The 71,246-nt window shown below is 45.9% G+C and overlaps 1 protein-coding gene across 1 annotated transcript; it reads left to right on the top strand.

Annotated features, from left to right (window-relative positions):
* The first annotated feature begins 23,772 nt into the window (after positions 1 to 23,772).
* LOC140377644 (neuropeptide FF receptor 2-like) lies at positions 23,773 to 51,833 on the top strand. The gene is made up of 3 exons (XM_072463121.1): positions 23,773 to 24,369; positions 24,883 to 25,139; positions 50,873 to 51,833. The coding sequence occupies exons 1-3, from the start codon at positions 23,860 to 23,862 to the stop codon at positions 51,819 to 51,821; spliced, it is 1,716 nt and encodes a 571-aa protein (XP_072319222.1). The 5' UTR covers positions 23,773 to 23,859; the 3' UTR covers positions 51,822 to 51,833.
* Positions 51,834 to 71,246: the final 19,413 nt, after the last annotated feature.

The raw sequence follows: 71,246 nt of genomic DNA on the forward strand, positions 1-71,246 counted from the left end.
CCTGGTTTGGCCCTGGTTTGGTGCAGTCCTCAGCCCTGGTTTGGTGCAGTCCTCAGCCCTGGTTTGGCCCTGGTTTGGTGCAGTCCTCAGCCCTGGTTTGGTGCAGTCCTCAGCCCTGTTTGGTGCAGTCCTCAGCCCTGGTTTGGTGCAGTCCTCAGCCCTGGTTTGGTGCAGTCCTCAGCCCTGGTTTGGTGCAGTCCTCAGCCCTGGTTTGGTGCAGTCCTCAGCCCTGGTTTGGTGCAGTCCTCAGCCCTGGTTTGGCCATGGTTTGGTGCAGTCCTCAGCCCTGGTTTGGTGCAGTCCTCAGCCCTGGTTTGGTGCAGTCCTCAGCCCTGGTTTGGTGCAGTCCTCAGCCCTGGTTTGGTGCAGTCCTCAGCCCTGGTTTGGTGCAGTCCTCAGCCCTGGTTTGGCCCTGGTTTGGTGCAGTCCTCAGCCCTGGTTTGGTGCAGTCCTCAGCCCTGGTTTGGCCCTGGTTTGGTGCAGTCCTCAGCCCTGGTTTGGTGCAGTCCTCAGCCCTGGTTTGGTGCAGTCCTCAGCCCTGGTTTGGTGCAGTCCTCAGCCCTGGTTTGGTGCAGTCCTCAGCCCTGGTTTGGCCCTGGTTTGGTGCAGTCTTCAGCCCTGTTTGGTGCAGTCCTCAGCCCTGGTTTGGTGCAGTCCTCAGCCCTGGTTTGGTGCAGTCCTCAGCCCTGGTTTGGTGCAGTCCTCAGCCCTGGTTTGGTGCAGTCCTCTGCCCTGGTTTGTTGCAGTCCTCAGCCCTGTTTGGTGCAGTCCTCAGCCCTGGTTTGGTGCAGTCCTCAGCCCTGGTTTGGTGCAGTCCTCAGCCCTGGTTTGGTGCAGTCCTCAGCCCTGGTTTGGCCCTGGTTTGGTGCAGTCCTCGGCCCTGGTTTGGTGCAGTCTTCAGCCCTGTTTGGTGCAGTCCTCAGCCCTGGTTTGGTGCAGTCCTCAGCCATGGTTTGGCCCTGGTTTGGTGCTGTCCTCAGCCCTGGTTTGGCCCTGGTTTGGTGCAGTCCTCAGCCCTGGTTTGGCCCTGGTTTGGTGCAGTCCTCAGCCCTGGTTTGGTGCAGTCCTCAGCCCTGGTTTGGCCCTGGTTTGGTGCAGTCCTCAGCCCTGGTTTGGTGCAGTCCTCAGCCCTGGTTTGGTGCAGTCCTCAGCCCTGGTTTGGTGCAGTCCTCAGCCCTGGTTTGGTGCAGTCCTCAGCCCTGGTTTGGCCCTGGTTTGGTGCAGTCCTCAGCCCTGGTTTGGCCCTGGTTTTGTGCAGTCCTCAGCCCTGGTTTGGCCCTGGTTTTGTGCAGTCCTCAGCCCTGGTTTGGTGCAGTCCTCAGCCCTGGTTTGGCCCTGGTTTGGTGCAGTCCTCAGCCCTGGTTTGGTGCAGTCCTCAGCCCTGGTTTGGTGCAGTCCTCAGCCCTGGTTTGGTGCAGTCCTCAGCCCTGGTTTGGCCCTGGTTTGGTGCAGTCTTCAGCCCTGTTTGGTGCAGTCCTCAGCCCTGGTTTGGTGCAGTCCTCAGCCCTGGTTTGGTGCAGTCCTCAGCCCTGGTTTGGTGCAGTCCTCAGCCCTGGTTTGGTGCAGTCCTCTGCCCTGGTTTGTTGCAGTCCTCAGCCCTGTTTGGTGCAGTCCTCAGCCCTGGTTTGGTGCAGTCCTCAGCCCTGGTTTGGTGCAGTCCTCAACCCTGGTTTGGTGCAGTCCTCAGCCCTGGTTTGGCCCTGGTTTGGTGCAGTCCTCGGCCCTGGTTTGGTGCAGTCTTCAGCCCTGTTTGGTGCAGTCTTCAGCCCTGTTTGGTGCAGTCTTCAGCCCTGTTTGGTGCAGTCCTCAGCCCTGGTTTGGTGCAGTCCTCAGCCCTGGTTTGGTGCAGTCCTCAGCCCTGGTTTGGTGCAGTCCTCAGCCCTGGTTTGGTGCAGTCCTCAGCCCTGGTTTGGTGCAGTCCTCAGCCCTGGTTTGGTGCAGTCCTCAGCCCTGGTTTGGTGCAGTCCTCAGCCCTGGTTTGGTGCAGTCCTCAGCCCTGTTTGGTGCAGTCCTCAGCCCTGTTTGGTGCAGTCCTCAGCCCTGGTTTGGCCCTGGTTTGGTGCAGTCCTCAGCCCTGGTTTGGCCCTGGTTTGGTGCAGTCCTCAGCCCTGGTTTGGCCCTGGTTTGGTGCAGTCCTCAGCCCTGGTTTGGTGCAGTCCTCAGCCCTGGTTTGGTGCAGTCATCAGCCCTGGTTTGGCCCTGTTTGGTGCAGTCCTCAGCCCTGGTTTGGTGCAGTTCTCAGCCCTGGTTTGGTGCAGTCCTCAGCCCTGGTTTGGTGCAGTCCTCAGCCCTGGTTTGGTGCAGTCCTCAGCCCTGGTTTGGTGCAGTCCTCAGCCCTGGTTTGGTGCAGTCCTCAGCCCTGTTTGGTGCAGTCCTCAGCCCTGTTTTGTGCAGTCCTCAGCCCTGGTTTGGCCCTGGTTTGGTGCAGTCCTCAGCCCTGGTTTGGCCCTGGTTTGGCCCTGGTTTGGTGCAGTCCTCAGCCCTGGTTTGGTGTAGTCCTCAGCCCTGGTTTGGCCCTGGTTTGGTGCAGTCCTCAGCCCTGGTTTGGTGCAGTCCTCAGCCCTGGTTTGGTGCAGTCCTCAGCCCTGTTTGGTGCAGTCCTCAGCCCTGGTTTGGTGCAGTCCTCAGCCCTGGTTTGGTGCAGTCCTCAGCCCTGGTTTGGTGCAGTCCTCAGCCCTGGTTTGGTGCAGTCCTCAGCCCTGGTTTGGTGCAGTCCTCAGCCCTGGTTTGGTGCAGTCCTCAGCCCTGGTTTGGTGCAGTCCTCAGCCCTGGTTTGGCCCTGGTTTGGTGCAGTCCTCAGCCCTGGTTTGGCCCTGGTTTGGTGCAGTCTTCAGCCCTGTTTGGTGCAGTCCTCAGCCCTGGTTTGGTGCAGTCCTCAGCCCTGGTTTGGTGCAGTCCTCAGCCCTGGTTTGGTGCAGTCCTCAGCCCTGGTTTGGTGCAGTCCTCAGCCCTGGTTTGGTGCAGTCCTCAGCCCTGTTTGGTGCAGTCCTCAGCCCTGTTTGGTGCAGTCCTCAGCCCTGGTTTGGTGCAGTCTTCAGCCCTGGTTTGATGCAGTACTCAGCCCTGTTTGGTGCAGTCCTCAGCCCTGTTTGGTGCAATCCTCAGCCCTGGTTTGCCCCTGGTTTGGTGCAGTCCTCAGCCCCTGGTTTGGCCCTGGTTTGGTGCAGTCCTCAGCCCTGGTTTGGTGCAGTCCTCAGCCCTGGTTTGGTGCAGTCCTCAGCCCTGGTTTGGTGCAGTCCTCAGCCCTGGTTTGGTGCAGTCCTCAGCCCTGGTTTGGTGCAGACCTCAGCCCTGGTTTGGTGCAGTCCTCAGCCCGGTTTGGTGCAGTCCTCAGCCCTGGTTTTGTGCAGTCCTCAGCCCTGTTTGGTGCAGTCCTCAGCCCTGGTTTGGCCCTGGTTTGGTGCAGTCCTCAGCCCTGGTTTGGCCCTGGTTTTGTGCAGTCCTCAGCCCTGGTTTGGCCCTGGTTTTGTGCAGTCCTCAGCCCTGGTTTGGTGCAGTCCTCAGCCCTGGTTTGGCCCTGGTTTGGTGCAGTCCTCAGCCCTGGTTTGGTGCAGTCCTCAGCCCTGGTTTGGTGCAGTCCTCAGCCCTGGTTTGGTGCAGTCCTCAGCCCTGGTTTGGCCCTGGTTTGGTGCAGTCTTCAGCCCTGTTTGGTGCAGTCCTCAGCCCTGGTTTGGTGCAGTCCTCAGCCCTGGTTTGGTGCAGTCCTCAGCCCTGGTTTGGTGCAGTCCTCAGCCCTGGTTTGGTGCAGTCCTCTGCCCTGGTTTGTTGCAGTCCTCAGCCCTGTTTGGTGCAGTCCTCAGCCCTGGTTTGGTGCAGTCCTCAGCCCTGGTTTGGTGCAGTCCTCAACCCTGGTTTGGTGCAGTCCTCAGCCCTGGTTTGGCCCTGGTTTGGTGCAGTCCTCGGCCCTGGTTTGGTGCAGTCTTCAGCCCTGTTTGGTGCAGTCTTCAGCCCTGTTTGGTGCAGTCTTCAGCCCTGTTTGGTGCAGTCCTCAGCCCTGGTTTGGTGCAGTCCTCAGCCCTGGTTTGGTGCAGTCCTCAGCCCTGGTTTGGTGCAGTCCTCAGCCCTGGTTTGGTGCAGTCCTCAGCCCTGGTTTGGTGCAGTCCTCAGCCCTGGTTTGGTGCAGTCCTCAGCCCTGGTTTGGTGCAGTCCTCAGCCCTGGTTTGGTGCAGTCCTCAGCCCTGGTTTGGTGCAGTCCTCAGCCCTGTTTGGTGCAGTCCTCAGCCCTGTTTGGTGCAGTCCTCAGCCCTGGTTTGGCCCTGGTTTGGTGCAGTCCTCAGCCCTGGTTTGGCCCTGGTTTGGTGCAGTCCTCAGCCCTGGTTTGGTGCAGTCCTCAGCCCTGGTTTGGTGCAGTCATCAGCCCTGGTTTGGCCCTGTTTGGTGCAGTCCTCAGCCCTGGTTTGGTGCAGTTCTCAGCCCTGGTTTGGTGCAGTCCTCAGCCCTGGTTTGGTGCAGTCCTCAGCCCTGGTTTGGTGCAGTCCTCAGCCCTGGTTTGGTGCAGTCCTCAGCCCTGGTTTGGTGCAGTCCTCAGCCCTGTTTGGTGCAGTCCTCAGCCCTGTTTTGTGCAGTCCTCAGCCCTGGTTTGGCCCTGGTTTGGTGCAGTCCTCAGCCCTGGTTTGGCCCTGGTTTGGCCCTGGTTTGGTGCAGTCCTCAGCCCTGGTTTGGTGTAGTCCTCAGCCCTGGTTTGGCCCTGGTTTGGTGCAGTCCTCAGCCCTGGTTTGGTGCAGTCCTCAGCCCTGGTTTGGTGCAGTCCTCAGCCCTGTTTGGTGCAGTCCTCAGCCCTGGTTTGGTGCAGTCCTCAGCCCTGGTTTGGTGCAGTCCTCAGCCCTGGTTTGGTGCAGTCCTCAGCCCTGGTTTGGTGCAGTCCTCAGCCCTGGTTTGGTGCAGTCCTCAGCCCTGGTTTGGTGCAGTCCTCAGCCCTGGTTTGGTGCAGTCCTCAGCCCTGGTTTGGTGCAGTCCTCAGCCCTGGTTTGGCCCTGGTTTGGTGCAGTCCTCAGCCCTGGTTTGGCCCTGGTTTGGTGCAGTCTTCAGCCCTGTTTGGTGCAGTCCTCAGCCCTGGTTTGGTGCAGTCCTCAGCCCTGGTTTGGTGCAGTCCTCAGCCCTGGTTTGGTGCAGTCCTCAGCCCTGGTTTGGTGCAGTCCTCAGCCCTGGTTTGGTGCAGTCCTCAGCCCTGTTTGGTGCAGTCCTCAGCCCTGTTTGGTGCAGTCCTCAGCCCTGGTTTGGTGCAGTCTTCAGCCCTGGTTTGATGCAGTACTCAGCCCTGTTTGGTGCAGTCCTCAGCCCTGTTTGGTGCAATCCTCAGCCCTGGTTTGCCCCTGGTTTGGTGCAGTCCTCAGCCCCTGGTTTGGCCCTGGTTTGGTGCAGTCCTCAGCCCTGGTTTGGTGCAGTCCTCAGCCCTGGTTTGGTGCAGTCCTCAGCCCTGGTTTGGTGCAGTCCTCAGCCCTGGTTTGGTGCAGACCTCAGCCCTGGTTTGGTGCAGTCCTCAGCCCGGTTTGGTGCAGTCCTCAGCCCTGGTTTTGTGCAGTCCTCAGCCCTGTTTGGTGCAGTCCTCAGCCCTGGTTTGGCCCTGGTTTGGGGCAGTCCTCAGCCCTGGTTTGGCCCTGGTTTGGTGCAGTCTTCAGCCCTGTTTGGTGCAGTCCTCAGCCCTGGTTTGGTGCAGTCCTCAGCCCTGTTTGGTGCAGTCCTCAGCCCTGGTTTGGTGCAGTCCTCAGCCCTGGTTTGGTGCAGTCCTCAGCCCTGGTTGGTGCAGTCGTCAGCCCTGGTTTGGTGCAGTCCTCAGCCCCTGGTTTGGCCCTGGTTTGGTGCAGTCCTCAGCCCTGGTTTGGCCCTGGTTTGGTGCAGTCTTCAGCCCTGTTTGGTGCAGTCCTCAGCCCTGTTTGGTGCAGTCCTCAGCCCTGGTTTGGTGCAGTCCTCAGCCCTGTTTGGTGCAGTCCTCAGCCGTGGTTTGGTGCAGTCCTCAGCCCTGGTTTCGTTTAGTCCTCAGCCCTGGTTTGGTGCAGTCCTCAGCCCTGGTTTGGTGCAGTCCTCAGCCCTGTTTGGTGCAGTCTTCAGCCCTGTTTGGTGCAGTCCTCAGCCCTGGTTTGGTGCAGTCCTCAGCCCTGGTTTGGTGCAGTCCTCAGCCCTGGTTTGGTGCAGTCCTCAGCCCTGGTTTGGTGCAGTCCTCAGCCCTGTTTGGTGCAGTCTTCAGCCCTGTTTGGTGCAGTCCTCAGCCCTGGTTTGGTGCAGTCCTCAGCCCTGGTTTGGTGCAGTCCTCAGCCCTGGTTTGGTGCAGTCCTCAGCCCTGGTTTGGTGCAGTCCTCAGCCCTGGTTTGGTGCAGTCCTCAGCCCTGGTTTGGTGCAGTCCTCAGCCCTGGTTTGTTGCAGTCCTAAGCCCTGCTTTGGTGCAGTCCTCAGCCCTGGTTTGGCCCTGGTTTGGTGCAGTCCTCAGCCCTGGTTTGGTGCAGTCCTCAGCCCTGGTTTGGTGCAGTCCTCAGCCCTGTTTGGTGCAGTCCTCAGCCCTGTTTGGTGCAGTCCTCAGCCCTGGTTTGGCCCTGGTTTGGTGCAGTCCTCAGCCCTGGTTTGGCCCTGGTTTGGTGCAGTCCTCAGCCCTGGTTTGGCCCTGGTTTGGTGCAGTCCTCAGCCCTGGTTTGGTGCAGTCCTCAGCCCTGGTTTGGTGCAGTCCTCAGCCCTGGTTTGGCCCTGGTTTGGTGCAGTCCTCAGCCCTGGTTTGGTGCAGTCATCAGCCCTGGTTTGGTGCAGTCCTCAGCCCTGGTTTGGTGCAGTCCTCAGCCCTGGTTTGGTGCAGTCCTCAGCCCTGGTTTGGCCCTGGTTTGGTGCAGTCCTCAGCCCTGGTTTGGCCCTGGTTTGGTGCAGTCTTCAGCCCTGTTTGGTGCAGTCCTCAGCCCTGGTTTGGCCCTGGTTTGGTGCAGTCCTCAGCCCTGGTTTGGTGCAGTCCTCAGCCCTGGTTTGGTGCAGTCCTCAGCCCTGGTTTGGTGCAGTCCTCAGCCCTGGTTTGGTGCAGTCTTCAGCCCTGTTTGGTGCAGTCCTCAGCCCTGGTTTGGCCCTGGTTTGGTGCAGTCCTCAGCCCTGGTTTGGTGCAGTCCTCAGCCCTGGTTTGGTGCAGTCCTCAGCCCTGTTTGGTGCAGTCCTCAGCCCTGGTTTGGCCCTGGTTTGGTGCAGTCCTCAGCCCTGGTTTGGCCCTGGTTTGGTGCAGTCCTCAGCCCTGGTTTGGCCCTGGTTTTTGTCCAGTCCTCAGCCCTGGTTTGGTGCAGTCCTCAGCCCTGGTTTGGTGCAGTCCTCAGCCCTGGTTTGGCCCTGTTTGGTGCAGTCCTCAGCCCTGGTTTGGTGCAGTCCTCAGCCCTGGTTTGGTGCAGTCCTCAGCCCTGGTTTGGTGCAGTCCTCAGCCCTGGTTTGGTGCAGTCCTCAGCCCTGTTTGGTGCAGTCCTCAGCCCTGGTTTGGTGCAGTCCTCAGCCCTGGTTTGGTGCAGTCCTCAGCCCTGGTTTGGTGCAGTCCTCAGCCCTGGTTTGGTGCAGTCCTCAGCCCTGGTTTGGTGCAGTCCTCAGCCCTGGTTTGGTGCAGTCCTCAGCCCTGGTTTGGTGCAGTCCTCAGCCCTGGTTTGGTGCAGTCCTCAGCCCTGGTTTGGTGCAGTCCTCAGCCCTGGTTTGGTGCAGTCCTCAGCCCTGGTTTGGTGCAGTCCTCAGCCCTGGTTTGGTGCAGTCCTCAGCCCTGGTTTGGTGCAGTCCTCAGCCCTGGTTTGGTGCAGTCCTCAGCCCTGGTTTGGTGCAGTCCTCAGCCCTGGTTTGGTGCAGTCCTCAGCCATGGTTTGGCCCTGGTTTGGTGCAGTCCTCAGCCCTGGTTTGGCCCTGGTTTGGTGCAGTCCTCAGCCCTGGTTTGGCCCTGGTTTGGTGCAGTCCTCAGCCCTGGTTTGGTGCAGTCCTCAGCCCTGGTTTGGCCCTGGTTTGGTGCAGTCCTCAGCCCTGGTTTGGTGCAGTCCTCAGCCCTGGTTTGGTGCAGTCCTCAGCCCTGGTTTGGTGCAGTCCTCAGCCCTGGTTTGGTGCAGTCCTCAGCCCTGGTTTGGCCCTGGTTTGGTGCAGTCCTCAGCCCTGGTTTGGCCCTGGTTTGGTGCAGTCCTCAGCCCTGGTTTGGCCCTGGTTTGGTGCAGTCCTCAGCCCTGGTTTGGCCCTGGTTTGGTGCAGTCCTCAGCCCTGGTTTGGTGCAGTCCTCAGCCCTGGTTTGGTGCAGTCCTCAGCCCTGGTTTGGCCCTGGTTTGGTGCAGTCCTCAGCCCTGGTTTGGTGCAGTCCTCAGCCCTGGTTTGGTGCAGTCCTCAGCCCTGGTTTGGTGCAGTCCTCAGCCCTGGTTTGGTGCAGTCCTCAGCCCTGGTTTGGCCCTGGTTTGGTGCAGTCTTCAGCCCTGGTTTGGTGCAGTCCTCAGCCCTGGTTTGGTGCAGTCCTCAGCCCTGGTTTGGTGCAGTCCTCAGCCCTGGTTTGGTGCAGTCCTCTGCCCTGGTTTGTTGCAGTCCTCAGCCCTGTTTGGTGCAGTCCTCAGCCCTGGTTTGGTGCAGTCCTCAGCCCTGGTTTGGTGCAGTCCTCAGCCCTGGTTTGGTGCAGTCCTCAGCCCTGGTTTGGCCCTGGTTTGGTGCAGTCCTCGGCCCTGGTTTGGTGCAGTCTTCAGCCCTGTTTGGTGCAGTCTTCAGCCCTGTTTGGTGCAGTCTTCAGCCCTGTTTGGTGCAGTCCTCAGCCCTGGTTTGGTGCAGTCCTCAGCCCTGTTTGGTGCAGTCCTCAGCCCTGGTTTGGTGCAGTCCTCAGCCCTGGTTTGGTGCAGTCCTCAGCCCTGGTTTGGTGCAGTCCTCAGCCCTGGTTTGGTGCAGTCCTCAGCCCTGGTTTGGTGCAGTCCTCAGCCCTGTTTGGTGCAGTCCTCAGCCCTGTTTGGTGCAGTCCTCAGCCCTGGTTTGGCCCTGGTTTGGTGCAGTCCTCAGCCCTGGTTTGGCACTGGTTTGGTGCAGTCCTCAGCCCTGGTTTGGCCCTGGTTTGGTGCAGTCCTCAGCCCTGGTTTGGTGCAGTCCTCAGCCCTGGTTTGGTGCAGTCATCAGCCCTGGTTTGGCCCTGTTTGGTGCAGTCCTCAGCCCTGGTTTGGTGCAGTTCTCAGCCCTGGTTTGGTGCAGTCCTCAGCCCTGGTTTGGTGCAATCCTCAGCCCTGGTTTGGTGCAGTCCTCAGCCCTGGTTTGGTGCAGTCCTCAGCCCTGGTTTGGTGCAGTCCTCAGCCCTGGTTTGGTGCAGTCCTCAGCCCTGGTTTGGTGCAGTCCTCAGCCCTGGTTTGGTGCAGTCCTCAGCCCTGGTTTGGTGCAGTCCTCAGCCCTGGTTTGGTGCAGTCCTCAGCCCTGTTTGGTGCAGTCCTCAGCCCTGTTTGGTGCAGTCCTCAGCCCTGGTTTGGCCCTGGTTTGGTGCAGTCCTCAGCCCTGGTTTGGCCCTGGTTTGGTGCAGTCCTCAGCCCTGGTTTGGTGCAGTCCTCAGCCCTGGTTTGGCCCTGGTTTGGTGCAGTCCTCAGCCCTGGTTTGGTGCAGTCCTCAGCCCTGGTTTGGTGCAGTCCTCAGCCCTGGTTTGGTGCAGTCCTCAGCCCTGGTTTGGTGCAGTCTTCAGCCCTGTTTGGTGCAGTCCTCAGCCCTGGTTTGGCCCTGGTTTGGTGCAGTCCTCAGCCCTGGTTTGGTGCAGTCCTCAGCCCTGGTTTGGTGCAGTCCTCAGCCCTGTTTGGTGCAGTCCTCAGCCCTGGTTTGGCCCTGGTTTGGTGCAGTCCTCAGCCCTGGTTTGGCCCTGGTTTGGTGCAGTCCTCAGCCCTGGTTTGGCCCTGGTTTTTGTCCAGTCCTCAGCCCTGGTTTGGTGCAGTCCTCAGCCCTGGTTTGGTGCAGTCCTCAGCCCTGGTTTGGCCCTGTTTGGTGCAGTCCTCAGCCCTGGTTTGGTGCAGTCCTCAGCCCTGGTTTGGTGCAGTCCTCAGCCCTGGTTTGGTGCAGTCCTCAGCCCTGGTTTGGTGCAGTCCTCAGCCCTGTTTGGTGCAGTCCTCAGCCCTGGTTTGGTGCAGTCCTCAGCCCTGGTTTGGTGCAGTCCTCAGCCCTGGTTTGGTGCAGTCCTCAGCCCTGGTTTGGTGCAGTCCTCAGCCCTGGTTTGGTGCAGTCCTCAGCCCTGGTTTGGTGCAGTCCTCAGCCCTGGTTTGGTGCAGTCCTCAGCCCTGGTTTGGTGCAGTCCTCAGCCCTGGTTTGGTGCAGTCCTCAGCCCTGGTTTGGTGCAGTCCTCAGCCCTGGTTTGGTGCAGTCCTCAGCCCTGGTTTGGTGCAGTCCTCAGCCCTGGTTTGGTGCAGTCCTCAGCCCTGGTTTGGTGCAGTCCTCAGCCCTGGTTTGGTGCAGTCCTCAGCCCTGGTTTGGCCCTGGTTTGGTGCAGTCCTCAGCCCTGGTTTGGCCCTGGTTTGGTGCAGTCCTCAGCCCTGGTTTGGCCCTGGTTTGGTGCAGTCCTCAGCCCTGGTTTGGTGCAGTCCTCAGCCCTGGTTTGGCCCTGGTTTGGTGCAGTCCTCAGCCCTGGTTTGGTGCAGTCCTCAGCCCTGGTTTGGTGCAGTCCTCAGCCCTGGTTTGGTGCAGTCCTCAGCCCTGGTTTGGTGCAGTCCTCAGCCCTGGTTTGGCCCTGGTTTGGTGCAGTCCTCAGCCCTGGTTTGGCCCTGGTTTGGTGCAGTCCTCAGCCCTGGTTTGGCCCTGGTTTGGTGCAGTCCTCAGCCCTGGTTTGGCCCTGGTTTGGTGCAGTCCTCAGCCCTGGTTTGGTGCAGTCCTCAGCCCTGGTTTGGTGCAGTCCTCAGCCCTGGTTTGGCCCTGGTTTTGTGCAGTCCTCAGCCCTGGTTTGGTGCAGTCCTCAGCCCTGGTTTGGTGCAGTCCTCAGCCCTGGTTTGGTGCAGTCCTCAGCCCTGGTTTGGTGCAGTCCTCAGCCCTGGTTTGGCCCTGGTTTGGTGCAGTCTTCAGCCCTGGTTTGGTGCAGTCCTCAGCCCTGGTTTGGTGCAGTCCTCAGCCCTGGTTTGGTGCAGTCCTCAGCCCTGGTTTGGTGCAGTCCTCTGCCCTGGTTTGTTGCAGTCCTCAGCCCTGTTTGGTGCAGTCCTCAGCCCTGGTTTGGTGCAGTCCTCAGCCCTGGTTTGGTGCAGTCCTCAGCCCTGGTTTGGTGCAGTCCTCAGCCCTGGTTTGGCCCTGGTTTGGTGCAGTCCTCGGCCCTGGTTTGGTGCAGTCTTCAGCCCTGTTTGGTGCAGTCTTCAGCCCTGTTTGGTGCAGTCTTCAGCCCTGTTTGGTGCAGTCCTCAGCCCTGGTTTGGTGCAGTCCTCAGCCCTGTTTGGTGCAGTCCTCAGCCCTGGTTTGGTGCAGTCCTCAGCCCTGGTTTGGTGCAGTCCTCAGCCCTGGTTTGGTGCAGTCCTCAGCCCTGGTTTGGTGCAGTCCTCAGCCCTGGTTTGGTGCAGTCCTCAGCCCTGTTTGGTGCAGTCCTCAGCCCTGTTTGGTGCAGTCCTCAGCCCTGGTTTGGCCCTGGTTTGGTGCAGTCCTCAGCCCTGGTTTGGCACTGGTTTGGTGCAGTCCTCAGCCCTGGTTTGGCCCTGGTTTGGTGCAGTCCTCAGCCCTGGTTTGGTGCAGTCCTCAGCCCTGGTTTGGTGCAGTCATCAGCCCTGGTTTGGCCCTGTTTGGTGCAGTCCTCAGCCCTGGTTTGGTGCAGTTCTCAGCCCTGGTTTGGTGCAGTCCTCAGCCCTGGTTTGGTGCAATCCTCAGCCCTGGTTTGGTGCAGTCCTCAGCCCTGGTTTGGTGCAGTCCTCAGCCCTGGTTTGGTGCAGTCCTCAGCCCTGGTTTGGTGCAGTCCTCAGCCCTGGTTTGGTGCAGTCCTCAGCCCTGGTTTGGTGCAGTCCTCAGCCCTGGTTTGGTGCAGTCCTCAGCCCTGGTTTGGTGCAGTCCTCAGCCCTGTTTGGTGCAGTCCTCAGCCCTGTTTGGTGCAGTCCTCAGCCCTGGTTTGGCCCTGGTTTGGTGCAGTCCTCAGCCCTGGTTTGGCCCTGGTTTGGTGCAGTCCTCAGCCCTGGTTTGGTGCAGTCCTCAGCCCTGGTTTGGCCCTGGTTTGGTGCAGTCCTCAGCCCTGGTTTGGTGCAGTCCTCAGCCCTATTTGGTGCAGTCCTCAGCCCTGGTTTGGTGCAGTCCTCAGCCCTGGTTTGGTGCAGTCCTCAGCCCTGGTTTGGTGCAGTCCTCAGCCCTGGTTTGGTGCAGTCCTCAGCCCTGGTTTGGTGCAGTCCTCAGCCCTGGTTTGGTGCAGTCCTCAGCCCTGGTTTGGTGCAGTCCTCAGCCCTGGTTTGGCCCTGGTTTGGTGCAGTCCTCAGCCCTGGTTTGGCCCTGGTTTGGTGCAGTCTTCAGCCCTGTTTGGTGCAGTCCTCAGCCCTGGTTTGGTGCAGTCCTCAGCCCTGGTTTGGTGCAGTCCTCAGCCCTGGTTTGGTGCAGTCCTCAGCCCTGGTTTGGTGCAGTCCTCAGCCCTGGTTTGGTGCAGTCCTCAGCCCTGTTTGGTGCAGTCCTCAGCCCTGTTTGGTGCAGTCCTCAGCCCTGGTTTGGTGCAGTCCTCAGCCCTGGTTTGGTGCAGTCCTCAGCCCTGTTTGGTGCAGTCCTCAGCCCTGTTTGGTGCAATCCTCAGCCCTGGTTTGCCCCTGGTTTGGTGCAGTCCTCAGCCCCTGGTTTGGCCCTGGTTTGGTGCAGTCCTCAGCCCTGGTTTGGTGCAGTCCTCAGCCCTGGTTTGGTGCAGTCCTCAGCCCTGGTTTGGTGCAGTCCTCAGCCCTGGTTTGGTGCAGACCTCAGCCCTGGTTTGGTGCAGTCCTCAGCCCGGTTTGGTGCAGTCCTCAGCCCTGGTTTTGTGCAGTCCTCAGCCCTGTTTGGTGCAGTCCTCAGCCCTGGTTTGGCCCTGGTTTGGTGCAGTCCTCAGCCCTGGTTTGGCCCTGGTTTGGTGCAGTCTTCAGCCCTGTTTGGTGCAGTCCTCAGCCCTGGTTTGGTGCAGTCCTCAGCCCTGTTTGGTGCAGTCCTCAGCCCTGGTTTGGTGCAGTCCTCAGCCCTGGTTTGGTGCAGTCCTCAGCCCGGTTTGGTGCAGTCCTCAGCCCTGGTTTGGTGCAGTCCTCAGCCCTGTTTGGTGCAGTCCTCAGCCCCTGGTTTGGCCCTGGTTTGGTGCAGTCCTCAGCCCTGGTTTGGCCCTGGTTTGGTGCAGTCTTCAGCCCTGTTTGGTGCAGTCCTCAGCCCTGGTTTGGTGCAGTCCTCAGCCCTGTTTGGTGCAGTCCTCAGCCCTGGTTTGGCCCTGGTTTGGTGCAGTCCTCAGCCCTGGTTTGGTGCAGTCCTCAGCCCTGGTTTGGTGCAGTCCTCAGCCCTGGTTTGGCCCTGGTTTGGTGCAGTCTTCAGCCCTGTTTGGTGCAGTCCTCAGCCCTGTTTGGTGCAGTCCTCAGCCCTGGTTTGGTGCAGTCCTCAGCCCTGGTTTGGTGCAGTCCTCAGCCCTGGTTTGGTGCAGTCCTCAGCCCTGGTTTGGTGCAGTCCTCAGCCCTGGTTTGGTGCAGTCCTCAGCCCTGGTTTGGTGCAGTCCTCAGCCCTGGTTTGGCCCTGGTTTGGTGCAGTCCTCAGCCCTTGTTTGGCCCTGGTTTGGTGCAGTCCTCAGCCCTGGTTTGGTGCAGTCCTCAGCCCTGGTTTGGTGCAGTCCTCAGCCCTGTTTGGTGCAGTCCTCAGCCCTGGTTTGGCCCTGGTTTGGTGCAGTCCTCAGCCCTGGTTTGGCCCTGGTTTGGTGCAGTCCTCAGCCCTGGTTTGGCCCTGGTTTGGTGCAGTCTTCAGCCCTGTTTGGTGCAGTCCTCAGCCCTGGTTTGGTGCAGTCCTCAGCCCTGGTTTGGTGCAGTCCTCAGCCCTGGTTTGGTGCAGTCCTCAGCCCTGGTTTGGTGCAGTCCTCAGCCCTGGTTTGGTGCAGTCCTCAGCCCTGTTTGGTGCAGTCCTCAGCCCTGTTTGGTGCAGTCCTCAGCCCTGGTTTGGTGCAGTCCTCAGCCCTGGTTTGGTGCAGTCCTCAGCCCTGTTTGGTGCAGTCCTCAGCCCTGTTTGGTGCAATCCTCAGCCCTGGTTTGCCCCTGGTTTGGTGCAGTCCTCAGCCCCTGGTTTGGCCCTGGTTTGGTGCAGTCCTCAGCCCTGGTTTGGTGCAGTCCTCAGCCCTGGTTTGGTGCAGTCCTCAGCCCTGGTTTGGTGCAGTCCTCAGCCCTGGTTTGGTGCAGACCTCAGCCCTGGTTTGGTGCAGTCCTCAGCCCGGTTTGGTGCAGTCCTCAGCCCTGGTTTTGTGCAGTCCTCAGCCCTGTTTGGTGCAGTCCTCAGCCCTGGTTTGGCCCTGGTTTGGTGCAGTCCTCAGCCCTGGTTTGGCCCTGGTTTGGTGCAGTCTTCAGCCCTGTTTGGTGCAGTCCTCAGCCCTGGTTTGGTGCAGTCCTCAGCCCTGTTTGGTGCAGTCCTCAGCCCTGGTTTGGTGCAGTCCTCAGCCCTGGTTTGGTGCAGTCCTCAGCCCGGTTTGGTGCAGTCCTCAGCCCTGGTTTGGTGCAGTCCTCAGCCCTGGTTTGGTGCAGTCCTCAGCCCTGGTTTGGTGCAGTCCTCAGCCCTGGTTTGGTGCAGACCTCAGCCCTGGTTTGGTGCAGTCCTCAGCCCGGTTTGGTGCAGTCCTCAGCCCTGGTTTTGTGCAGTCCTCAGCCCTGTTTGGTGCAGTCCTCAGCCCTGGTTTGGCCCTGGTTTGGTGCAGTCCTCAGCCCTGGTTTGGCCCTGGTTTGGTGCAGTCTTCAGCCCTGTTTGGTGCAGTCCTCAGCCCTGGTTTGGTGCAGTCCTCAGCCCTGTTTGGTGCAGTCCTCAGCCCTGGTTTGGTGCAGTCCTCAGCCCTGGTTTGGTGCAGTCCTCAGCCCGGTTTGGTGCAGTCCTCAGCCCTGGTTTGGTGCAGTCCTCAGCCCTGTTTGGTGCAGTCCTCAGCCCCTGGTTTGGCCCTGGTTTGGTGCAGTCCTCAGCCCTGGTTTGGCCCTGGTTTGGTGCAGTCTTCAGCCCTGTTTGGTGCAGTCCTCAGCCCTGGTTTGGTGCAGTCCTCAGCCCTGTTTGGTGCAGTCCTCAGCCCTGGTTTGGCCCTGGTTTGGTGCAGTCCTCAGCCCTGGTTTGGTGCAGTCCTCAGCCCTGGTTTGGTGCAGTCCTCAGCCCTGGTTTGGCCCTGGTTTGGTGCAGTCTTCAGCCCTGTTTGGTGCAGTCCTCAGCCCTGTTTGGTGCAGTCCTCAGCCCTGGTTTGGTGCAGTCCTCAGCCCTGGTTTGGTGCAGTCCTCAGCCCTGGTTTGGTGCAGTCCTCAGCCCTGGTTTGGTGCAGTCCTCAGCCCTGGTTTGGCCCTGGTTTGGTGCAGTCCTCAGCCCTTGTTTGGCCCTGGTTTGGTGCAGTCCTCAGCCCTGGTTTGGTGCAGTCCTCAGCCCTGGTTTGGTGCAGTCCTCAGCCCTGGTTTGGCCCTGGTTTGGTGCAGTCCTCAGCCCCTGTTAGTGTGGGAACTAGAAACATTGTGTGGACAACCTTAAAGTAATTATGTAAAGAAAGAAAGACACAGTTATAGTCACACACAACACTTATATTTAAAAAAAACAATTACAATGCAACTCACCCTTATTAATATAGCTGCTCCTTGATGTACTGTTGAATTTCCACTGCAGTTTCCCTTTCCACTCTGTATTTCACTTCTATGACATGTCTCGTTGCTGGTTGTGAAGGTAAGCTCATAATGGGATTCCACTTTCTGGAGGCTGTAGTGGCGATTGCGCCCGCGATGTTGGCGGGAGTAAGCTAAGAGCATTATAGCATTTTCCAAACTAACATTGTTGTTTAGCACAGAAGTGCCAGTGTCTTTATTCCCTGCAAAGGAAGTGGAGTCTAAAGGGTTTGGGCCTTGCTTAGGTTTAAGCCATTTTCGAATATCCATAGTTTAATGCTGTTATTTGAAGAAGCTAAGTGAGCGCTGCGGCACTCAGCACTCAAGCGCGGTGGTCTGACTATAACGTACTGCATGGACCACGTTCACGTTCTCTTCATTAGTACAGCACAGATTGGGAATTTTTTTATTGGATTTTATTAGTCCAATATGTCTCCACACAATAAGTATTTATACTGCAAAAAATATATATATATCATTTTAATTTATATGCACCCCAACTGAGGGGGAAAAAATGTCAAATCAACCTTTTTGCATTCTGTTTGGTCACTCTACCACACAGGCCTGATGAGCAGATATGCCTGTTCTTCTGGAAGTTTACCCTCTCTCCACAGAGACACGCTGGAGGTCTGTCAGAATGATCATCAGGTTCTCGGTCACATCCCTGACCTCCCCCGATGGCTCAGTTTGGCCAAACTTTTTCCAGGTACAGTTGACGGAGGCCACTGAGCTCAGAGGAACCTTCAATCCTGCAGAACTGTGCCTGTCCTCTTCCCCAGATCTGTGCCTTGATACAATCCTTTCTCAGAGGTCCACAGACAATTCCTTGGTTTCTGTTCTGACATCAGTGATGACTGTGATGAAATGAAAAAGGGAGAAGTGCAGGGCAACCAAAGGCTGGACAGTCACCCTATCATTTCATGACTGAGCATTTGAACAGCAAAACTCCAAAAGTCTACAGCTTCATGTGGTACAACATGCTCGTTTCCTGCTGGTCAGGGCAGAGCCTCGCCGCGGGTCAATAAGCCATTTGGCCCCGTTGAATCAATCAGTGCTCCTCCAGTCCTCCGTGTCCGGTGCGCATTGCCGCTCGGTGCCGGAGGATGAATGACTGACGGCTGGGCTCCTGGCTCCTGGCTCCTCCTCCACGCTCAGGAGCCGTGAGTGCGCGCGGGAGAAGGCGCGTCAGACACGGGCAGAGCGGAGACGCGGCTGGATGTGCCACTCACCGCTCCAGACGGCGGCGGGAGGAACGGCCAGTGCGCAGCGCGGACACGGCGGGACCGGGCGGGACCGGGCGGGACCGTGGATCGTTACACGGTCAGTGAAGTGTGCTCTTAGAAAAAAAGAAAAAAGCCTGTTACTTCTAATCGTGTTTATAGTCAGTCATGGGAAGTGACTAAGTACATATTAGAATAATGTGAGTATTTCAGAGTACTGTTACTTTTCTAAAGGGATAAGCTCAGTGTTTAGGCTTCAAACTGCACAGCATCAGTGAGAAAAATAGAAACATTGCTCGTGTGTGTGATTTTTCCTTTTCTAATGAGGTCTGAAAATGGTGCAACAATCAACGCTGTTTTAAAATGTACACTCCATCATAATACATGACATATTCAGAATACAGTACTCCGATTGGACCGTGTAACAGAACACTTGACCAAATACACTGTAATGCAGGTATTCTGAAATAGTACTTTTTAATGTTTCCATGTTGTAAAATATTAGTTCTGATGAAATAAGGAAATGCCAAATGTTGTTTTGTTCATGTGATTTTTCCATTAGTATCATATTTCCCATACTTTTGTCAATACAACGACAGAACCTTCAGAATGTCCAATCAAAGACATTTTCAATAATTAACTGACAGCAGATATAGTTGCCAATAATTGAAGCAATTTTTTGAACATAGATGATCAACAATTTTTAGATTTCAGGGTAGAAAACTCTAAAGTTAAACTGAAGAAGAAAAAGAGACACACAAAAGCATAATTGTATCATAAAAAAAAATATATATATATATATATCTATATATATATATATATATATATATATATTATGTAATCTACAGCTAAAATGTCAACATGTCCAGTAAAACCTAAACTTTGGACGCAAGCCAAAATGTGTACACTAATCAGCTATTTAAAATATATCTTGCCATGCTCTGATATCACTCACAGAACGTGGCTGAGTGGTTTTCATTTACTAAAACTATCATAAATGACACATCATATAATTACTATTAATGTTTGATTTAAAAGCCTATTATGCTTGCTTCCCAGAGGCTTAGTATTGAACTTAAATAGATCATCATTTGTTCTGTCTTTATTTTTGAGTCATTGAGACATTTTAGAACCCTACATGTGATTTTTCAAATAATCACAATTAAGTACAGGAATGTGGGCGGGGATAGGGGGTAGGGGAAAACAGGAACTCGAGCCTCAGTTGCAGGACAATACAGGACTACTCAAACATGCAGGAATCAATCAAAGTACAACTTTGAGTAAACAAACGATGAGGAAACACTGTTTAGAGTTAAAACTTTTAAAGCAGATTTAGCAAAATATGTCCCCTGAAAGCTGATTTTCTCTTTCCTTCTCATGATAATAATGCTTAAAGCCATTCTTTTAAACATGTATGAGATATCACAATTGCATTTGTTAAATATATCTATATCAAGATTTTATAAAAAAAAGAATCACTGGCTAAGCATCATTACCATATCGGGAAAATATCTGCAGTCTTAGGTCATCAGGAGGTTAAAAATACATATGCCACATGGAGAAACTGAATGTGTCTAAATGTGTTTTAATGTGACAATTTAGAGGGAGAGAAAGAGAAATGGTAAGATGTGTTGTGAGCGTAATACAATGGATTCTTCTGGCTGTTTGGATGGACTGTAAAAATGACAGAAAACAAACATGTAATTCAGCTTATCTTTTTCTTCAGTAATTAATTAGAGATTCAAGTACCGCCTGTGGTTGAATGAATTCTTCTCTCCTAGTCTTTCTGTTTTGTTTGTACCTTTGTTGTCTGCAGTAATTGCTAAATTGTGCTGCACAACATTAAAATACGTGCTGAGCGAGAGGGGTCGGAGGGTTGCTTTTTAGCTTTTCAAAAAGCAAAAAAATAGTTGCAAATTAGTTACACCCACTGATGTTATTCAGTGTGAAATGGTTCTTCCCTAATATGTCTTTAATTCGTCAGGAGGCTCGGACAAAACCTTTCTGCTGTTTCTGTCAATAGAACATTTGGACCTGCAACGATCATTATGCATCTCCTGGTACGATATGTGTTTATGCGTTTAATCGATAACGAATCGATCTGAGTCGATCTTCCTCCAGTCATATCTTTCAGGTGTGTATAACCTACGCCCACTGATTGGTTGGCCAATCCAAGAGTTAGTTAGTTGGAGTTAAACACACTATTATACTATTAAAAAAAACACATCATTTTTAAAAATCATGCAGCCATTGCCAAAGTCGATCAGTAATAGTAGATATTCCTTGAGACGCTACAAGAAATGCTTGGTCTCATATTCTTGATTCAGGCCACTAGGGGTCAGCATTTGTAAAGTGTAACTATAAAAGCTTTCTCTTAGTCCCATTTAGTCCAGTTTCAGTCAGATTTGTCTATTTCCAAGTTCAAACACCAGAGCGTTGTTTAGAGGCCTATTTTCCCTCCAATCCAGTTCTGCCTCATGGTATTGGTGGCTATGCTATCTTTATTTCTAATCAGGTTTGGATTAAGGTTAGATTAGGTACAGCCCCTCTAATCGAAGGCAATTATAATTTGATGTATTGTGAGACTGTTGACGGTATATCACTATATATCGGTCATTGTTACATTACTAATAGATTTGCAATTCACAATATCCGCTGACTTCCGCCTCCAAATCGTCCAATTGATTTCTGCCTGCCTCTACACAGTCCCCGTAAACACCATAGCGCTGCTGGACCACGCTGAGAAGAACGTGCATGATGTTGGGTCTTTAGAGCAAATACAGGCCCATTCAAAATTCCCCAATTTTTTGATAAACACCGAAAAAGTCCAGATTTCCTTAAGGTGGAAGATTTTGAACACAATATTAGAGGTGGGGACTGTCTAAAAGTGTTATTAGAGAGAGAAACATGGTGCATCTACAACCTGCAGGCTGCAGTTCACTCAGGATTAAATTATGAAATGACAAGTCGTTTCTTATTAAGTATCTTATCTGATTTCATTCCCTCCTCGCCCTTTTCTTTAATTTTCCCTTATCAAATGTGCTAAATATATTGTCGTTTGTTATCTGATGCAATGCGTGGTGTCACTTCCTCGATACCAGGTGTTGAATATAAAAAGGAAAGTGGAGCGCTGGAAATTACACCCTGAAGAGCGCTATGTGTGGGAAAGACATCAGCACATGCTTTAAAAAATAATAATATATAAATAATGGCTTAGCCCAGATTAATAACAATTTTCAAATGATTACATGACGAGTGCTTGGGCTTCCCCCTCTTTTTGTTTCCTTCTTGTTCTCCCAGTTTCCAGTGAGCCCCTTCAATCTTGATGAACTTTTGGACATTTTGGAACATTTCTTTTCTGAACCTTTCTTCAAAATTTCACCTTGTCGCGTGAAAGCGACCTCGGTGCAGCCCCCGCGTTTACGTTACACATTTAATTACTTCTACCACTGACTCATTATGCACACAGATTCTCATCAAAAACTTGCCTGGAGCTATTTTTTCTTTCATATGTTGTTGTGATCCAGACATTCCCAGCTTCTCTCCCTTTTCTTTTTTTTTTAAATGATTGAAAGGACTCCAGTGTTCGCCGTGGCTTTGATGTTCTCCTTGTTTACCGGCCGTCTGTGTGTGAAGCAGCAGCTCTCACTGCCCTTTGAGAGGAGCGACTAAAAGCATTTCCCTGTCTCCGAGCGCATTGTTCCCCCGTCCAACACTCTCCAGCAGGCTTTTTGAGCAGATGTGAAGGAGTCAGATAGGACCAGGAGAAGGAGCAGGAGCCTGGTGCAGACGGGAGCACGGGGAGTGACATTCAGCCTGCCCTTTGCTCCACAGAGCCGCTAACTGTGGATGGATCTGTGTCGCCATGGGAAACCCCAGCTGTGGACATACATGTTCTGGAGTTGTGCCTGTGATCCGGTTCCTGCTGGATTAATTTATGTGGGAAACAACCAAGTGGTTCTAATTACTGACAAGTACAAACAAAGAAATTGGTGTTATTATATCATTATCCAAATGTTCAAGAAAGCTGCTTGAAGGAACATGGGCTTTTGTTAAACCTGGGAAAGTCTCAGTTTACTCTTATTGGTTCCATTTGCATGATTTTTGACTATTGACTAACAATAACTGAAATACAGTGATATTGTATCATCAAAAGTCTCACATTAATATCGCGGGTTGTCACAATATATCGAAGAATACCTTTCTTTGCTTGAATACATTGTTTTGTTGAAGTAAGAGTAAAAAACATCGACCATGATCCTTTTGGTTCAGTGTTGACAACACAAAGAAATAACTCCATAAAGCGCTTAATTCTTTGAAATATGACAGAAATGGTCAGAGTAGAGAATAATGCGCTTGTCGTTGCATTGATAAACATGACTGTCTACAATATTGTAGAAAGTAACATCTACAAATCTGTTGCTCTCTAAAATATTACAATACAATATCATATTGTGAAATAGGGCTGAATGATTTGGAAAAAATATTGCATTGCAATATCTCTAATAATATCTCTTTCGAGAGTCAGTGGGTCCATCGTAAAGAGTCCCAATATTTTTTATGATTTAAGTTGTCTATTTGAACATTTTCAGCATTAAAAATGTCCGACTGACAAAATCAAAAGCTTTATCAGCGTCCAGACTTATTACAGCTTAGTTTTGCTGTTTTTGTACATTATTCATTATGTGTAAAGATAATCTTATGTTAACTTGTTTGTCGTTTGTTCAGAGTTCATACACATCTACACTACGGGGTTAGGCGTGTTTTTGCAGAATAAGATGAGATATTTTGCAGTGTGTGGAGGAAATTATGGCAATTCATATATTGCAGCCTTTGCGATATGCTTATTCAAACTGCGATTTCCATTTGATTGTGTTTGATCTTGCAGCACTAACGTGAAAGGAATATTGTGATGATATTGCACCGTAATATGCACATTGCCATTAGGAGGTGTATTACTGTAATGGTAATGGCGTAGGTTTTTATGGCATCAGATTTTGGAGTTACAATTATTGTGAGGGAAAATATTACAATATTAAAATTACCACAATTATCGGCCAAAGAATTGTGGTAATTAATGCTTTGACTTATTTTCCTCTAAGGCCACTTTATCAATGCACTCAAATAAATCAAATTATGGTAAATTATTTCAAAATCTCGTCATCAGCATTCTGCACAGTGTATGCACGCTTTACTTCATAAATGCTGGTCATTTGGAAGCCATTTTGTGCTTAAGCGCTCACTTGCAGTAACATTTTTCAGAATCACTGTACTATGTGTAAATGTGTTGAGTTGTTACCACCCCTGTTATTATTGGACAAAAACATCTGCTGGCCATCTGTGTCTTAAAGATGATTCTGTGGAGCATGTAGCAGTGAGTGGTATAAATTAGTTGTGTGCCATCATGCCCTGGCCATTCTCTCACTATAAAATGTATGAAGCAGATGTTTTCCATCTGCGAAGGTCAACCTACTCTTCAGAGCTACCTTGGTTCACTGAGAATTCTTACAATAATCATTTCTAAAGAGCTGATTATGTGTGCAGTGAACATTTCAAAAGCTTCCTCACTGCACTCGACATACGTCTATAGCCTCAAATTATAATTAAAATGAGTTACTAGGGATGGGATTAGACATAATATCCACAGGACAAAATGAGGTCAAAAAGAAGCAACAACAATACCAACAACAACTTTATTTGAACACTTAAATGCAAAGCGGGCGCTGCGTAAAACGGGACGACACTCCACACCTCTTCAGTTGCAGCTCCCTTGTGAAAAGACATCAGAAAATAGACGCAAAAGCTTCTTTCTTTACCACAATAAGACAGTATATACACAAAATGTTACTTAGTTGTGCTTTAAAGGACATTTGGAGAAACGGATCAAAACTAGCCCTCCAAATCTGTGTGGTTTACCAATATATAGTGTTAGTAATTCATGATATTAGACTTTTGTGTACAGTGTAACTTGCTTAAACATGTCTTATGTGTGCACAATTTCTGAGTAATTATACTTTTGTGGTATAGTCCCATGCCTATTTCTCCATTTTTATTATAATAATGCATTCAATTCATACAGCTCACTCAAAGACTTTACATTACACAGCACATTCTGTGTGAAGCACTTTGAATTGCCTTGTGTATGAAATGTGCTCTACAAATAAACTTGCCTTGCCTTGCCTTGCCACATTCATTCGAAGGGCAGTTTGGTGACTCAAGGACACATCTCTAGAATGCACTGGTTGGAAATGGTATTTGAACTATAGTATTTCCTGTTCGGTTTGAGAGCCACTTCTGCCCAAACACTGATTAACTGTGCCCTTTCTCTTTTCAGGTTCAAACCAAAATGGACTCTTGGAAATGGACATCAGTGGACAGGAATGGAGCTCTATTTCCCATTGTCCAGGACATTTCTGACTTTTCCGGGAATATATTTTGCATGATTTCTTTCTAGCATTCTTCACTACTCTCTTCTAGGATTCTATCTTAAATCCCTTTTATTCCGTTTGCGTTCTGCCAGCGGAGCATTATGGATTATCCACTGAACAGCAGACTCTTTGTGCGGACCATAACAGAGTGGACATGACATCTCTCTTACAATAATAGGTGAATAAATTGCTTGCAATTCATCTTTGCGAGTGAATGCAAGTTTCAAACCAAAATGGATCTGCTGAGACTGAGGCTGAGTATTGAAATGTGCTCGTGATTTGTCTGTAAAACTTGTCTTACTTGAATGTTTTAGTTGGTTCTGCCACTGTGGAATGTGGAATGTTGAATAAGTTATTATATGTAGCTGCCTTTTCTCTGTAGGAAATTCTGTTTATATCTAGTCCAACTGTCAGCAACCTATCAGAAGATATCTCAGACTTAGAGCTGCGATTTTGCCTTGCTAGTGGTCTGCAAGATTACTGTTCATGTTTGCGATTGCCACTTTTACGCCTTGACGCTGGAACAGAATGGAATACCCTTTGGACCAAGCGTTGGACATGCTATCAGTGCCGTCCAGCCTCCCTCCCCTGCTGTTGCTGGATACTTCTGGGGTGAATCACACCTCAGCCAACCTTTCTCTGATCCTCCCTTCCGAATCCCCTTTGCCCCTTCTCCCAAATGTCTCCCCCTCCTTACCTTACCCCTTGTTCTCCTACACATTCTCGCCTAACGACTTGGCCGACCTTGAGAGCAAACTGCTTTGGACGCTTCACGAGCCCAGCACCATCGCTCTGACCGCCATGTACTGTGTGTCCTTCGTCTTGGGCTTCATCGGGAACCTGATGTCCCTTCGGGTACTGACCAACCGGCACAGTCGGCGCCTGGCGGGGGTGAGCGCCACTCGCAACTTGTTGGTGAACCTGGCGGTGTGCGACCTCGCGGTGGTGTGCGTGTGTATGCCCGTCACCCTCGGGAGTCAGATCTACAAGGTGTGGGTGTACGGGGACTTCCTGTGCCGAGCGGTGCCTTTCACACAGGTAAGAGAAAACACAGTCATTATAACATTGTTCCCTCATCAAAAACATACTTCTTCATTCGTACTTATCCGTTTTATTAATCCTGGCTCTCTGATACTTCTCTGATCCTCACAAAAATAAAAAAAAAATAAAAACTTTGCAGATATGTGAGGTATGTGTGAGGTAGAGATCCAGATGTCGCTTGTGATTTTTTTAAAACCCAACTCGTACAGAGCATTTCTGCCTCAAATCGCGTTCATTACAAGTGCGTTCTTATATTAGCACGTTAGGGGCAAGCTAGATTTTTTTTTTCTCTCCAAGACCATTCCCTCTATGGCCAGTAGATGGAGTGCTAACACTAGTCCTGATTAGGGAATGCCTTACTTACAAATAATGCATAATATGGGTCCTTAAAATAAGCCACTTTAGGCCTTTTATTAAACATGTATCAAATTGACCAAAAATGTCCTTGACTTAACCAGGTTATAGGAAGCACAATGACTCTTTGCCCCTTCCTTCCCCTCCGTCCTCCAGGCCATCTCTGTTTCGGCCAGCGTCCTGACCCTGACCGTGATTAGCGTGAACAGGTACTACAGCGTGCGCTCGCCCCTCCGCGCCCGCTCCATGTTCACACGGCGCCGGATCCTGCTCACGGTGGCTGTGGTGTGGGTCATGTCCTCGCTCATGTGCGCCCCTCTCGCCGTCATGAATCGCCGCAGGGAGATCAGCTTTGAAATCTTCGCCATCCTGGTGTGCCACGAGGAGTGGCCCGAGCAGCGCCTCAAGCAGGGGTGAGTGCTAAAGGACAAATATCATCAGACAACATCACAACAAACACAACATTTGCTTTGACATTGAGGTGGTGGGAAGGTCGGAATGGGTTACGTTCACAACAAAGAGAGGCATATAAAACTGATGTGATATTCACCGTTTTTGAAAGAAACAAAAATCGCTTACATTATAGTGGAATCGGTCAAGGTGTAACTGGCTGAAAACACTCGTGGGGTGGAATATGTTAAGACATTATGACAATCTCAAGCATTTGGCTATTTAACACATGATTAATGCTTCTGGAACTTAATAAATCCCATAACAGGCTAAATAATGTTGACCTGTTTTCTTATTACGTTAACACATTTTTTGTTGCTCTACCAGGGCCGGCCTAAGTGCAGATCTGCTGTCCCAGTCACACTTAGAAGAATTAACACAACAGACCATTCGCCACAAGCTGCTATAAATAGGGGCAGCTATTTTAAACTACTTGGCCGCAAGTCTCGTTTTTATGAAATGTTGATTGCCCAAAGACCTGTCCCTCCCATTTACCGTTAAGTTAATCTCTTATGCAACACTGCATTATTGGTGTTTTTTTACATGTTGTAAGTAGGGCTGGGTAATATTAAAAAAAACAAAAACATATTACTGTATTTTTTCTCATATTAATTGATGACAACTTTTCATTTGACTTTTGTTCTGTCAATAGTCATTTCCTGAACATCAAAAACACAGAAATCATTGCCATTTACCCCCAAAAATGTTCTAATATTTCTTCCTTCAGAGTCAGAATTGTCTTGACTCTATGAAACTTCCACACCACTGGTCCCAAAACGATTCAGTTGTGAGATGATTTTTTGCAATTTAGGCTAAAAAACACCTCTGCCGTCTCCTCAGAGATGTTGCATTTCCTGAAATGTATTCCCATTATGTCAGCCTCACCTTGGGATCAGATAGAGGCATTTAAAAACTTGCTATTTTGCTTTTTTAATAATTTCGCTAAAATATTGCGCGTGATTCTTTGCACACAACTTTTACTGCATTGCAGTTGACTCCACATTTTTTATTTCATGGAGCGTTAATGCCGTTAATATGTAAGAGGCTAATTGCTCTCTCAAAGGACATGGAAACAACAACAGTGTCCAATCTGCACCTAAAGATGTTTTATTATTTTGTATTTACCGTAATTCACTTGCATTCATAGACCTATATAAGACATTGTAAATTCAGTTGTTTTTTTCATTTTTTTCTCACACAGACATAAAGATCGTCCACATTTTTATTTATTTTTTTTGCATTTGTATGCACTTGTATTCTTAATAAAGATGATGTGAAATGAATTAAATAATATATTCAATAGCCTATATTTGAAAGTTATCTTTTATTTGATATTTAATTATTTTTAGTTATTTTTTTTTTCACACCAATGATCGCGGGCCGGCCCTCCTCCGCTACTTGCCTGGGTTCGAATATGGCCCTCGGAGGAAAATAATTGCCCACCCCTGGTCTAAGTCCAAGCCTGATTGAACTTAAGCTTATGCTTTAAATTTTCAGTAAAAGCAAGTTTACATGCACACTAAAAAATACGATAACCAAAATGCCCTCTGGAAGGAGCCGAGTCTACCGGTCGGTCTACGTTCCTGCCCTCACCAATGGTCATGATCTTTGGGTAATGACTGAAAGGACAAGATTGTGGATACAAGCGGTCGAAATGAGTTTCCTCCGCAGGGTGGCTGGGTTCTATAAGAGATAGGGTGAGGAGCTCAGTCACACGGGAGGAGCTCGGAGTAGAGCCGCTTGCTCCTCCAGCTGAGGTGGCTCGGGCATTGCCTCCTGGGCGCCTCCTTGGGGAGGTGTTTTGGGCATGTCCCACCAGAATGAGGCTCCGGGGAAGACCCAGGACACACTGGAGGGACTATGTCTCCTGGGAACACCTCGGGGTCCAATCGGATAAGCAGAAGAAGATGGGTGGCTGGATGGATGGAAAATACACTCTGTTATTTATTTATTTTTTAATCTACTGTGCCAACAAGTTAAACCTGGCTCTAAGATTTTTTTACAAAAAATGAGCAATTTTGGCACTTTATATATAAAGCGTGCCCTATATTTCAACAAAAAACATTACATGATAAAAAGGTAGACTAATAATTTAGTTTCTTACAAGATGTTACAATTGATATCTGTACATTTAAAGGTGCTGTACCTGATTTTTACTGTCTTAAAATGTAAACAACATTACTTCTCACCCTCTAACCCTTCTTCACTTAATGCCTTCCGAACATCCTAATTATTCACTGCGATCAATAAGCGCTTTTCACACTTTTCAGAACCAAGAGCTGAGTTTATTGTCATGGCCTAACAAAGCTAACAGAAATTAGCATGCTAACGGCGCATTTCCTGCTTTACAGATTTTACTTTATTACATGAAGAAAAAAAACTGGAACAGCCCCTTTAGGATTGGTTTTGATTCACTTTCCGTGTCTCAACTTAAACATTTAACATTGAAATGTTGAATTCTAAACTGTTGTTGCTTTTCTTTCCTTCTTGATTGCACTCTTATTAACCCGGCCCATTATTTCTGCGGCTAACACGGCTCTCTGTACACCACTAGCATTAGCCTGTCCTGCCCATGCCCCCGGGATGCTTGGCTGCAAACCATTTGGTTTGACTTTGCACTGCCAGAATGAAACAGATTACTTTCTTTAGGGGAAAATAGCCACGTAAACAGCCTCTAAACCCAACATGCATTTTACTCAAGCACTGATGCTACAAAACCATCTTGTGTGGAGTGAATTCTGTTCCATCAGCAGTACTATATCTACAAAAACAGGACAGGGAAGCAATTACTACGTTTGCACACTTCGCTCTTGGTCCAAAACCACTCTTCTTTCAGTCTGCAGCAGGTCGAGGTAGCTACTGTATAATTGCTCATAAAAACGGCTATCATACATAACAACACATTTAGCAAACATAGGTGAGCATCATTTCTTTTACATTGGATTTTCGGACATGCTAGAAACTGTGTTATTTGTCGGCCCCGCACATACTGTATAACCGCACCGAGATAGCAGCTCTTTGGGTAAAAATGAGACTTCTGAGTGCCTTCTGCATTGCATAGAACGTTGTCGTAAGCTTTACAATGTGGGCAAAACTCTTCTCTGGAACCTTTTAGTAGGCTCTTGGCTTCATGTTTATTCCAATGAAAGAGCGGAATAAAATATTTTATTCATATAAATTCAAAAAGGTATTATGGGGCTGTTTGTTGTGTTCTGTAGATTTGTAGGCCTATTTTTACTAAACATCAGAATATGTAAGATTACTTCTCCATTTCTAACTCTAGCTACACTGTATTGTGGGACAGTTGGAGCAGCTGTGTGTAAATATTGTAATTTCATGGGCAAATGTTAGCCCAACCCACAACTTTGTTTATTTCTTTCTTTATTCATCCCATTAGCTGAAAACTTTACAATCAGCTGGTCTTCCTGGGTCCATTGTAATGTCAAATTATATTTCAACCATAGAAATATTATAATTATCAATTGTCATGACACTTTACATTGTTTTTAAATTATTACTAATTTTCGAGCAGACCAATTTCAACAGGAATGGAAAACTTAGAGAACTGTTACATCATGAAGTTTGATGTGGGATATGGCAGTTATTTTGGAATATGCTATAAATCTTTTTTTTAATGCCACTCCCTTATTTTCAAATTCCTTTACTTATCTCCCTGGTCCTGCTTATTCAAAAAACAATTAAAAAGTAAATTATTATAAGTATGTATTTAGTATTTATTATGGTGTGGGTTTTTAGATTGTGTTTTTGTTATGTTGTTTTTTTTGGTCTGTATTCTATTATGTGGCTATTAGAATCACAATGAACCATTTGATTGGATACTGTATACAAACAGGCTTTTTTAGAGTCAGTTTAATGTAAGTTGTATTGTCCTCAGTATTCAGAGTGTGGGTTTATGATGATGCTGGGCTGCAGAGACAGAGACAGTAGTAATAAAAGGCTGATCTCAGGGTCAGTGCACGTAATTGGACCTGAGAGGAGTGGGAAGAGGGGCCGTCCACTGTGATGGAGCGCTCTGATAACACAGGCCAAGTGCAAAAGGTCTCAAACTGAAAGTCATCAGAGGAAATCATAAAGGTTGTAGAAACAACTTCAACATAAACAATACACTTATCAAAGGAAACATATTATGCATTATTTATGTGCTTATTGTCCTTTAAACGCATTCTCTGCTTTGGCATCTTATGTATTAGAGCTTAACAAAAGTTGGTGTACAAAAAGCACACATTACTTCATATCAGTCAGGCGTTTCCCATGTCACGAACTGAGTTAAAGCTCCATCTACGGGCAGCGGAGGTGAATTACATAGGCGAGATAAACAAACCCAACTAACCCCCTGACATACGAGCACAGGCACTCAATTATACTGAATATGGCAGAACGAGTATGGTGGGTTCAAAACAGCACTGAAGATCACAACTGGAACCAAACTGGAAATGTCCAGAGGGTTTTTGAGGCTCAGAGGGAGAAGACGTGCTTAACAGGATCCATCAAATTCAATGTGTTTTTGACGAGGCATTTGAACGGCCAGAAACAGCAGTAACAAGCACCGGTGTAACAGCATAGACCAACATTCCCCCAGTGAGCACAAAAAGACATAATCCAGTTGAGTACTTTGTGAATCCTGTGTTATTATGGTCCTGGATGACTCATGGAGGGCACAAACGCGATTGTATTGTATTGCCAAGGTCAGTGAAGACCAACTTTAAAGTATCTGAAGCTTTCTACCAATCAGAGATGCACACACGTCAGAAAATAAACAGCAAGTAAACAGCTGTGATGGGTGAGCAGCAAAAGATATTTCTTATTATATATCGTCCCTCATTCGTTTAGAGGTGTTGCATTGGAAAAAAAGATTTAAATGCAGAGAACGTGATTTCTCAGACTAGATACGCAGTTTGAGAATGAGTTCAAACAGTGTCAACAACTGAATCCTTTTCTACAATTATTAAGTGTAGCAAAAAGTGTGAGAAAGTGTCGGTATAGAATACAAAGTGATATAATAAAATTGTATGGTTCATTCACATTTTGGTGTGATATTTGAACGGAGGAACAATGGCCTCAGGAGAATGAAGATGGCCAAGTCAAAGACCGGGAAGTCCCAGTCAAGAGCAAATCCTCAGTTTTATTACCAAATATAGCTCATTTTTTCTGTTTATTTATTATTTTTAATGTTTTGTGAATGGTTTGTTTGGTCACAAAATAAAAAGTGAGGAGGACATGTTCCAGTTTGTTCCTGTAAAATGAAACGCGTCACGTCCTTATAATTATCAACTGTAACAAGAAGAGTGTTTTCTCAACACTTTTTTGAGAAGTAGCATCATGTCACAGAGCTCCCAAGTCGAATCTCAAATCTCTGTCGATTGTATATCAAGTCATCAAAAATAATGACTCAAAACTGAGTCCACACCTCTGCTAAATACAACTGCAATGAAGGGAAATAATTATGACACGGTTATGTCAAGATGTTTCTGTAATACCATGTTTTGTAATGTGTAAAGTACACATTTCCCCTCTCCTTTCATGATATTTAACCCTCCTACTTACCTCCACACTGGGGTATGAATGAGTTTCCTGCCTGAAGTCTTTCAAATCCCCAGTCAAGGTTTAAAATAAGCACTAGATCAACCTCACATAAAAAGCAGCTTGTTATATTCTTATCATGTTCCTCCCTTTGTACAGACGTTAATGCGCTTTCATCAAAGTACGTGCTCTGTAAAGTAAAGTAAATGATGTCCGCCTTTGCCACCCTTAAACCTTGAATGAAATGAGGCTGGATGAAATGTCCAATTCTGTCATTAAAGTTTGAAGGTTTCACTGCAGTATCAATCAAGCATAAGCTCTGTCATGGTTCAACACATGTAAAACGTCAATATTCCAAATGTCATTGTAATTGGCCTCTAATTATTCCAGTCGATACTTTCTGCAAGTTCTCCTTCACTATTGTATTTCCTCTTGCTCCTCTGTATAAAATGTTACTCTGAGAAAATTGTCCTTTAGTCCCAAAATGGCTTGACCTTTTTCGTTCTATATTTTGTGGGACTAACAAGCATAGAACAGGCTCCTAATTGACATTGGCCTGTTGCTAACTGGACTGATTAGAGGGGATTTTCCAAGAAGAGAAATGTCAAACGGCGCAGCCACTGCAGGCACAGATTTAACCAGGAGAGTAGATTTTCTGAGAGCCTCAATCTATTATTTGTTTGGTCACAATTCAACTTGCACGATCTGCGCTGAAAGATATAGTATATAATCATTTATTCAAACCAAATGTATACATTTTACATATACCTTGTGTGATGACTACATTTTCAGTATACTGCTCCTTACAAAAATATACATATGTACATACACATATACGTATACATGTTATAAAATAGATCTTTCTGATTTTGGTGTTATTTGTACCATATACCTTTATTGTGGAAGCTTTTAAATATGGCCGTGGCTGCAGAGCCGCGGCGCGGTCAAATAACCCAGCAGTTTCAGGAGCCGCGGCACGGCCATATAGCCTCATGGCTAACCCTAACCTTAACCCTGACCTTAACCTTGACCTTAACCCTGACCTTAACCTTGACCCTGACCTTAACCTTAACCCTAACCCTGACTTTAACCTTGACCTTAACCCTAACCCTAACCCTGACCCTGACCCTGACCTTAACCCGGCGCGGTCTAAAACGGTCAAATACCGCAGCAGTTTCAGGAGCCGCGGCACAAAATAACATGGCAGTTTCGGCCGCGCGCCGCAGCTCTGTAGACACTCCCTTTAAATAACACGTTATTCCTAATTTCACATAAGTAAAAGTTTCAAAACCCAAAATACATGGCTCAAACGCAGAAGAAACTGGGCTTTTGAATGGCACAAATCTGGTGGAAATGATGTCACTATGTGTGAAGAATGCAAGCTCACTGCTTTATTGTAACCCCTTGTTACAGAGAAACTCAGTAATAACATCGCATTCCATAATATAAAAGGTCAATAAAAAACTAAAGAATATGGTGATAATAAACGTGAAAAAAAAACAGGTTACAGTAAAAAGAGAGAAATTCATAGCTTTTAAACTATGTGCCCCACCGCCGCAATTGTCGGACCATGTCGGCCTCGGTGAAACTGAGAAAAACAGCATTTTACTTTTTTTTCCCCAAATTTGTGATTTTCATTTTTTTGCAGAATGTGCTAGTTGAAGTTATGAATAAGCCCCTGTGTGCTTCAGATAACACTATTGGTTGTCTTAAACATATACATTAAGCTGTTAAAAATGTGGAGTTTTCGGGTCTTTCCCTGCTCTCCTGGGGGGCGTCACCTTTTTCTAGCCAACGTGTTGTTTACATTTTCCACCAATCAGCTGTGATCCGCATGGCTACAGCTGCGTGCTCCGTGTTTTCCTCTCATTACTCCAGACCGTCTGCAGAGCACAGTCTTCAGAGCTTACATTTCCTGGACTACATTGCAACGGAACTGTTTACTCAGGTACACTTTTACTTTACTACTAAATTATTGCTTTAACGCTGTGTTTTAAGGCAGTCTCGTGATCACTTTAGAATCTTACTTGTCTGCTCCGGTGGAGCTAATGCTAAGCTAACATGTTGCTTCAGTGCACTCTGCAATACGGGCTTAATGTGACTACTTGCTGTTATCACCATGTTATCGGGTTATTTTTCGGTGTGGGTTGGCCCGTGGGTTGTGTGGGTCGTGCTTTGTGTCTATTTTATGGTGCTAAACCGGCTGTTAGCCCCACAGCCCGGAGCTAAACGCAGCTATTATTATTAACATTATTATTATACTATGTGAAATAGTTAGCCATTTCTTAAATGTCCTGTTATTTGTTTACAGCTTTGATGCCAAGAGCCGAGAGTCACAGCACAGAAGAGTGCACAGACGAAGAAGAGGATGAGGATGTGATCTCTGATGTAATTGGACTCTGGTGGTGTACATATCATATCTATTATCTCATATCTCATATATTCAAAGCCATGGACCCGTTGCAGTTCGTATACCTGGCCCTGGCATCTGTTTATAAGAGTTCTTCTATTAAGAGTGTTTTTTTAAACTTCCTATAAGTTACTGTCCTTTCCCCCTGTATCTACTGCGTTGTAACATTAAAGGCTATCTTATCTTATCTTATCTTTTGTTGTTTGTGTTGAATCATTCAGTGCACCATTGTTGGTGCACTGAATCACCTGTGAATTATGTTTATCGACAAATGCAATGAACCCTATTCTCATTCTGATTCTTTGATTCTATTCAGGGCCTTTTGTAATCCAAGTATTTCCATTTTAATACAGTAACTTCTAATTCTGATTCAAGTCCAGTTACCATCAATAACAACACTCCTCTTGAGTCTTCAGTGACAGCTGTAGGGGGAGGTGGTGTCAGTGTGATAGGGGGGAGGGCTTATCTCAATGAGATGCAAATGAGCCCCCCTGTGACTCTGGGCTCTCTCAGGTGAGAATCTTTGAGCCCTGTTTTCTCAGTGAAAGGGTTTGAGAGTTGTTTACATTCAAATGACCACAACTTACTCAAATATGATCAGATCTACATGAGTGAGACATCATTGGAAAGCTTTGAATTCACACTTTCAGAATCTGTGAATAACTCAAAATGTCTCCGGGTAGACATGTAACTGGTTTAGCCACGGTCAGTCACATATTGTTAACTTGTTTTTGTTGATGGTTTTCAAACGCCCCTCCCCCTGAGAGAGCGGGGTTGTTTACAGCAGAACGATCAAATGCCATGTATTCTATTATCTGGATAGGGTATTTGTTGCCCTGAATGTGTGATGTCCACAGTATATAAATGTGTGCTCTTACACTGAAACTGCCCTGCACCGGAAGTTCCGTTGATTAAAAGTATGTTCTGATTCAGTCAGAAACTCTAACGAAGACTCTTGTTTTTCCTCCACGGGTTAGTCATGGTGTCACGGTGTTCCCGTCCCTACAATGATCCGACCAACAGGTTATGGGCCCAGAGGGAATGAAGGAAACCGGTGGAATCGTTTGTGCTTCGATGGAGATGAAAGGAATTACGAACTGTGAGAAGTTCCTCGGACACTTGCGGCTACTTGGGCTAAAAAGTACCATTTTGAACGAGCCGAGTGACGCTGATAAAAATGAGGAAGCCTATGCAGCGCTGATAGAACTTATAGACGACAGAAGTCTGTCACTTGTAATGAGAGAAGCCACAGATGACGGGCGGAAAGCGCTGGAAATTTAGCGCGAGCACTATGCCAGTAAGGGAAAACCACGTGTCATTAGCCTCTACACTGAGCTAACGTCGCTACATAAAGCAGCTAATGAAAGCATTACGGACTATATCATAAGAGCGGAGACAACAATTACAGCTCTGAGAAATGCTGAAGAGACTTTGAGTGACGGGTTGCTTATTGCAATGGACTCAAAGTGACAGAGAAATGACTTTTGGTGAGTTCAAGGCAAAATTGAGGAGTTATGAATGCACAGAAAAGAGCACCAACTCCGAAGATAATGTGATGAAAGCAAATAACTGGGCAAAAGGAAAAAGTAGCTCAGACGTGACATGTTTCAACTGTGGAAAGAAAGGACATATGACTCGTGAATGCAGAAATGAACGAAAAGAACAATATGAGAAGCAGTGGTGCAGTTACTGTAAAAGCCCCACACATAAAGACAGTAACTGTAGACGACAAAAGAAAACCAACGCTAAACAAGCAGTTGACACAGAAAACCACACTTTTGTATTTAAAGCAAGCAATTGTGATGTGTTGAAACAAAAGGGCTTAATGGTGGACACAGGGGCTACGTCACATATTGTGAAAAACATCCAAAGTCCCAAAACCTTTGATGAGACCTTCACACCTGAGAGACACTTCATGGAGCTGGCTGACGGGACGAGGACGAGTGGAGTTGCCCTGAATCGTGGAGTAGCAGAGATCTACCTGCAAGACGACGAGGGACGCAGAGTAAAGGCTACGCTGGACGGAGCACTTTACATCCCAACGTCCCCACGTCCCCACGTCCCCGCAGGACATCTTCTCAGTCCAGGCAGCAACCGCCAAAGGAGCTGCAATCGCCTTTAAGAAGGGAGGTAACCAGCTAATCCATAAAGACGGTACAAAGTTTGACATAAAAGAATATGGACGGTTGTATTATCTAAATACTGTTAACAATGAGAATGCTGTTAATGGTGAATGTCACAAATGTCATGATATAGAAACTTGGCACAAGATCTTTGGACATTGTAACTATGAAGATTTGACAAAATTAGAAAATGTCACTGAGGGAATGAAAATCAAGAGTAGAGCTAACAATTCTAGACCAGAATGTGAAGTTTGTGTAAAAGGGAAGTTTATTCAAACTGGAAACAGAGAGCCTGACACACGAGCAGAGGCAGTGTTAGAGCTAGTCCACACCGACCTGGCAGGACCAATAGAGCCAGAAGCTAAAGAGGGTTTTAAGTACACGCTGGCATTTACAGACGACTACTCTGGGACAACATTTGTCTATTTCCTAAAGCCAAAAAGTGACACTGTTGAGGCAACTGAAAAATTCATTGCAGATATCACACCTTATGGGAAAGTTAAACGTATGAGGTCAGATAATGGAACAGAATTCACTTCTAGACAGTTCCAGTCTTTACTCCGTAAGAATGCAATAAGACATGAGACCTCAGTGCCGGATTCACCTAAACGGGACGGCCGAGCGAAACTGGAGAACACTTTTTGAGATGGCTCGGTGCATGTTACTTGAAAGTAATTTACCAAAAAACCTATGGACTTATGCTGTTATGACAGCCGCAGTGATTCGCAATAGGTGTTATAGCAAGCGTACAGGACAGACCCTTATTACATGCTGACAGGGAAGAAGCCAGACATGTCCAATATTTGGATCAGTTTGTTACAGTTATCGACAAGACAAAAATAAACTAGACTCACGATGTAATGAAGGAGTTTTTGTGGGTTATGACAAAAACAGTCCGTCATATTTAGTGTATTACCCAGACACTGGACGAGTTCTGAAACACAGGTTGGTTAAGTTCCTCACTAAGAGTGTAGTTGAGCGCCATACCCAGACAAATAAAGATGAAGACGATGATTATGATCTACTGATCTACCAGTGGGATTGTTGCAGCGTCCCACTGCAAGAGACGAGACAAACGACGAGAGTCAAAGTGAGGCACAGGAGCCTAAGATTGAAAGTTACGAGAACTGTACAAATGACTGTGAACCTGCGAAACAAGAACAGGAAGAACAGAGTGGGAGTAAAGAGCCACGCTACTGTTACAGGGTGATGTGTGGTGTAATACAGGGTGATGTGTGTTACAGGGTGATGTGTGTTACAGGGTGATGTGTGGTGTAATACAGGGTGATGTGTGTTACAGGGTGATGTGTGTTACAGGGTGATGTGTGGTGTAATACAGGGTGATGTGTGTTACAGGGTGATGTGTGTTACAGGGTGATGTGTGTTACAGGGTGATGTGTGTTACAGGGTGATGTGTGTTACAGGGTGATGTGTGTTACAGGGTGATGTATGGTGTAATACAGGGTGATGTGTGTTACAGGGTGATGTATGTTACAGGGTGATGTGTGTTACAGGGTGATGTGTGTTACAGGGTGATGTGTGTTACAGGGTGATGTGTGTTACAGGGTGATGTATGGTGTAATACAGGGTGATGTGTGCTACAGGGTGATGTGTGTTACAGGGTGATGTGTGTTACAGGGTGATGTATGGTGTAATACAGGGTGATGTGTGCTACAGGGTGATGTGTGTTACAGGGTGATGTGTGTTACAGGGTGATGTGTGTTACAGGGTGATGTGTGGTGTAATACAGGGTGATGTGTGTTACAGGGTGATGTGTGCTACAGGGTGATGTATGTTACAGGGTGATGTGTGTTACAGGGTGATGTGTGTTACAGGGTGATGTATGGTGTAATACAGGGTGATGTGTGTTACAGGGTGATGTGTGTTACAGGGTGATGTGTGTTACAGGGTGATGTATGGTGTAATACAGGGTGATGTGTGTTACAGGGTGATGTATGTTACAGGGTGATGTGTGTTACAGGGTGATGTGTGTTACAGGGTGATGTGTGTTACAGGGTGATGTGTGTTACAGGGTGATGTATGGTGTAATACAGGGTGATGTGTGTTACAGGGTGATGTATGGTGTAATACAGGGTGATGTGTGCTACAGGGTGATGTGTGTTACAGGGTGATGTGTGTTACAGGGTGATGTATGGTGTAATACAGGGTGATGTGTGCTACAGGGTGATGTATGTTACAGGGTGATGTGTGTTACAGGGTGATGTGTGTTACAGGGTGATGTGTGTTACAGGGTGATGTGTATTACAGGGTGATGTGTGTTACAGGGTGATGTGTGTTACAGGGTGATGTGTGTTACAGGGTGATGTGTGTTACAGGGTGATGTGTGTTACAGGGTGATGTGTATTACAGGGTGATGTGTGTTACAGGGTGATGTGTGTTACAGGGTGATGTGTGGTGTGTTACAGGGTGATGTGTGTTACAGGGTGATGTGTGGTGTAATACAGGGTGATGTGTGTTACAGGGTGATGTGTGGTGTAATACAGGGTGATGTGTGTTACAGGGTGATGTGTGGTGTAATACAGGGTGATGTGTGTTACAGGGTGATGTGTGTTACAGGGTGATGTGTGTTACAGGGTGATGTGTGTTACAGGGTGATGTGTGGTGTGTTACAGGGTGATGTGTGGTGTAATACAGGGTGATGTGTGTTACAGGGTGATGTGTGTTACAGGGTGATGTGTGTTACAGGGTGATGTGTGTTACAGGGTGATGTGTGTTACAGGGTGATGTATGGTGTGCCACAGACTTTTGAAGAAGCTGTACACTCCCCAAAGGCAAAGTTATGGACTAATGCCATGAAAGATGAAATGAAATCTCTGAAAGAAAACGACATACACGTTGACCACACTGGCAGAAGGTAAAAATGCAGTGGGGGGACGTTGGGTATTTACAGTAAAAGACAATGCAGATCATACTGAGACTTTTAAAGCCAGGTACGTTGCTAAAGGCTACAGTCAAGTACAAGGAATTGACTACATGGAGATGTTTTCTCCAACTGCGGACATGACATCAGTTCGCTGTCTGATGCAAATGGCAGTACAGAACAATTTAAAACTTCACCAAATGGACGTAAAAACTGCTTATTAGCATGCTCCATTTGATTGTGAGGTGTACATGGAGCAACCAGAAGGATTTGAAGAAAAGTCGGACACGGGTGAAAAGTTAGTTTGCAAACTTAACACATCTTTATATGGTTTGAAACAATCTGGAAGAAACTGGAACAAGATGTTGCACGATCATCTATGTGAAAGAGGTTTTGTTCAGAATCCTGTAGATCATTGTGTTTACAACAGTCAAACAAAGAGTTATTTTGATAATTTGGGTTGATGATGTTATTATTGCTACTGACAATGAATGTTCACATGTTAAGTGAAAAATTTAAGATGAAAGATCTTGGTGAGCTTAAACATTTCTTAGGTATCGACTGTACTCAAGGCACAGAGATAAAACTAAACCAGAGAAGGTATATCTAAAAAATACTGGAAAGGTTTAATATGTCAGACTGTAAGCCACGTTCTACTCCTTGTGAACAAAAACACAACTTTGATGCTGATGGTGAGCCAGTAGCTGCAGCAAAGTATCGTGAACTAGTGGGCAGCTTGATATATTTAATGACTTGTACACCACCAGATTTAAGCTGGATTGTAAGCAAACTTTCTCAATATTTATCAGATCCAAAAGATCATCACTGGATAACAGCAAAACATGTGCTAAGATATCTAAAAGGTACATTGAACAAAGAGCTGTGTTATAAAAAGACAGAGGACAATCTGCACCTTATAGCGTTTAGTGATGCAGATTGGGCAAGAGATTACTACTGGTTACGGTTTTGCACTAAGTAAAAGTGAGCCTGTTGTATGTTGGAAATCTAGGAAGCAGGCAACAGTAGCTTTGTCAACATGTGAGGCGGAGTATATGGCCATGGCAGCCACCACTCAGGAGAGTTTTTATATCTTACACAACTACTGGCAGAATGGACAGTGAACGTGAATACTCACCAGTTCTTTTGTATGGTGATAATCAGGGTGCAATAGCATTATCGAAAAATCCCATAAATCGTCAGAGGTGTAAGCGTATTGACATAAAATACCACTTCATTAGGTCTGCACTCAATGACGGGAGTATTGTGCTACAGCAGACATGGTTGCAGATATTTTTACAAAATCTGTCAACAAGGTAAAAATAGAGAGGTTTACAAATTTTCTTTTTGGAATGTAAATGTTGTAAACTGTAATATTTAAAAGGTGCATTTTTTGTTTGTATATATGGAAAATGTACAGTGTTAAGAGCAAGTGGGGGTGTTGCCCTGAATATATGATATCCACAGTATATAAATGTGTGCTCTTACACTGAAACTGCCCTGCACCGGAAGTTCCGTTGATTAAAAGTATGTTCTGATTCAGTCAGAAACGCTAACAAAGACTCCTGTTTTTTCTCCACGAAAAGTGCGTGTTGTCACGATGATTCGACCAACAGTATTGCTAGTCTCAACATGTTGCTAGTGCCCCCAGTGGCCAGTCCATTGGTACTGCGGCAAAAAAAAAATTGTGTGGCCCATAAAGGTTTTTTTCCATAGAACGCAATGTAACAAAGAACTGCTTGCGTTTAGCTGAACACCAACAGCTTTCAGATTGTCAGATATAGCAGCAATTTTTACCTGTTTTTGGGTCATTGACTTTTTTCAAAACGCATTGTAAGCCGTTAGCTTTGGCCGCTCTAGCTCTTGCACTGATTGGTGAGAACGGTAACCGTCGAGAGTCGGATCAGCGCTTGTAGGTGATGTGAACAAGCCGCAGGAGTAAAATAACAGAACAGATCATCAAACTAATGACCACCATCTGAGGACCACGGAGCTACGACGCAGAAGCGATGTCTTGAAATGTTTATGCCTGGAAAAAGTAAAGAACGTAAAAACTGCTATGGAAGAAAAGCAAGGAAATTTAATGTATTACCCGCCAGTTATAAAATAATCAACGTTTACGTTTAGTGTCTTCAGTGTTGTTACCTGTGTTACCTGTTGTTACCCGTGTTGCCTGTTGTTACTTGTTGTTACCTGTTGTTACCTGTGTTGCCTGTTATTACCTGTTGTTACCTGTTTTACCTGTGTCACCTTTGTTACCTGTTGTTGCCTGTGTCACCTTTGTTACCTGTTGTTACCCGTGTTGCCTGTTGTTACCTGTTGTTACCCGTGTTGCCTGTTGTTACCTGTTGTTACCTGTGTTGCCTGTTATTACCTGTTGTTACCTGTGTCCCCTTTGTTACCTGTTGTTACCCGTGTTGCCTGTTGTTACCTGTTGTTACCTGTGTTGCCTGTTATTACCTGTTGTTACCTCTTTTACCTGTGTCACCGTTGTTACCTGTGTTGCCTGTGTCACCTTTGTTACCTGTTGTTACCTGTTGTTACCTGTTGTTTCCTGTGTTATCTGTTGTTTCCTGTGTTATCTGCGTTTCCTGCGTTACCTGTTGTTACCTGTTGTTACCTGTGTTTCCTGCGTTATCTGTGTTACCTGCGTTACCTGTTGTTACCTGCATTACCTGTGTTATCTGTGTTACCTGTGTTTCCTGTTGTTACCTGTTGTTACCTATGTTGGCTGTTGTTACCTGTGTTGGCTGTTGTTACCTGTCGTTACCTGTGTTTCCTGCATTTCCTGCGTGATCTGCGTTACCTGTTGTTACCTGCGTTACCAGCGTTATCTGCGTTACCTGTGTTTCCTGCGTGATCTGTGTTACCTGCGTTACTTGCGTTTCCTGTGTTACCTGTTGTTACCTGCGTTACCTGTGTTACCTGTAGTTACCTGTGTTACCTGTTGTTACCTGTGGTTACCTGTGTCACCTGTGTTACCTGTTTTTACCTGGGTTTCCTGTTGTTACCTGTGTTGCCTGTCACCTTTGTTACCTGTTGTTACCCGTGTTGCCTGTTGTTACTTGTTGTTACCTGTTGTTACCTGTTTTTACCTGTGTTTCCTGCTGTTACCTGTGTAGCCAGTTGTTACCTGTTGTTACCTGCGTTACCTGTTGTTACCTGCGTTACTTGCGTTTCCTGCGTTACCTGTGTCACCTGTTACCTGCTGTTACCTGCGTTACCTGTTGTTACCTGTGTCACCTGTGGTTACCTGTTGTTACCTGTGTCACCTGTTGTTGCCTGTTGTTACCTGTTGTTACCTGTGTCACCTGTTGTTGCCTGTTGTTACCTGCTGTTACCTGCGTTACCTGTTGTCACCTGTGTTACCTGTTGTTACCTGGGTTACCTGCGTTACCTGTTGTTACCTTTGTTACCTGTGTTACCTGTGTTACCTGCGTTACCTGCGTTACCTGTTGTTACCTGTGTTACCTGTTGTTACCTGTGTTGCCTGTTATTACCTGTTGTTACCTCTTTTACCTGTGTCACCGTTGTTACCTGTTGTTACCTGTGTCACCTTTGTTACCTGTTGTTACCTGTTGTTTCCTGTGTTATCTGTTGTTTCCTGTGTTATCTGCGTTTCCTGCGTTACCTGTTGTTACCTGTGTTTCTTGCGTTATCTGCGTTACCTGTTGTTACCTGTGTCACCTGTTGTTACCTGTGTTACCTGTGTTACCTGCGTTACCTGCGTTACCTGTTGTTACCTGTGTTACCTGTTGTTACCTGTGTTGCCTGTTATTACCTGTTGTTACCTCTTTTACCTGTGTCACCGTTGTTACCTGTTGTTACCTGTGTCACCTTTGTTACCTGTTGTTACCTGTTGTTTCCTGTGTTATCTGTTGTTTCCTGCGTTATCTGTGTTACCTGCGTTACCTGTTGTTACCTGCATTACCTGTGTTATCTGTGTTACCTGTGTTTCCTGTTGTTACCTGTTGTTACCTATGTTGGCTGTTGTTACCTGTTGTTACCTGTGTTGGCTGTTGTTACCTGTCGTTACCTGTGTTTCCTGCATTTCCTGCGTGATCTGCGTTACCTGTTGTTACCTGCGTTACCAGCGTTATCTGCGTTACCTGTGTTTCCTGCGTGATCTGTGTTACCTGCGTTACTTGCGTTTCCTGTGTTACCTGTTGTTACCTGCGTTACCTGTGTTACCTGTAGTTACCTGTGTTGCCTGTTATTACCTGTTGTTACCTCTTTTACCTGTGTCACCGTTGTTACCTGTTGTTACCTGTGTCACCTTTGTTACCTGTTGTTACCTGTTGTTTCCTGTGTTATCTGTTGTTTCCTGTGTTATCTGCGTTTCCTGCGTTACCTGTTGTTACCTGTTGTTACCTGTTGTTTCCTGCGTTATCTGTGTTACCTGCGTTACCTGTTGTTACCTGCATTACCTGTGTTATCTGTGTTACCTGTGTTTCCTGTTGTTACCTGTTGTTACCTATGTTGGCTGTTGTTACCTGTTGTTACCTGTGTTGGCTGTTGTTACCTGTCGTTACCTGTGTTTCCTGCATTTCCTGCGTGATCTGCGTTACCTGTTGTTACCTGCGTTACCAGCGTTATCTGCGTTACCTGTGTTTCCTGCGTGATCTGTGTTACCTGCGTTACTTGCGTTTCCTGTGTTACCTGTTGTTACCTGTGTTACCTGTTGTTACCTGCGTTACCTGTGTTACCTGTAGTTACCTGTGTTACCTGTTGTTACCTGTGGTTACCTGTGTCACCTGTGTCACCTGTGTTACCTGTTTTTACCTGGGTTTCCTGTTGTTACCTGTGTTGCCTGTCACCTTTGTTACCTGTTGTTACCCGTGTTGCCTGTTGTTACTTGTTGTTACCTGTTGTTACCTGTTTTTACCTGTGTTTCCTGCTGTTACCTGTGTAGCCAGTTGTTACCTGTTGTTACCTGCGTTACCTGTTGTTACCTGCGTTACCTGTTGTTACCTGCGTTACTTGCGTTTCCTGCGTTACCTGTGTCACCTGTTACCTGCTGTTACCTGCGTTACCTGTTGTTACCTGTGTCACCTGTGGTTACCTGTTGTTCCCTGTGTCACCTGTTGTTACCTGTGTCACCTGTTGTTGCCTGCGTTACCTGTTGTTACCTGTGTCACCTGTGTTACCTGTTGTTACCTGGGTTACCTGCGTTACCTGTTGTCACCTGTGTCACCTGTTGTTACCTGTGTTACCTGCGTTACCTGCGTTACCTGTTGTTACCTGTGTTACCTGTTGTTACCTGTGTTACCTGTGTAATCTGTGTTACTTGTGTAATATGGGTAACCTGTGTTACCATCCGAGCAGCCTAAATACTTTTTTGTTTGTTTATTCTGTGTTTTGTTTATAATACATAAATAATGTAACAGTAAAATATGGACTGATCGAGCCATGACAAGAAATAGATTTTGGTGAATACATATACAAAATGTACAGTTTAGCACTATGTATGAAAAATAATAATTACATTTATGTATGAAAACATTGCATTAATAAGCAAATGTTGTGATGTATTGAAAAAGAAGTGGCACAACAGCATTAGGCCGGACCATGAGCCACAGTGTTCTAAGAGCTAAAGGCTAACTGCCGACATGCGCTAATCAACAGCTGCCATTGACTGGAGTGGACCGCCATCTTTGGCCCTGGGGGCTTGACACGCAGAGCAAAGCAGCCATTAGCTGAAAACTACTCAGGAAAATTAAGATAGCGACGCAAACCTGTTGTGTAGCCGACCGGAGGAAGTGGTGAGAGCCAAATATGTCTTTGTCATTCCGAGACGAGTTTAGGTAAGTTTATTTCGCCTACTTTTAAAAGGTGTATTTGCCGTGGTTAAACAAGGTACTTCAAACCAATTTCAACTTTCTTAAGATGGCAGAAAACGGCATATTTATGTTGTTTACAATTTTTTGAAGTCTGAAAGTATTTTATTTTGTGTGTCTCTTGTAAAAGAGTGTTAATTATACTGAAAAAGAGCAGCCGTCATTTTGAGGTGCAAAGACACGTAGCCACATGAAACAGCTCCATTTTCCTTTAGAGTAGTTTTATTTGTACTAAATGGACTAAATGATTTTCTTCATGGCCTATTGTGGTTCTTGTTTCCCCATTCAAAAGTTGGGAGAAGGTAAAGCTGAACTTTCCTGACCCATGGATGGCGGGCCAACTTAACGACCTTCCTTTCACTGCCAAGGTTAGAGACTGAGCATTTCCCTGTGGACTCTTTAAAACCTTAAAGAAGCACAACAACACAACAACTGATGAGGTGTTTGCTATAAGCTTATGGACATTTAGAAAAACTATTTTGAAATATTTTGCATTCATTCATTGTATTTTCTTTTATTAACTTTGTAAACTTTAAAAGGTACACATGGAGACAATTTCAAGTAACACAATTGGTTTGAATAGTGAACAGGGTAAATACAATTAACTTAAATAGAACTTTAAACCTAAAAATAAGCCAATAAAAAATGTGGTTTAAAACTGAAAGCCCTTTACTAAATGACCGGTCATCTTAACCAAAATTCGAAACTGAACCTGTTCTATGATTTCAACTTTAACCTTCTGGTGTAAGATCAAATAAGAGTCTTTTGAAGGTATCTTAATAAAACAAATGACATTCCAGTTGTCTGCTAAATGTTTGTTTGTCTGCTGTTCAGTAAATGCCCAACGGCTTTTCCATTTAAATGTGATTCTATACATTAGTCACCCCTCCGTTCGAGTTCAGTAGCTTGATTATCTTATCTCTTCTAATGAAGCGAGAACGGTAACGCAGTGGTGTCTTAAATGAGAACATCTCCAAACCTGACGAAGAAGAAAGGACAAACTCTATCACTGTCAAGTAACAGAAGAGAAACTTGCTTCTCAATTCCAAGAAAGACTCTTCAAGTTCACAAACATTATATTCAACATTCAGGGGCAGTACGAGTCCTATTGGCTTGTTCCAGAACAGATAACCAACATGAATCCCCAATCTAAAACATTTTAACAGTTAAATCAAAAACTATAAACTATAAATACAAATATTATTTATTTCCAAATTAATTCCTTTTTACTACACGTAAATTCATTAAATAAATAAATAAATAAATACAACCGTGAGACCCCCGGTTCAAAAGACGCATCACTACTGCGTTTACTTATGTGTGATTATCTCATGTCTATTGAATCCAAAACAACATAACAGCTCTTTAGATGTTGTGATCTGTGCATTTGGATTCATTTACCGCACTTTTTGGGCCATACAACACTCCTGAATGAAAGCTGCGCGCACAATATTTAGGAAGAAAATAGAATGTCCATATACGGGCCACAACAGTCAATAAACCGCAGGTGCCCGCATTGTAACATGAGATATTTACACATATAAACACAGTAGTGATGCGTCTTTTGAACCGGGGGTCTCACGGCGCACCTGCCGTCCACTGCGCTGCGGGACTAATTAGACTAATATATCAGTGAATAGGAGTTGGATTGTAATAGAACACTGTGTTGAAGTTTAACAAACAAAGAGCAAATAACAGCTGTCCCCTCTGTCCCTACTGTTCCTACTGTCCCTACTGTTCCTACTGTTCCTTCTGTCCCTACTGTTCCTACTGTTCCTACTGTCCCCTCTGTCCCTACTGTTCCTACTGTCTATTCTGTCCCTACTGTTCCTACTGTCCCCTCTGTCCCTACTGTCCCCTCTGTCCCTACTGTTCCTACTGTCTATTCTGTCCCTACTGTTCCTACTGTCCCCTCTGTCCCTACTGTTCCTTCTGTCCCTACTGTTCCTACTGTTCCTACTGTCCCCTCTGTCCCTACTGTTCCTTCTGTCCCTACTGTTCCTACTGTCTCCTCTGTTCCTATTGTCTCCTCTGTCCCTAAGGTCCCCTCTGTCCTTGATGACTCTGTGTGAGCTGATTTACCTGTGTCTGAGTCCTCACATCTGGGTCGCTTGTACTTGGAGTGAGTGTTAGGTTGTAACATGAGATGTTTACACAGACATATGGTCCATGGAAGTGATGCTTTTCAGGTCTGGTCAAGAAAGTTTCATTTCAATGCATGGGCTCCCCGTATATCGCATATGCACGCTCCACTTGTGCCTTTGTATTCTGCCCCGTCTAGTTTCACTTCCTCATTAAACTAATTTCTCTGTGTATATGAGTCTGATTTTAATAAAACAACATTTTGAAGCTTAGAAACACAATGTGTCTCTTGGAGAGCGCTTCCTCGTCTTCTACAGTGTGTCAAACACTTGTGCTTCCTGCTGGAGTGCCCCCTGGTGGTCGTTAGCCAATAAAATCTATAAATTAGACGCACCGTTGTAATGACCACAGGGTTCAAAATGTGGGGCAAAAGTAGCGGCTGGGCCCTGGCTCCTGGCTGTGATTGATATCTGCAGCCTGAAATTTTGTAATCTCAGAGTCTAAGAGTGAGCCCTCCTCTGCTGTGTCTACAATCAATCTTGGTCAAACATGTGACCAACAGTAAACACAGGCGCTTTGTCACAGTAACTGGGAACGTGGAGCAGAAGAGAACTGAGTGTACCACGCTCCAAGAACAAACTAAACTCAGCCACTGTAACATGACCTTTCTGAAACCGTGTTGCACTTGCATGATACAGATTGAGTTGTCTTGGTTTACCAGAGACAATGTATTTGTTTTCCATGAGTTAATTGCTGTGTGTACAGGAGTCATCTCAGGAGGAGTTGAGTGTGGGGCCCTTATCTCTGCACTCCAGGGCCCTCTGCCTCCACGGTGCACTGATGAGAACGTTCCTCATGTCAGTGTGCAAGCTGCCCTGTTAAGAGGATGAAAGCTCCCGGGCGACGCGCCCTCTGACTATGTGCTGAGTGTGTTCTTATTGTGGCTGGGACTACCTTTTATTACCTATGAACCCGCTGGTTCACCGCACCAGCAGGCTGCCGCTGGAACAGAATGAAGCGCTCACCGAACAATGTCTTCCTTTCTGGTCCTCAGATTTAATAGACTTTACGGGGTTGTATGGAATGTTGTTTGATTCAAAGACATGGTGGGGATTGTGGCATTTATATTTTAAGACAAGTCAAGTCTTACTTTTTCGACCAAAGCAGTCCCAAACCACAACATTAGTGGTTGCTGTCGATAACAAAATAATGTGTAAAACATTCAGTTTTTTTGTCCTGAGATATTGTGCTGTCTGGGCATATGTACTTATAAGATTTATGGACGTTACACTATAAGACATGAGGGATTTTAAAGACGCTGCGTTCCAAATTATTATGCAAATTGTGTTTATGTGTCATAAAGGTCATTTTTGTTTGTTTTCCAATGAAACTCATGGACGTTCCACATTATTAAGCAGACCACTATTTTCAAGCAACATGGGAAAGAAAAAGGATCTCTGGTGCCGGAAAGCATGAAATAGTCGAATGTCTTGGACAAGGTATGAAAACCTTAGATATTTCATGAAGACTTAAGCGTGATCATCGTATTATTAAGAGATTTTTTGCTGACTCAATGCACACATGGATTGGTGTGGATAAAGGCACAACGAGGAAGGTTTCTGCCAAATACATCAGATTAAGAGAGCAGCTGCTAAAATGCCATTACAAAGCAGCAAACAGGTATTTGAAGCTGCTGGTGCCTCTGTCCCGTGAACATCAAGGTGTAGATCCTCCAGAGGCTTGTAGCTATGCATAAACCTACACCGTGTGTGTGTGTGTGTGTGTGTGTGTGTGTGTATATATGTATATGTGTGGTTGTGTGTGTGTGTGTGTATGTGTGGTTGTGTGTGTATATGTGTGTGGTTGTGTGTGTGTGTATATGTGTGTGTGTGTGTGTGGTTGTGTGCGTGTGTGGTTGTGTGTGTGTGGTTGTGTGTGTGTGGTTGTGTGTGTGTGGTTGTGTGTGTGTGTGGTTGTGTGTGTGTGTGGTTGTGTGTGTGTGTGGTTGTGTGTGTGTGTGTGTGTGGTTGTGTGTGTGTATATGTGTGTGTATATATGTATATGTGTGATTGTGTGTGTGTGTGTGTGTGTGTGGTTGTGTGTGTGTGGTTGTGTGTGTGTGGTTGTGTGTGTGTGTGTGTGGTTGTGTGTGTGTATATGTGTGTGTATATATGTATATGTGTGATTGTGTGGTTGTGTGTGTGTGTGTGGTTGTGTGTGTGTGTGTGTGTGTGTGTGTGGTTGTGTGTGTATATGTGTGTGGTTGTGTGTGTGTATATGTGTGTGTGTGTGTGGTTGTGTGCGTGTGTGGTTGTATGTGTGGTTGTGTGTGTGTGGTTGTGTGTGTGTGTGGTTGTGTGTGTATATGTGTGTGGTTGTGTATGTGTGTGGTTGTGTGTGTGTGTGGTTGTGTGTGTGTGTGGTTGTATGTGTGGTTGTGTGTGTATATGTGTGTGGTTGTGTGTGTGTATATGTGTGTGGTTGTGTGTGTGTATATGTGTGTGTGTGTGGTTGTGTGTGTGTGTGGTTGTATGTGTGGTTGTGTGTGTCTGGTTGTGTGTGTGTGGTTGTGTGTGTATATGTGTGTGGTTGCATTATTCCAATGTATTGATCATTTATTGCTTGTTTACCTAAAGCCTTCTAAACATCCTTATTATTCACGGTAATGAGATTATAAAGAGCTCAGAGCAGAGTTTACTGTCACGGTACAAGACGTTTATTTGATCATTTACATTTAGACAAGGATGTACACAACATCCATACTAAAATCCCAACTGAAAGGGTTTAGGCTGAATTACAATGTATGTATAATGCTTAATAAAACACACAAATTCAATGAAAAGCTATATTTTTCATAAAATAATGTTTTATAGCTCTTTTAAAAGTTACTATTGAAAAGGACATTTTTAATTCAGCATCCAGGTTGGTCCATATACATCCCCTAAACAGAAATAGAGATATTTTTTATTAGTTCTAGTTTTCATCTTTATTTTTAATATGCCTATTCTTCTACCACTGACTTTCAGTTCAAATTACCTTTTATACAAACAGCAAGCATATAATTATTATATTTCATTATATATTTTAGGGTCAGCGCTCGCTTCACAGTTTCACAGTAAGAAGGGCCTGGGATCGATTCCCAATACCACATGTGGAGTTTGTATGTTCTCCCAGTAGGTTTCCTCTGGGTGCTCTGGTTTCCTCTACTCCCCAGGAAAGTCCTGCAGGGGAGTCCTGGGCCCTTTTGCAGGGGAGTCCTGGGCCCTTTTGCAGGAGAGTCCTGGGCCCTTTTGCAGGGGAGTCCTGGCCCCTTTTGCAGGGGAGTCCTGGCCCCTTTTGCAGGGGTGTCCTGGCCCCTTTTGCAGGGGAGTCCTGGCCCCTTTTGCAGGGGTGTCCTGGCCCCTTTTGCAGGGGAGTCCTGGCCCCTTTTGCAGGGGAGTCCTGGCCCCTTTTGCAGGGGTGTCCTGGCCCCTTTTGCAGGGGTGTCCTGGCCCCTTTTGCAGGGGAGTCCTGGGCACCTTTGCAGGGGAGTCCTGGCCCCAGGACTTTCCTGGTTAAAGGCGGTATGGACGATTTTTCGGCGATTTGAGAACGCAGGTGGAAGTGCGCATGCGCACTCCCCCGTGCGGACCGATACAACACACACGTGCGTTTGTTTATTAGCACAACGGAGCGCATCGCATCGCTCGTCTCCTGTAGATTTCTGTCCACTTCTGCGTCAGCTCGAACTGTCTTTCTCCGTCTTCATTTTGCCCCGTACACTGAGGGAACTATATTATGATAGATCCATGCACTTAGACACGCGGAAACGTGGGGAAGAGCCTGACGCGGCTGCAGGTGAGCGACAGGTGCGTTTTATGATTGATACGTGGCAGGACAAATGATTTATCCACGCCACGAGGAAATATAATAAAAAAATTGCTGGAAAAAATCGTCCATACCACCTTTAAATAAAGCTCAATAAAATAAAATAAAAGCTGCCTTATACATCACTACTGGTGTACTCCGATAGATCAAATATGATATTTTAAAATTTAAAATAGGAAGGAGTAGACCAGTTCTCAATTTTTTTTTTTTCTAATTAGTCACCTGACACACGTCTCATGCTCTGTGAGCAGGTCAGTCCTTGTCACCAGCGCCGTGCACTTCACAAAGAGCTCGCACTGTATGAGAAACTGAGGAGAAGTCTCATGAGAAGGCTTTGTTTGACTGCCATTAAGTACACGGCGCGCACATGACGCATTTAACTAATGGAACGCACCAGCAACATTTTCCTACAGGAGGAGCCCTTCCTCGCCATGAGGCAGCATCAAAAGGCTCATTCACTTGACAACTTCATGCGAACCATCAAAAATCTCCCACGCCACTTAGTTTGATAACCAATGAAATAGACTATTGTACAATAGATCAAGTTACTTTTAAAACAATTTTTTCCCATTATGAACACAAGTTTGGCTAGCTTTGTGTGTACTTTCCAATTAACATTTTCATCTATATGCATATCAAAGAATTTAGTTACAGAACTTTTCTAATTCCCAAAGATATTGTATTTGAATTTATTCAGATTGATTGAAAGATTTGAAATATAATACCAGTCTTTTTTTCTGAGGTCATTTTCTGCTGTGTACTGAAGATTTTGTAGGTCCTTTCCTGAGCAATAGAGGCTGGTGTCAGCACCCTGCCCCGGAGAGCAGCAGCGGCCCACTATAAATATTGAGCCCCAAATAATTTTATGTGATTTATTATTTTTAAACGAATGTAGTAATTATCCTTACAACTCATATTTTTGCACTGTACTTTCACACCCCTTATTTGTGTCTTCTAGGTACAACGTGCTGTTGTTTGTGATGCTGTACTGCCTCCCCGTGACCTTTAACCTTACCATCGGCTTCCTAACGGGGCAGAGACTGTGGGGCAGCCATAAATCCACTTTCTCCGACTTGGACCCCCGCAGCCAGGCTCTACACGTCTCTCGCCTCAAAACGCGCCAGAAGATTGCCAAGATGGTTGTCTGCTTGGTCCTTCTTTTCGCTGTCTCCTGGCTGCCGCTGTACCTCGCTGACCTGCTCATCGACTGGGAGGAGAGTCCGCCATCTTGGCTCCTCCAGGCCCGCCCCTTCGCCCAGTGGCTTGGCCTCACCAACTCCAGCCTTAACCCCATCTGCTACTGCTTCATTGGGGACCTTTACCGTTCGGCAAAAGTCATACGGACGCGATACTACCAGAAAGTCGCCGCTCTTTTTGGATCGTCAACTTTTTCCAAATCGACAGACGTGGGCTCACCTTCCATGAGGATTACAGAGAGCAAAAGGAATGCAAATGAACACCAACATATTACTGCAGCCGCTGTGGTAGCTTCGGCCTCGATGGTGACACTGCCTCGACTGTTTAACCTGGCAAGGGGACAAGGCGTGGGGCAGCGCGTGCGGGACAGTTCGCTCAGCCGCGGAGGGTCGGACCACAGCATCTCGGACTGGTGCCGTTCTTGTACCTTATTCGACAGCTCTTGCCAGCTCCACATGCAGCGGGATTATGGTCCCACCAGGCGGCACTCGGTGGATGAGAGCCGAAGAACGCAGCTCGAGTCGGCCGAGATGCTCCCGTTGAGGAGGCATTCCGGGGAGCGGTTGTTGGCGCTTTCAGAGGACAGGGAGGTGGGGACTGCGGGGAGGGGTGCGCTCTGTTTGGTGGAGGAGCAGACAAGGAGCTCAGAACACTGCTACATTGTGGTGGGGGGCCGGGAGAGGGAGAGCGAGGACACCACCAGCCTTTGAACATGGCAAAAAGGATACACAAGTTATTATGAATACAATGCAATGAACACAATGGCATTAATAACTGGGGCAAAACAGATTTGACTTCATGACAAATTGGGTGCACCGCTTTTAAGTTTATTACTACTTTTTTAAATGCAGATTTGTTCCTATTTTAAGCAGAATTATCTGCCATTGAAGTAGGGAAATTGTTCTTGGCCCTCTCTGCTGTTCAATGGTAATTACCATTACCATGGTTACACAACCTAAAATCTACCAAATTAAAATTCAGACTTCAAGTTCTTTTAAGTCATGATGTTTCCCTTTGGCAGTGAAAGTCTGTTGTTAAGTAACATAATGTTTAACTCTCTCAATACGTTATTCATTTAAACACCATGTATATGAAAGCGGCTCAACATTTGTTCTAGATACAATTTGTTGATGTGGAAAATTCTGATGGAGTCCTGAGGCCAATAATAAAGAACTGTCCAACGCTGTCTACTGTCTACAAGCACATCTGTGAGAACCCCAAGAAATAGTTTGAGTTGATGTGAGATCACAACATTCCACCAGCCAATCATATTTCATACAGATTGTGTGCAGCTAAAAAGAAATATTGTTAAATTGCAGATTTTTGTTGTAATACAAGGAGGTTTAGGTCTAGTGACAAAGAGAAATCATCAGGTTCAACATGAATGAAATTTCCTTATAGATATTTCAAATAATTATATTAGATCTATAATTTTAAGTTTTTACAATTAACGATGATGCTTTTGTAATTATATTCACGGTATTCCAGAAGATGACCCGCGCAACGCCATATATTGTAATCCAATTTCGAAGTTCTACACAGACTAAAACGTTATTTTCAGTCCGCCCGAGGAATCGGTGCATTGCTGACACAAATCAATCTACTTTATGGCACATTCTAGCGGCAAGACTCTTATTCTCCACTTATAGAACCCTCACTCGACCGGAAGTGTCATTACAACGGAAGTGCTGATCCGTGGAAAAAAAGAGTCAAAAGTGGGCGGGGCGGAATAAGGTGAATATCAAACTCCCTTTTCTTGGCATTGACTCAGTTTTGTCATAACCCTCATACACTTGTCATTTGACTTCACCAATTAACTGTCCTCCTACTGTTTTCTGGCCTTTGTTCCACCTCCTCGGCACACGCTGCTGACAGGGCGTCATCCTCCCCGTCCCAGCACAATCATACATGGAAACTGCTGCACTCAGAGTTCTATGAGTCTTCTTATATTTGATTTTAAGCCAATATAATGAGGAATGTTCAGTTAGTAATGTTTAGTAAAAGAAACATGAATAAACAAAATAATAATCATACAGGTCTTCAGTAAAAACCATAACACAAAATAACACTTCATACATTTGTGAAGCTTTTGGAAATGTTTTATTCATCTGACCTGGTGCCACTTGCTTGTCTCCATGGAGTTAGATAAGGTTACAGGTCTAGTCTGTGGAGAGGCGATCCCACTTACATAAAACACTTGTAATGAGATACATGCTACATAGATATGTTCACATGTAACTGTGATGGAGGGTTCACGAGAGACATTCTCTACCGTTGCTAAAACTTGGTCTCTTTGCTAGCTAATGCTAACCAGAACGTTCAAACACAAATGAAGGGTGAGGCAAATCCCCATATTGAAGTATTCCCAATTTTTTGGAATGGTATGTACGTCATTTATCTGCTCCTCACCAGTAACATGTAAAACAGTATGTTTAGTGTCACTCATTTCAAAATCAGAAATCCACACTTAACGTTACTTAGTCTTTAGTTGGAACAAAAACAGTCAACAATAACTTGTAATGAAGCTTTGACACATACATGTGCTCGATGGGTTGGTACCGTCCCAAACCCTCTGGATTGTTGATAGTTTATGTTTTTTTGTGGGCTAATGCTAACAGCTACAGGAAAACAATACAGGGGACTGGCCTTAGAGTCCCTCTAAGTGCTAAGTGGCCGTCCGACAGTCGAATATGTTACCAGCAAAGGGCCTGGGATAAAATGGCTCCTTTCAAACTGAACATGCTCCCATAATGGACTGTTCTGTTCTGGACAAGAGTGAATGATTTGTTGGAGGTGAATGGTGATTTTATGCTGCAGGACTGGATGAGAATGATGTCACAGACCTTTTATGATGGACTGGTCACTGTAGTGCCATTTCATGGCAATAAATTGAACATGAGCGTGCCCAGGGACGACAGGTGTAAATTAGCACTTGAGCAACAACCTGCTACAAAGCATCTCTCCTGTCAAAGTTCATGTATATTGTACACTCAACTAAACTTAACTAAAGTGCCCGATAGCACAAGCTTCTCATTATATTATGTCTGTGGGGTTAACCATCTGTTTTGCCTGGAATGTTCCACAGTATTACATTAAACGTACCTATTTTGAATTTATTCAATTACAGGTGTTTGTATTGCCAATGTTCTGAAAAGGCGTAAACAACAGCGTGTTCCAGTTCTTCCCAAAGTTCCATATCTTTGAGTTCAGCTCATGAAAAATAGGAGCAACAACAAAAGTGTTTATATTTTTGTTCAGTGTAGTTGTGTTTTTGCCCACCACGAGGTGCAATGTCATTTGGATTGCTCTTTACATTATTTCAAAGTAGAACTAAGTAACTCTAACTAAGTGATAGCGCTCTCCCTGCAGCTGCCTTGTAAAACTACACTGTCAGAAAATAGATGCAAATTATAAAATAGAAACATTTCACATTGCTATATATAAAAAAGAGAGACAATGAACACTTCAAACGCCTCATATTTAACCAACACAGGGACTTACAAAAACGTTCATTCAGGTAAACATTTAACTTAGTTCTGCTTTAGGTTCTAAAACATGAATATTAAAGTAAAGGTACTCAAGAGCATGTTTAAATGCCAACAACACAACAGATAACACAGATTATGTGCTCTTTGACCACTAAAACTGTTCGTGCCTTTGTGTGAATTCAGATGCACATTCAAATGCATAACAATCTGATATTTTCTCCATTTCTGTTCTCCTTTAAAGTGAATGGACACTTATAGCAGGAACTAGCATGATTCAAAGGTTTTCGGCCCCATCACAGAAGCCTGCGGTTGAATGGATGCACCGTGTGGGGAGATTATTCCTGTTCCACCCCACAGGCGCTGCACTGGGCTGGGCTGCTGACAGTGCTAATCCATCCTGGAGCTTTGTTTGTCTTTAGGACTCTGACTGGCTGTGCACTCTGCTAAATCAAACGCACCCAGGACCTCTGCCTTCATGAATTTAACGCACGCTCCAAGGCGAGGTATGGCATACTGAGTGAGAACACGGCATGGATTAAATATATTGGTTTCATCCTTGATTCATTCACAATGTCTATGAAACGATGACAGTTCGAGATGACATATACTGTTACAGGTACCAGTGTCTGAGAGTAGGCGGATGCTTAAAAGAGAAGATATGTGGCTCAAGGAAGAGAGAGGACAAAGAAGGATCATAGGGTAGAATGCTCCAGTTATTAATGATGGGCTGTTTGAATTTGTTGGCAGAGGTACTACTGTGTATTTCATGAGACAGAAGATCCTGTACATTTGAGAGGTGGAGCGGAGACGTTTGTGGTGGAGGTTTTTTTCAGTTGAGGGCTTTAGTTCTGGACAAAGTATAGTATAGCATCTTATCATCAATCGATATCGGAACGGCAAATTCTCCGTAGCCTCTGAATTTGTATTGATTTGTAATGGTCTGTTAGAAATACAGTTTTTCTCGTCTTATAGTGTTCTTGTCAGATGGTTTGTATCCGGCCACTTTCATCCAGGATAACTTTAAGATCCAAAAAATGTATTTCATTTTGACTTTATTCCAAGTAGAGTTTGATATTGCAATTAGTACCACTTAAGTAATGGTGGAAGTCCATCAGTTGTTCATAGTTCCTGTGATGAGCAAAAGGTCATCACAATATCTGCTGTAGAATTGTGTAAATGATCTAAAGGGTTTTGCATCACTGTACACAAACCGTCGTTCCCAGAGTCCTGATAAATCACTGTTCCTTTTATTTGTTGATACAGTTGATCCTGGAAAAGGAATCGATTGTTTTTGAGAGTAACTATAGATCCTGTAGGTGGGGCTAAGGGATCAAGGCTTTTGTGTTATCAATATACAAGGACACAGGTTCGTATATTGATAACAGGATAAGTTGTTCCATTTTAGGCAAGAAGTATTTGAAAGTTTATGTAGTTAGCATTACTTTTAAAACACGTCATGTTATTGTGCCACTGTGTATAAAAGTTAGAGTACCATTGCGTTACCAATAATCAACATTATTGTATAACTTATATCGTTTGCCAACAATCCCTTTGCCTCGTTCATTCACTCGCAGCAAAACAGAGGTAAAACACAAGGGGGCGAGCCTGGGGGGGCTTTCCTATAAACACAGTAACATAATCATTCAATAAACAAGCAAAGTAAATGCGTTACACTGACCGTTATTTATCTTTTATGTATTATCTACCACGTGTTGGCCTGTCTTCCAACAATGAAAAACATCACTACAACAAATGAGTGGATTAACAAGAGCACCGACCGGGTGAGGCCTAACCAAAACTAATGCGTTACTGATTTGTAATAGTTACTTGGGGAGTACTAGATTACATGGGTGCACAAAACTAACGTGCTACGTTCTTCTTTACTTTTTTACTTTGTAAAAAAGTATGTTTTAACACTAAATTACATGATCAAATACCACAATGAGTCAGTTTGAGGTTAGGAAAGTAACTACGCTGAATTAAATTAAAGATACTCAAATATTATTCTAAATAATATGTTTTATGTATTTAGTTACAACCCAACCCTTGTACGGTGCAGAGGGCGTGTCCGGTGCAGAGGGCGTGTCCGGTGCAGAGGGCGTGTCCGGTGCAGAGGGCATGTCCGGTGCAGAGGGCGTGTCCGGTGCAGAGGGCGTGTGGACGAGGAAGACCAGATGGAAATGTCCACAAGTTGTGTCCGCAATTCACTGCTGTTGATAAGAATCAAAGCCCAGAACTTCTGTCTTCTTCAAGTATCAACTCTTTAATTTCAGTTTTAGGCTTTTATGTTTTTCATGACTATTTAACAGCGGGGAGACAACAGCATGTGTGACAACAAATAAGTCGGACTGAATACTGACTGAACACCCATGGATACATTTTTACTCTTTCTTGAGTGAATTCTACTTTGTACTTCTGCTTGAGTAATAATATTTCAAAGTATCAATACTCTTACTTAAATGGGTTGTATCCGATTTTTTATATGATTAAAGTAAGTAAAATATATTGTGATGGGAATTTTTTGGCCAAAATGAGACCACTGTGTGCTGCTAGCATTAACTTAATCACCCATATTAATCTCATTGCAGAAAGTGCGCTGTGTCCCACTCCCCACGGGGAAGTGGGAAAAGAAGAAGAAAAGGCAATGAACAGATTGCAAGTGAAATTAGATATGAAATATTGTTTGATAGAATAAGTAAGAGGATAGTGCTCAAGCTGCTATACTTCCCCCAGCTTAGCTGCTCCTAGGGCAGCGTAGCTGGGAAACTAGGTTTTTATTTCTGTTCCTAACTACTCTGACCATAAGCGATTTCAAAGAGGAACATTTTAAGCCTGGTCTAAAATGAAGAGACTGGGTCGCCCTCTTGAACATGGGCCGGCAGCTGATTCCATAACACAGGCCAGTATTTTGAGAGTGAAGAGCTCTGTTTGGATCATATGGTTCTATAGCATCTTTGAGATAGGATGGGGCCATGTCATTTATGGCCCCATCAGGAGGAGGAGTTTAATTTTGATTCTAAACTCGACGGGGAGCCAGTGAAGAGACTCCAGCACCGGCGTAATGTGTTCTCTTCTTTTAGTTCCTGTTAGTAATCTTGCTGCTGCATTTTGAACCAATTGAAAGCTTTTTATGGAGCTTTTAGGACATGCATATACGCACGCAAGTTTTTAATCAGGATTCTTCTGATTTTGGCTCTTGTTGCGCAAAATAGAAATAAGCTATTTTACAAGCTTGATTTATATGAGCTTTAAATGAGAGCTCCTGGTCAAATAAGACTCTGAGGTTTCTTACAGTAGAACTGGAGGCTACACTGACATTGTCCAGTGTGGCTATCTGCTCAGATAGAGAGTCTCGTAGATGCTTAGGGCCAAGCACAATGACCTTCAGAGTTAAGAAGCAGATGATTAAGTGTCATCCTTTAAGTACAATTATTGGCTACCCTCTACTTCAAAACCTACTCATATCAAGATAAATATCTGAATTGAAGTCATTTTTAACTCCAGTCATGTTTTTGAGATAACAGCTTCCTCGTCCATGCCACTTCTCAGCTCCTCAGTTGCAGGGGACAGAAATGAGACACTAATTACTTTTTTGTTTACCATTTGTTTCTGTCTTTGTTGCCATGTGGCTATGGCGTCCTATTGTGCTGGCACTGAATGTCAGAGCTGTTGTACAGCGGCGGAGGAGGCAGTGGTTCGGTGCCGGGAAAGGGTAAGTCTCAGCAGGGAATCAAACAGGTGCGCTGGATAAAGTGACTACTCTACGTGTGTCAGGGCAAGATAAGGAGTAAATGAAATTGTACTGAACCATGGCATGTGGTGGTTCAAGATATAATTTAGTATTTAATAAATCCTTTGCTATAAAACAGTACATTTAGTGAAATTAGGTCCAATAGCACAATAAACTATTCATGGAAAAACAATAAACCTTACTGAAAACATTTTCACAATTTAAATTATTACAGATTTTATTGTGGATCAGTTGATTGTTTTGGGGGTCCCGGCCTGAAAAGTTGTGAAATACCTGGTTTAAAATGACCTGGGATTGGGTCGAAGTATTAAACCCAACCGCACGTGGACTCCACTCATCATGGTCCTCCCCATTGGCTGGAGGTCGACACTGGTAATGGTTTAAGAACAGGGTGAAGACATGCATGTACGGCAGGGGTGGGCAACATTTCCCCCCGCATAGTTCTGTAAAATATTGAATCTATTGTTTCATAAATTTCATGTAGGTAATCTTTATTAAGGACACAATGTTCCATGGCTAAGACAATTGAAAAAGGGAAATAGAAAGAGTAAAAATGATTATTAAAGATGTCCAGTGGGAGGGATTAAAACTTTGCATAATGCCCAGGTCTGATGTATCAGATGCTTTGGACCAGGGGTGTCAAACTCATTTTGGGCCACGGGCCGAATTTAGATGTTCAGGCAGGGTCGGGCCAAAAATAACCTAAAAAAAATAAAGCAATAACAAATATAAGAAATAAATAGCTTTATAATATACCCTAGTAATAGTTCTATGTGGACACTTTTCACAAATCTGCAGCAGGTGAAAGAGTGAGTCGATATTCATGCATCAGCAGCAGGAACAGGAACATGGACTTAGGATATTATTTCTGATATGAAGTGCACAAACTCAACATGAACGCACTATTTTTATAATTTAAGCTTAGTGAAGCTTTAGTGACAAATTATTCATGTAGTGAATCAAATGAGTGCTCACGGCAGCTTTACTCTGTCATGTTAATACTTTATGACACTCTGACCTGTGTTTTCACCTGTTGCCCCTGACCTGTCCAGGTTTTGAGTTGTCATCACAGAAGTGTGTTTTCTTGTTGTTAGCTCCACATTAGCGCAGCTCTAAGCACAGCTCTAACGTCCACGTGTTTCCCAAAACCACAGGTATTTTTCCTCACTCAGACCTCCACTATTTACAAGTCTGTAAAGTGCGCCTGGGCCATCCCTGGGGGCCTTCGGCGGGATAACACCTATTTTGGAAAGTTTTGAAAGAAACGAATGCAGCGTTGGGGCTCGCGCTGCTGTATCCATTGACTGAATAATCACGCTGTGCGTGTAACAACTTTTCTGAAAACTTAAATGTGAACAAAATCCTCAGATAAGTCGTTGATAGATGGTCTGTTCCAGAGAAGAGGCAGAACACACTGCAGCAGCGATCTGTCCTGCAGCCATCCCCTCTGCGGGAGGAGGAGGCAGAGGGGTTTTCAATGCAGTAGTTTGGTTGTGTGATACTGTAGTGCAGCTGAATGCAGCTCCAGAGTGACGCTCCTGTTTGTGTGCTTTCCATGAACATTCATGGCTCTGACTGAGGCAGCGCTGGATTTAAATACTCTGAACTCAGCTAGTAACTCAATAAGTGTCAGTATGGAGAAGAGAGAAGATTCTGGACAGCACTTATGCTGCTACTGCTACAAAACCGCCTCCTTTCTTTATTCCACGCGTTTCCTAAAATCACACCTCTCTTTCTCCGCTCAGACCTCTGCTCAAGTCTGTAAAGTGTGGGCGTGTCGGCACTTCTCAGCCCTCGGTAGCGCGGGGGAGAGGCGGCGGCTGCAAAGGATTGTGAGACTTGTAGTTCTAGCAATAAAAATGCTATATCAAATTAGTAAATATAAATTGGAGATGTTCGCCTGGCCGGATTAAAACGTCTTGGTTTAAACTTGTCTTAGGTCTGCTTTGCACTAGTCAAGTCAGGTTTCTGGTAAACACTGGGTTTCCATTGTCTGGGTTTTAGTGATTTGGCCAAATAGGACATTTGTCAGAGAATGACCATATCAGAACATACCACCAGGGCGTGGAGGAGTCAGGAGCTACACGTTCTGTAGTCAAATGTGCGGCAGTCAAACAAAAGTCCAAGCTGAGTGTTCCTTTTAAATATTCACAATCAGCATCTGGTGAGACATTAAAGGAACCCCTCACCTCTCCTTTAACATGCTCTGATAACAGTGGTTCAAACATTATTCTCACTCGTGCCCAGTCAACCTTCTTAGACGAGATCTGATGTGTAGTTTGGGCATTTGTCTCTAGAATTAAATTGTGATTCAAATTTCTTTAGGGGGCTTTTAGCTTTTAGTGGAAATTGACTCATAACTCCTCGATAGAATTGATTTATTTAGCTCAGGAAAAAGTAAAGTCAACTTTTAGAGATGCAGGAGAGCTGCAAAACATCCCTTGTTTGTCCACAGAAATAGACCACAATAATGATATGCAATGGTGTGAAAGTTGTGAGGGAGCAATGAGTTCTCTGCTGTCCCCATGTCACTCCCGGACACTCCCGGTCACCGGTACAGGCTCCTGCTGCTCCGATCCTTGACCTCTCTCCCACATTCTGCCACTGCATCTGACCATGGAACAGCTGATGCCACAATGGGAAGTATTGAATTTACTTTAGAATAAGTTTATATTTTTGTGCGCTGAGATTTTTTCAGAAAGAATCTGACGTGCCATCGTGGTCAGAGAGGATGTGGATGGAGACTTGTCCAGTTTGCTCAGAGGACGTGGCAGAGGGGTCAAGAAGGCAGAAGGAGGACATTGTGAACGTTTCACTTAATGCAAAGGACACTGAAGAAGAAAGAATAAGGCTAACTAAATTCAGCTGATGTAAATGTAAGTAAAGCTCTGTAGAACAAAGATTAAGAGTGTCTGATACCGTAATATTGTATTAAACTTGCTGCAACAACAGATAAAGAACAATTCTGATTATGAAATATGATCAGTATTTTGGGGAACGTCTATGTCTATGGACTCACCCGTTTACACGTTTTCTCAGTTTTCAAATAACATTGGGGCACTGTTATCATCATTTTAAATGTGCAGGTTTCAACAGATAATTTACAGGAACACGTGGATTTGAACAATTGAACCAAGTATTACAAATTATAATTCTAGGACGAGTTTTTTGTTGTGTAAGTGTTGTTCTTTATCTTCACAGAGTTTGTGGACATCCTTGAGTGAGCGGCCTGATAACCCACGACCCAAGGACGAAACCCAAGACCCAAGGACAGGCCCCAAACAATCATTACATTACATTCAGACATCATCTTCTAACTGTTGTGCCTTTGTCACCTTTGTTCGAGAGTCATTTAGTTAGACCAGGGAGGGAGAGAAGACTCTATTAGGGAAAGCATTTTTGGCTGTACACAGCTAAAATAAAGATCCACATTTGAACAAGACAACTTGGTTCTGTAGGGTATTCTTACTAGTACAAGTACTGTAATGTTATTCATATGTTATTCTTATGAGAAAGGGTGATATTCAAAGTTGATATTGATTAAAGAATTGTTTCAAGATTTCACACTGCATAAGTGTGCCTATGTTCGTTATCATATTTTAAGAGTATTTTGGGGCACCAGCCATAGACTAGGCATTTAACAATTATATAATCAAAAATCTAAATTCATTCATTTATTAGAAATTAATTTTGTTGTTAATCTGAAGGTTTGTGAGAACGTAACCGTGACATTGACCCCTTGTCTGGAAATAAATGAACACTTTAACAAATGTGGTTTATGAAGATTTATTAAACAAATAATCAACAGATAAATATGAATATTGAATATAGAAAATGCAAATTAGTCGATAAGAGATGGAGACAATAGACATGATTCTTTTAGATCTATTTAGTTGTGTGTTAGAGTTAATTCTAAGATGATATTATCAGCCAAGCTGTGAAATGCATTCATATGACCAGAACCAGAAGCTGTGATCCTGAGGAGATGGGCCGGTAAGTGTCCGAGAGCCTCCAGGATTCACTCAGGGGTCACGCTGCAGCTCGGTCCACAGGCTGGGCAGGGCACGGACAGGACAGTGTCAGGCTGAAGAAGCACTGGATCAGGTTCAGTGCTCTGCGTTCTCCTTGGCTCTGAGATATTGGCTCCTCAGATAAAAAGGGCTGTTGTACTGATGAGGCTGGTCTAAAGAGACTCTCCTGGACTTGAAAAGTTGAGCAAACGGTCCTTTGCTCAAGTTTGCATGATGCAGTTTTAATCACGTTTAAATACAGGGACAGAATTCTTATTTATGGGAGAGAAAAGTTTGCTTCCGCGTGTCTCTGGAAGGTTTTTGTTTGTTGGTTAGCTTAGCATCGCGAGGCCAGAGATGAGCCCTCATCTCCCGAGATCCGATCTCATGGACCTTCTCTGATGGAACTAAGTTGTCTTTTCTTTCTCTCTCTGACTTACCCCTGTGGGGGTTGGGTTTTAGCGCCATTGTTCAACCAATCAGCACGCACGCTGAGTCAGAGCTTGATAAGGGATGAAGATCTGGAGTAATGCAGCCATTGTTTAGCATTCATATTAGGCCACATAGTTACAAAGGCTGCATTATTCACAAGGGTCATAAAACAGTTAAATGAACATGCAGAACACAATAACATTATGTACAGTAAATTTATCTTATGGACAATGTCTGCAATCAGATGATTGTTTACTAAAACCGCATAGTCTTATGCACATTTTAGCTTTTGTCTTGAGAGAGAAAATGGCTCTCTGAGTTTATTTTAATCCAGAAGCAATCATTCGATGGAAAAAGTTTTTCCAACGTTCAAAACATGAAATTTGTGCTCCAGCAGAGATGCCATAAATCTCCAGTACCATGGTACAACCTTACTCCCGCATTCCTGTCACCATGGCAACATTAAGGGGTCATCTGTAGGTCCCAACAGTTCTATCCTGCCTTATTTCTTTGTCACCGTTTACTCAAGCCCTCAGAAAAATCTGCTTTAGAGCTCCTACACCAAATGACTATATGTGTAAAGGACGCCATTATGGCTGTGAAGAATGAGTGACAACAAGCCTGAAATGTAGCTTTTGGAGTTTATCTTTGTCATAAAATGAAGCCGTAATAATAATACATCCTAAACTACCGGTAATCAGATTAAACATTAGCGACCCTCACCTGGCTTGACGTACTTGTGTTTTACAGAGTTTAGATTGTATAGCTTATGCCCTAAATCTGATAAATCTGGACATGTGATTCAGTTTCCACCTTCAAATGAAAACCAAATTGAATACAGAAAAACACTGGAGCTTAATAAATGTGAGGCTTCACCGAAATCCACTTCTATTGTAAATCTGGAGTTTTGTCAATCCCTTGAAAGGCTCTGTCTTTCTTCTGCAGATGCCTATTTGTACATCATAGGGCAAAAAAATAATCTAGTCTATGAAACCCTGATAAAGTTTGATGATTGCTGCCGATGGCGTTAGTTTACCGCCATCACTGCCAGTGGGGGGCGCACCGGTTTGGGCATTTGCAGTGACGAGCCTGGAGGGCCGTGAGATATTGGGAGAAAATGTATTCATAATTCATTTCAATCTTCAATCATTATGTAAATCATTTGGAAGCAGTTGCATTGCTTGCTAAATCCTAATGTTGATTTCAATTTATTCCTTTGTTAACAAATTAGCATCACAGTTTACACAAATCAAAACAGACTGGGAAAAAGCAATATCCAATTATCCAGATCTGTTTGAGGTGAGAGGGGTTGATACAGCCACTGGCTGTCAATACAAATTGTCTGCAAAGGATATGTACAAACCTTTCTAAAAATGTATCCAGGTGAACCTTCTTACTCATATTACCAATACTGTCATCAACAAGGTCAGTTTCCCGATACATAGAAAAACGCACTTGTCAAACTGATTTATGAGTCAGGGAGCACTGAGGAAGTGGCCATTATCGGCCAATTATCTGGAAAGCAATAATCTTCTATATCGTCTTAAATGTTGTTTTACACATAATCAACAAAACCAGCTACAGCTCTTCTTGTGTTCTTTGATTTAAAAAGAGCTTTTTATACAGTCAACCACCTGCTCATATCAAAGCTCTCAGTGCCCTGGTTTCAGTCATATTTACAGAACCAAGAACACATCAATAATTGCAAATCATCCTTTTGTATAAGGCAAACAGGAATTACCCAAGGAACCATCCTTGGCCCCATCTATACATCAATGATCTCCTGGATATCTGTCCAGAAATCAGTTTGCAAATGTAACAACACAGTTGTTTGTGTCCCTGGTAAAACAGTACTGCTGTCTGTGAAAACTTGCCTTAAAGGTTGAATGGACGATTCAAGTGGAGTCTTATTTCCTCGTGGCGTGGACTGCCGATTAGTCCTGCCGATTAGTCCTGCCACATATCAATCATAAAACGCACCTACTGCTCACCTGCAGCCTCGTGCGGCTCGTCCCCATGAGAGCAGCACGGTTCTGCGTGTCTAAGCGCATGGATCTATCATAATATAGTTCCCTCAGTGTACGGGGCAAAATGAAGACAGAGAAAGACTATTCGAGCTGACTCAGAAGTGGACAGAAATCTACGGGAGACGAGAGATGCGATGCGCTCCGTCGCACAAATAAAAAAACGTGTGTGTTGTATCAGTCCGCACGGGGGAGAGGCATGTGCACTTCCGCCTGAGTTCTCAAATCGCCGAAAAATCGTCCATTGCGGCTTCAACACCAAGAAAAAGAAGTATTTATTTTTCCATTAAAAAAACAGTTACCCTCCTTCAGGTTCAAATGAATGGGAAACTCATTCACCAGCTACCAGAGGGGAAATATTTAGGAATAATTCTAGACACACTAGAATAGTCAAGTTAAATTTTTTGTAAAATAATCAGAGCGAACATTAAATGTTTTAAGATAATACAAAAAGGCCTGACCCCTGAATGTGATCATGTGCTTTTTAATTCTCTGGTCTTCTCCCATCTGTCCCGTGGAACCACTATCTGGTCACAGACTAGTCAGACTACGCTCAAGCCAATTGAAAGCCTTTACAACTGGGTTTATTAGGTGTTTGACAAAAAAACAATTAGATTGCCCCAAGTGTAACATTTTATTAATTATTTTATTTTATTTTTGTATTTATAAACACAATTTTCTAAAATGTTCTCAACTTTAGTATCCTTTAACTGTTGAAAAAATATATGTTTATGGTTTAGCTCCAAAGCCTTTGAGCAGCTGTATTAGTAAACTGCAGAGCGGCAGGTCAGAGCAGCCTCATCTGGAGACTGTAAAGTGCCTTTTCCCAAACAGCCTTTTCTGTGAAGGGTTCTAATCTGTGGAATATACTCCCTGTCTATTTAAAAGCTCTGACACATTTTTATATCTTTAAAAAAGAAACTAAGCTTGGATGTGCCAGCAGCACTGCACGTTAGATGTGTGTCTATTGTATCTTTTCATGTCCATGTTTTGTTGTACATACCTCTGTGTCATTTATTTTATTTTTTGTGTGTGTGGAGCTCTTCTAGGGACAAATGCTGGAGCAAGTAGGTGGTTCTGGGGAACACAAAATCCTCCAGGGCTCAGAACTACAAGCGTCTCCTTGGGTGTGTTGCCAACAAGTATGGAATTCATTTCCACTGCTATGCTGACAACATATACTCTATCTTAAAGTCACTCCCTCTGGACCCCTTCTGCCACTCTCACTGATAGAGAGGGGCAGGGATGAGACAGAATAGAGAGGGACAGGAATGAGACAGAATAGAGAGGGGCAGGGATGAGACAAAATAGGGAGGGGCAGGAATGAGACGGAATAGAGAGGGGCAGGGATGAGACAGAATAGAGAGGGACAGGGATGAGACAGAATAGAGAGGGACAGGGATGAGACAGAATAGAGAGGGGCAGGAATGAGACAAAATAGGGAGGGGCAGGGATGAGACAGAATAGAGAGGGGCAGGAATGAGACAGAATAGAGAGGGACAGGGATGAGACAGAATAGAGAGGGACAGGGATGAGACAGAATAGAGAGGGACAGGAATGAGACAGAATAGAGAGGGACAGAAATGAGACAGAATAGGGAGGGGCAGGGATGAGGCAGAATAGAGAGGGACATGGATGAGACGGAATAGAGAGGGGCAGGGATGAGACAGAATAGAGAGGGACAGGAATGAGACAGAATAGGGAGGGGCAGGAATGAGACAGAATAGAGAGGGACAGGGATGAGACAGAATAGAGAGGGGCAGGGATGAGACAGAATAGAGAGGGACAGGGATGAGACAGAATAGAGAGGGGCAGGAATGAGACAGAATAGAGAGGGACAGGAATGAGACAGAATAGAGAGGGACAGGAATGAGACAGAATAGAGAGGGACAGGAATGAGACAGAATAGAGAGGGACAGGGATGAGACAGAATAGAGAGGGACAGGGATGAGACAGAATAGAGAGGGACAGGAATGAGACAGAATAGAGAGGGACAGGAATGAGACAGAATAGAGAGGGACAGGGATGAGACAGAATAGAGAGGGACAGGAATGAGACAGAATAGAGAGGGACAGGGATGAGACAGAATAGAGAGGGACAGGGATGAGACAGAATAGAGAGGGACAGGGATGAGACAGAATAGAGAGGGACAGGGATGAGACAGAATAGAGAGGGACAGGGATGAGACAGAATAGAGAGGGGCAGGGATGAGACAGAATAGAGAGGGACAGGGATGAGACAGAATAGAGAGGGACAGAAATGAGACAGAATAGGGAGGGACAGGAATGAGACAGAATAGAGAGGGGCGGGGATGAGACAGAATAGAGAGGGGCAGGGATGAGACAGAATAGAGAGGGACATGGATGAGACGGAATAGAGAGGGGCAGGGATGAGACAGAATAGAGAGGGACAGGAATGAGACAGAATAGGGAGGGGCAGGAATGAGACAGAATAGAGAGGGACGAGACAGAATAGAGAGGGGCAGGAATGAGACAGAATAGAGAGGGACAGGAATGAGACAGAATAGAGAGGGACAGGAATGAGACAGAATAGAGAGGGACAGAAATGAGACAGAATAGAGAGGGACAGGGATGAGACAGAATAGAGAGGGACAGGGATGAGACAGAATAGAGAGGGACAGGGATGAGACAGAATAGAGAGGGACAGGGATGAGACAGAATAGAGAGGGACAGGGATGAGACAGAATAGAGAGGGGCAGGGATGAGACAGAATAGAGAGGGACAGGGATGAGACAGAATAGAGAGGGACAGAAATGAGACAGAATAGGGAGGGACAGGAATGAGACAGAATAGAGAGGGGCGGGGATGAGACAGAATAGAGAGGGGCAGGGATGAGACAGAATAGAGAGGGACATGGATGAGACGGAATAGAGAGGGGCAGGGATGAGACAGAATAGAGAGGGACAGGAATGAGACAGAATAGGGAGGGGCAGGAATGAGACAGAATAGAGAGGGACGAGACAGAATAGAGAGGGGCAGGAATGAGACAGAATAGAGAGGGACAGGAATGAGACAGAATAGAGAGGGACAGGAATGAGACAGAATAGAGAGGGACAGAAATGAGACAGAATAGAGAGGGACAGGAATGAGACAGAATAGAGAGGGGCAGGGATGAGACAGAATAGAGAGGGGCAGGGATGAGACAGAATAGAGAGGGACAGGGATGAGACAGAATAGAGAGGGGCAGGGATGAGACAGAATAGAGAGGGACAGGAATGAGACAGAATAGAGAGGGACAGGAATGAGACAGAATAGAGAGGGACAGAAATGAGACAGAATAGGGAGGGGCAGGAATGAGACAGAATAGAGAGGGACAGGAATGAGACAGAATAGAGAGGGACAGAAATGAGACAGAATAGAGAGGGACAGGGATGAGACAGAATAGAGAGGGGCAGGGATGAGACAGAATAGAGAGGGGCAGGAATGAGACAGAATAGAGAGGGACAGGGATGAGACAAAATAGAGAGGGGCAGGGATGAGACAAAATAGGGAGGGACAGGGATGAGACAGAATAGAGAGGGGCAGGAATGAGGCGGAATAGAGAGGGACAGGGATGAGACAAAATAGAGAGGGGCAGGAATGAGACAGAATAGAGAGGGACAGGGATGAGACAGAATAGAGAGGGGCAGGGATGAGACAAAATAGGGAGGGGCAGGAATGAGACAGAATAGAGAGGGACAGGGATGAGACAGAATAGAGAGGGACAGGGATGAGACAGAATAGAGAGGGACAGGAATGAGACAGAATAGAGAGGGACAGAAATGAGACAGAATAGAGAGGGACAGGGATGAGACAGAATAGAGAGGGACAGGGATGAGACAGAATAGAGAGGGACAGAAATGAGACAGAATAGAGAGGGACAGGAATGAGACAGAATAGAGAGGGACAGAAATGAGACAGAATAGAGAGGGACAGGAATGAGACAGAATAGAGAGGGGCAGGGATGAGACAGAATAGAGAGGGACAGGAATGAGACAGAATAGAGAGGGACAGGAATGAGACAGAATAGAGAGGGACAGGAATGAGACAGAATAGAGAGGGACAGGAATGAGACAGAATAGAGAGGGGCAGGGATGAGACAGAATAGAGAGGGACATGGATGAGACGGAATAGAGAGGGGCAGGAATGAGACAGAATAGAGAGGGACAGGAATGAGACAGAATAGAGAGGGGCAGGGATGAGACAGAATAGAGAGGGACATGGATGAGACGGAATAGAGAGGGGCAGGGATGAGACAGAATAGAGAGGGACAGGAATGAGACAGAATAGGGAGGGGCAGGAATGAGACAGAATAGAGAGGGACAGGGATGAGACTGAATAGAGAGGGACAGGAATGAGACAGAATAGGGAGGGGCAGGAATGAGACAGAATAGAGAGGGGCAGGGATGAGACAGAATAGAGAGGGGCAGGGATGAGACAGAATAGAGAGGGACAGGGATGAGACAGAATAGAGAGGGGCAGGGATGAGACAGAATAGAGAGGGACAGGAATGAGACAGGAGTGGCCAACTTGTCCAGGTACACCCTGGACAAGTTGGCCACTGTCCAGGGTGTACCCCGCCTAAGGCCCGAAGTCACTGGGATAGGCTCCAGTCACCCGCGACCCCGAAAGGGAACAAGCGGTAGAAAATGGATGGATGGATGGAGGGATGAGACAGAATAGAGAGGGGCAGGGATGAGACAGAATAGAGAGGGACAGGAATGAGACAGAATAGAGAGGGACAGGAATGAGACAGAATAGAGAGGGACAGGAATGAGACAGAATAGAGAGGGACAGGAATGAGACAGAATAGAGAGGGGCAGGGATGAGACAGAATTTCCTCTGTCGTTCATGCCTTTATCTACTGCAGCTTGGACACTGTTTGGTCCCGGCAGGAGCATTCAAAAGCTCCACTCCAGTATGTCCAGAATGGCACTGCCAGGTGCACTGGACTGGGGAGGCCTGCCTTTTTGTCCCTCATCTTAAACTTGTTTGGTCTCTAGGCTTTATTAGACTGGACAGCTGAGCATGAAATGGGGCTGAGAGAGAAGAGAAGATATGCAGTAAATGGTCAAAGCCGGGATTCGAACTGACGACACTGCGGCTGGCTGCACATGGAGCCGTGAGCTGCCGCGTTACTCACTCGACCACCGGGCAGCACTTAGCGAGTTAAGTTAATCTCATATTGTTGCAAATCACTTTAAACAGCATAGGCCTACTGTAATACGCTCCAGGCCTACCTTTTAGACGTGCCAATTTACCTCGACACAGAAGTGCACATCCAGAGTGTGTCTGCCTCTGAGTAACCAAATAAAGGCTCTGTGGCATGTCGGTGTGCACCTTACCCGATGTATGGTGACAATCATTACCTATAGAGCTGAAAGTGTCTGCACGAGCACATACAATAATCTGCCACATTTCCTCTGGCGCACACCTGAGCCTGGACACATGGATCTTCAAGATGTCCCAATTCTACCTTGCATTTTGGACATCAGGCCATGGCTCGTCCCACAATTGTTTGCTGTAAAGATCCTGACCTTCCTTGCCTTATTGCCCCGCCTTACATTACGTGTGCATTTAGATCACTTCCTTTTCACTTTGATGTGCTTTTCGGGGGAAATGTGAAAAAAGTTGTAGGAATCTGAGCTGTGCTGAAAGTATTTTGTGTGATATGGACTCGTTTTGGTGTCAAGAGTGACCTGTAGTGACCCAGAGGCCAAATGAATGAGGAAGTGTCAGTGAAGCACTTTTCATAAAGTGGCAGATGTCCACTGGCTCAATTCATACTTCATAAAAGAGAAGAAGTTGGATCTTGCCTCTTGAACTGCAGTTCTTCACACATCAGCTGAGCAGAACACAGCAGAAGTATAATCTGTCCAAGCCCAAAATAAGTCTTGTTCTTACAGCCTCAAGAACAAGAACAAACTGGACATGATGAGTTTTATTAATAGACAAACGTCATGCTCTTATGAAGTATTAATTTGCTTTTACTGTGAATGGGCTTGCCTTGTGACTTCCATCAAAAAGATACAGCTGCACAATGTTAATATAGTTCAAATAGAGCTAATGCTAATCCATGAAGGCCCTCTGAAGTGCCTGTCAGTGCTGAAATGTTACACAGTTTTACGTCTCGTTCACTAGCTGCCATGTAAGCGCTGTGCTCTCCGCAGACACAAATGAGCATAACTATCACATCAACTACAGCCTGGATGAAACATCATATCTTTAAGTTAAAGTAATACACCAGGATATACCAATGTACCGAAAATAATGAAAGCAAAATACAGGTGAGCACCTGGCCAAAGTCAAATCAGATCTAATTGAATAATGAAAATGTGTTAATTCCTGGCTATAAAATCTCCATGGAGACAAACCTCCTAAAAAAGTTTTATAGTATACATTTAAGTATAAAAGACATTAGTAAAGTTGAG

Source organism: Eucyclogobius newberryi, unplaced genomic scaffold (genome assembly GCF_026437365.1).
Source record: "Eucyclogobius newberryi isolate DKJ021-1_F unplaced genomic scaffold, fEucNew1.0.hap1 SCAF_4, whole genome shotgun sequence".
Lineage (NCBI taxonomy): Eukaryota > Metazoa > Chordata > Actinopteri > Gobiiformes > Gobiidae > Eucyclogobius > Eucyclogobius newberryi.

What these genes read in the sequence shown, in the direction of transcription:
- LOC140377644 (XM_072463121.1), top strand. Translation starts at nt 23,860, where the DNA reads ATGGAATACCCTTTGGACCAAGCGTTGGACATGCTATCAGTGCCGTCC. An exon ending in GAGCGGTGCCTTTCACACAG is followed by an intron (nt 24,370 to 24,882) that starts GTAAGAGAAAAC and finishes TCCGTCCTCCAG; the next exon opens with GCCATCTCTGTTTCGGCCAG. An exon ending in GAGCAGCGCCTCAAGCAGGG is followed by an intron (nt 25,140 to 50,872) that starts GTGAGTGCTAAA and finishes TGTGTCTTCTAG; the next exon opens with GTACAACGTGCTGTTGTTTG.